The 72,089-nt window shown below is 34.3% G+C and overlaps 2 protein-coding genes and 1 non-coding gene across 7 annotated transcripts; 1 reads left to right on the top strand and 2 right to left on the bottom strand.

Annotated features, from left to right (window-relative positions):
* Positions 1 to 11,544: 11,544 nt before the first annotated feature.
* Positions 11,545 to 11,650, bottom strand: LOC121231530 (small nucleolar RNA R71). Its single transcript, XR_005929588.1, has one exon. It is a non-coding gene; the product is annotated as a small nucleolar RNA R71 (small nucleolar RNA).
* A 33,639-nt stretch (positions 11,651 to 45,289) lies between these two features.
* LOC107962186 (uncharacterized) lies at positions 45,290 to 47,064 on the bottom strand. Of its 2 annotated transcripts, none has more exons than XM_016898484.2 (3): positions 46,689 to 47,064; positions 45,708 to 46,224; positions 45,290 to 45,615 (listed from the first exon to the last, which is right to left on the bottom strand). In XM_016898484.2, the coding sequence occupies exons 2-3, from the start codon at positions 46,176 to 46,178 to the stop codon at positions 45,601 to 45,603; spliced, it is 486 nt and encodes a 161-aa protein (XP_016753973.1). In that variant the 5' UTR covers positions 46,179 to 46,224; positions 46,689 to 47,064; the 3' UTR covers positions 45,290 to 45,600. The 2 variants fall into 2 exon arrangements, with proteins under 2 accessions (XP_016753973.1, XP_016753974.1); XM_016898485.2 differs by having other exon boundaries at positions 45,708 to 46,265; positions 46,689 to 47,028.
* A 1,995-nt stretch (positions 47,065 to 49,059) lies between these two features.
* On the top strand, positions 49,060 to 53,887 carry LOC107963155 (adrenodoxin-like protein 1, mitochondrial). 4 transcript variants are annotated; one of them, XM_041115930.1, is made up of 9 exons: positions 49,061 to 49,280; positions 49,485 to 49,565; positions 49,805 to 49,872; positions 50,732 to 50,846; positions 51,522 to 51,628; positions 51,760 to 51,809; positions 51,919 to 52,001; positions 52,122 to 52,214; positions 53,364 to 53,887. In XM_041115930.1, the coding sequence occupies exons 5-9, from the start codon at positions 51,583 to 51,585 to the stop codon at positions 53,452 to 53,454; spliced, it is 363 nt and encodes a 120-aa protein (XP_040971864.1). In that variant the 5' UTR covers positions 49,061 to 49,280; positions 49,485 to 49,565; positions 49,805 to 49,872; positions 50,732 to 50,846; positions 51,522 to 51,582; the 3' UTR covers positions 53,455 to 53,887. The 4 variants fall into 4 exon arrangements, with proteins under 4 accessions (XP_040971866.1, XP_040971864.1, XP_040971865.1 ...); XM_041115932.1 differs by having other exon boundaries at positions 49,060 to 49,565; positions 51,505 to 51,628; XM_041115931.1 differs by lacking the exon at positions 49,485 to 49,565.
* Positions 53,888 to 72,089: the final 18,202 nt, after the last annotated feature.

Raw genomic sequence — 72,089 nt, 5'->3', positions numbered from 1 at the left:
GTCAAATTCGGTGTGTCACATTGAAGCATTACTGTATAGGTCATGTTTTATCTAAAATCTTTCTTAGTGAAAGAGTATATGCGTTATAGATTAAAGTGAATGGAAGCTGTGCACTAGGTAGGATGCCGGAAAAAAGGAGGTGAGTCTATTAGACTACTTAAGTACCAAGCTCTCCACGGATCCACTCCTAGACACGCACACAACCATTGCCACACTTTAACTGAATGATTGTTCAGGAAAAAACCATTTCGTTTTAAGCCTTTGAAAGCACTTGTTAATTTTTTTAACACGTTTTCATTGCGGAAGCTTTGCCTTGTTTCGCGATATTTAGAAATCAGGTAATCTTCTTCTTTTTTAAAAAAACACGTCTTAGAGCTATTCAATTTCAAACATTTAAATCAAAATCATGCCTAATCTAACAAAACATACTAAAACAATTAAAAATAATTAGAGCGGCTTTATTACAACTTAAACCCAAAATAATTAAAGTAAATAAAAACTAATTAAATTATAAAAAGAAAATCAAGTTTGCAGTATGTGTGGCCACTCCAAATCCCTCACAGCTCCAAGTCCACTATGGTTAGGAGTTACCTGCATGGATAAAATTAAGGGGTGAGTTTGGGAAACTCAGTGTGTAAATTAACCCAACCATAGTCCAGATCAATTCAAACCACAGAAACAGATTAAGTTGGGCCTTAGCCCTATACAGAATTCAGAATAAAGCCCATAGGCCCATAACAGAAACAGAACAGACATATTCGTGTATTCAAGCCCAACCCAACCTATAACCAACCGCTACACGCCACCCGTACCAACCCTCCACTCCATGTGGGGAATAACTCAACCCACCTAGCCCTACACTCCACAGTTGCAACATAGCTGCTCAGATATCAGTAAGTTGAGGCAAAGCCTCCAGTACGTGGTCAAGCCACTTTCAGTACTTCCTCCATCAATAACCTAGTCTCATGCATCAGATAATAATAATAACATGGCATGTAGTAAATAGTAACAGTCAAACATGCATTTCAGTCATAATTAACCCTAGGGATAAATGGTCATTTTGCACCTAAGGGTATAATGGTAATTTTCCATACTTAGGGGTATTCTAGTAATTTATCTATTTTAGGGTTTTCATGCATATTTCCACCATTCACGTACTAACAGAAACACTTACCGAGTGCTCTTACCGAATTGGGCCCGTTGGCCCATTATCCTAATTTTGGCCCATTAAGCCCAAAAATATCAAAATGTACGAAATCGCGCGTACTGTAGTCTTATCACTTTAGATTACTGTATTTGTTTATCCACCTATCTTACGAGCATTCGCACACTCGCTAGTTCACCAAAATACCGACTTTTCGGCATTTCGTCATTTCGGCTTTTGCCAATCTAGTCTATGAGAGAATGTCAGTTACACACCTGATTTAAACGTTACGTTGGCGAGATCCTCACACGAACTGCCTACAATTGGATTACTAACACGTCAATCTAAATATCGAAAACGAACTACGTATTTAGCCCCTTACCATATTCGGCCAACACAGCCTTAGATCCCAAAGTTCTTTACCTTTTGCCGAAATATGGGTTAGATCTGATGAGCCAACCGACTTAGTCTTCAAGCACTTTGCTATACGTCCCCTTGTCCACGCTAACGCTTACACAACCAAACAGAAAAAGGCACAAAACCCTTAGTCCAAAACGCTAGCCACCCATAAAGGTTTTGGCTTTTCTTAACACCCGAAATAAAGAAACAGTTTCGAAAACTTACCACCGGTTCCTTCAGCCAATGATTCCACTTTAGTTCTTATTCGATTTTGATATAGATCTAACCTTCAAACCCTAGCAGAAGTCGGTCCTTTTCTGGTCTAAAGATTCAGCAAAGCCCCTAAACTATGGGGTTTTCGGCTTTTTGAAACAGTGAAGAAGATGAGATATGAGAGTTTTGTAGTGGCTTTTTCGCCAGAACTTTAGGGTTTAGAAGAAGAAAGAATCGGCCACAAGATAGAGAAGAATCAGAGGGTTTGGCTAGGAGAAATCGGCACAGAAAAAAATATAGGCTTTCGGGATTTCGGCTTTTGTGTATAAAGCTTAGGAACAAATGATTAGAAAGTGGAGATGAGTAAAATAGTAGAAGGATTCGGCTATGGAGGAAAAGAAGAAGAGAAAGTAGATGAAGAGAAGAGAAAAGAGAAGAAAAAATTGAATCCTAAAGGCCAAAATATACGGCACTTATTAGCTATGGCCGAGTGAGTATATTTCGGCATAGGAATTCTTCCTAAATTCCAATTCCCCGAATTGCTCCTTCATTTTTGGCCACATTCAATGTTTGAATTCCATTCAAACTCTTGACCGATCAGCCCACCGTTTGCACCGCCTCAGCATGCTGCCAAGAGTCCTTATCAGACCCCAACTCCTTCCCTACGCATGCAGCAAAAATCCCAACCTTGCGTGCGCAAGATGAAGCTCGAACCCCAGACCTCCGTCCGCCATGCGCCCTTGCGCCTTCGCCCGAGCTGCTGGCCATTGCACCTAGGGGAATTCGCCCGAGCACCTGCTGAAGCTTTGGTCCGCTTAAAAATAAAAGGGGAATTCGCCTTCCACGCAACTCGAACCTAGGCACTATGCTACACTCCCAGCGTCTCTACCACTGGACCGAGCTTCCTTTTGTGTTACCTTTTAACCCCAACTATACATAAGGCTTCCCTGCGTCGTTCCCTGATATAAATAAAAAATAAAACACTTTTGCACATGCTGGGAGTCGAACCCCGCTCTCTTTCCCACTACCTAGCATGCTAACCACTGGGTCAGGTACACTTCTTCATGCCTAGTCTTGCCCAATTTATTTTATAAGCCTTATGCCCAGATTCCCTCTATGAGGCAAAAATTAAAACAATTTTTTCGTAGAGTTTAAACACCAAAACAATAATACTTTTATAAATATATATATATTTTCCTATCTAATAATAATTTTATAAATATATCTAATAATAAAAATTTCAAATATCAATAATACAGTAAATAATAATAATAATTTTCACAAAATTTTTTTAAACATACATACAGTAATATTTTTCTAATAATAATAATTTTATCTCATAATACTAATTAAAATTTCATAAAAATTTAAAATATCCGTAATAATAAATACAGTGAAAATTTTCTAGTAGTAATTTAATTCAAAATTTTTTTCTTAAACGATAATATTTAAAACTTCTTAATTATTCAGGTTTTGTTCTATCCGAATCCCAGACTCAAAGTCCAACTCTTCTAGGCCCCAAATTCAGGGTGTTACATAATAAGTATTTCATATACTTACTTCTATTATTATTTTTGTAACGCCCCAAACTTTAAATTTTCGTTTTTGCGAATGTGTGACACAAATATCTGTCTACTTGAGTGGTTAAGTGTTCTGGGTGTGTGTGGGAGGCCACAAGTTCAAGCCATGACTTGGGAAAATTTTTGTATATTTACGATTAAATCTCAATCTTTGGTCAATAGGCTTTAATTTAATTGTTGATAAGCTTATATCAGAACGGGTCTACTGGTTCGGTGGTTAAGTAAGGTGTTGGTGTGCTAGTGGTCTTGAGTTTGAATCCCTATGTGTGCAAGGGCGTTATTTTTGCTATTTCTTCCATGTAAGGGTTTGAACTGAACTAAAATGCCGAGTAGTGGATGTGTAGTGGGAAGTGTGGGGAGCGAATTAAGGGATTGGGTTAGTGCTTTAGTTTAACCATTATTCCCTTCTCAAATTCGGTTTTCTCCCTCTTACTGAAGGAAATTTTTGAAGTTTTCCCTCATCTTTTCCCTGCCAAAATTTTTCCTTGCTTCTCTCCCTTTTTCGATTTTTATTTTGCTTCCTTCCTGTGCAGCGGTTCTCTCCCTCTGTTCGGTAAGTTTCCGTTGACGGAGTTTCTATTTGTTGCTTTTAAGTTCATGATTAATGGGATTTCGTTAATGTCAGTTTCAGGAAGATTTAAGGACTCATAATCAATTGCTGGAGATTTTGGATTAGTGAGAATCGCGATGGTTCGATCGAAGGTAAGTTTAAACCACTCGACAGAGGTGTATTTTGATTCGGGTTCGGTAAGTCTCCCTCATCTCTTCCGTCGCAGTTGATAATGATTACTTAGTAATGTGTTTATTCTTCTGCTAATGGCGTTGGAAGAGGCTGTGGATGATAAATCGCGTATATCGTCTCTTGGTATCATTTCCGAGGAGCTATTGTTGGTGGTAAGCCAAGTTCTATTCGTTTCTAAGTATCGAGTTCGCTTGAAAAACCACGAAAATTGATATTGGTATTTCGATTTTAGGCCTTGGAGTACTTGGGAGTGGCTTTTGCGTCAAAAATGATATAGGTGTGTATTCGATTGAATAGAAAACGAGGTTTCAACTAAAGCCGCAAACCTCACTATTAATGCCACACAGGCGTGTGGTCACCCGTGAGGTAGGCCATGTGTCATAACACGGGCGCGTGATCTACAAGGCCAAGCCGTGCGCACAAGACACAGCCGTGTAATGGCCAGGTAGGCCATGTGCGACACACGGGCTAGACTGATTTAGGTCATGTGGGAATTTGGGTCAGGTAGTGTGATCAACACGGGCCAAGGCCAATCTGGGCGTGTGGGCCACACAGACGCGTGGGTCCACACGGGCAAGCCACATGGGCGTGTGAGCCTATTTTTACTGAAATGACTGTTAAGGTTGCACGGGTCACCCAAGTCGACTGTGAACCTTCCGTAGGGTCGGTAACCACTACTTAGACTGTAACACCTCTTACCCGTACCCGAGGCCGGGATAGGATACGAGGCATTATTGGACTTAAACGTACACAATTTCATAAAATCGTGCCATAAAATTTCAACCAATTCAAAAACATTCAAACACATGGATATCGTCCCTTATACGGGCCTACGAGGCCCAAAACATACATCGGAGGTGGTTCGGGACTAAACTGAGAACTCACTAACTTTTTACAACACTTAGAAAATTTTCTAGTTTGGAGAGTCACACGCCCAGGTGGGTAGGCCGTGTGGTCACATACGCTCGTGTGGCTCGGGACACACCCGTGTCCTCAGCCCATGTAACTCTCTGTTTATGACATCAGCAATGAAATAGATTCACACGGCCAAGTGACACACTCATGTGCTAAGTTCGTGTCCCCTCCACGGCTGAGACACACAGCCATATCTCTGCCCGTGTGGCCAACACTTAGGCTACTTTCCAAGCCTTGGTCAACCATAATCCCTCACACATTTATACACCATCAAAGGCACATAACATGGTATCCATTTAGTGATTAAACATTTTCAATTAAGCCACAAATATAACATTTGCATGTCATCATACTTGTATTTCTCATACTCATTTTATAACAAGTCTAGACATACCAAACCATATTCATTTGGCCTTGTCATCTTCAATTCCACTTATAACCTTATACCATGGTTATCTTCATGCTAATATTCTCAACTTAATCATCTAGCATTCATAGTCATGTCTAATTTATAACCTTAATGTCACACATCACACACTCACATTAACATGTTTCTTTAAGGCAATCCACACCAATTTCATTCTTCATCAACATTATTAACTTACTCTAAATTTACACTTTTATACTAAGAATATGGTCACATCTATTGATCAAAGTTCATCCATCAAATATGCATACCATATCATACATCCATCGATAAAAATACATCACAACATGCACATCATCAAGACATTAGAACAGTCAAGCAAAATCAATTAGGTTTACAGCCCAATGATCAAATATAAGCCATATATCATGGCTCTATACAAATGAATCTGTAACGCCCCAAAAATATAGGGCCTATAATTTTGCATGATTTGGCATAAATTCCATGTTTACTTTAATGGCTAGGTGATTTGGGTATGTTTAGGAGTGTCTAGGAAGTCCTGGGTTCAAGCTCTGGCTTTTGCAGAATTTTTGATTTTGCTCTTAAAAGAATCTGGATACTGGCACATGGGCTTTATAAATAAATGTGGTAGATTTATGTCACAAGATGAGTTGGTGATCCAGTGGTTGTGGCGTCATTATGGTGGCAAGGGATCTTGAGTTCGAAATGCATGGAATGCAAAGGGATATTTATTTTATTTCTTTGTGGTGAGAGAGGTGGAGTTTGACTGAAACTCTACTGGATGAGGTTTGAATTGGTCAATGAGGAGAGAATGAAGGGGAGTGGTTGGTAGTTGGGTGTTATGAAGGAGAATTAAGAGGAGGAAATCAAGGAATTTAAAACTTGGAGAGTTGTAGCCGATTGGGGAAGCTTGTGTGTGAAAATTCGGCTAGGGCTCTCTTTTCTGGGTATTTCGGCATTTTGAGAGTGTTTTGCGGCATTTTGAGAGTGTTTTGGGGCATTTTCTCTTTGTGCCAATTTCAAGTTTTGGTGTTGTGACACCTAGTTTCGGTTTTTCCTAAGTTCCGAATTTTCTTGTTTTCTCTTCTCTTGTGATCGTGCTCTACCTTGGTGACCAAATTGCTTTTGGGCATTTTCTTTACTTTCTTTCTTTAAGTCGAACGTTGCCTTTTCCTCCTATCAATCTTAACTCTTCATTTGGCCGAACCTTTGTCCCTCTTCTCTCATATTCAAGTTGACTATACTTTTCTTTCTTTCTCTCTCTTTGTTCAAGTTTCAATGGTGGTGGTTCTAATCATTCATTTCGGATTGCAATCTTTAACCCTCTACGTGATATGAGGTTCGTTGGGTCCTAGGTGTCTCGAGGGGTTTATTAGAAGTACGAAAGCTTTCGAAACCTCTTTTTTTTATTTCGATCTAAGGTAATCCTATTCTCAATTATTTGGTTCAACTGGGGATAGATGTGGTTATGTTGTATTATGGTCGAATACTTGTTCCCTAATCTAAGGGTTGTGCCTTTTGGATTCTTGCATATCAACCCTTAGGTTAGGCAGTCGTAACTAATAGATGACTCTTTTCGCAGTTAATCAACAAGGAAGGGTGATCGGTTCTAGCCAACTATCATAGAGGAGTAGCGGTATTTTCTCAACCAAGGTGAGCAAGGGTTGTCGATTTGGGGGTAAAACTGATTACTAACCCTAATGGTTGTAAAGCTGATATGTGTATCTTGGTTGATTATAGGTTCGGAGAGTGTGGATCTTAGCTAGTTTTCGCAAAAAGGTGTGTAACTATACACCCAATTTTGCTATTGTCAAAACATTGGATAAAGGTGTTTATTCACACCACTATGTTACTATGAATCAGCAAAAGCCGAAAAGCTGAAAAGCTGAAACTTTGGCATTTGAGGCCTCACGAGCATGCGAACACTCGTGTGGTAAACCGAGCCCACGAATCATGGGTGACAGACTGTAGAGGCCACCACGAGCGTTCTTGTTGGCTTGGGCCGTTATAGGCCTCGTTAGGCCGAGATGGGCCATGTGGGCCCAATGGGCTCGTGGGCCCCATAGGGATAAAATTTACAGTAAGTGACAAATAATGGAGTGGGCTATGGTGATCGTATAGTCGCGACTGAATTTAGGCTAAATGGGTCACACGAGCGTGTGGGTCCACTTAGGTCGAGTAATGGGCCTTAGGCCCATTTACACTTTTTTGGCCATATGGGGTATCTGAGTCGTTAGAGATGACTGTATACCTTTTGAAAGGTTGTAATCTGTACCGAGACCCCAAAATTAGTTAAATGACCAAAATACCCCTGAGGGGTAAAATTACTATTTTACCCCTAACCTACGAAATGACCATTATACCCTTAGTGGTGGGTTAATTGATATGTGTATGGCATTTATATGACTGGTTTGAGTATGACATACTGCATACATGTAATGTTTATGACACGACATACTGCATGGGGTTGGGTTTCTAATTTGAAGGAAGTACTGTATTAATGGCTTTGCCACGTAATTACTACTCTGCTGGCTTTGTCGCATTTACTGTTATTAGTAGCTTTGCTGCGCTACTGTTAGCAGCTTCGCTACAATATTGGTGTGTTGGCTGGGTGGGTCGATTTAATCCCCACATGGTGTGTTGGTTGGTACAGGTAGTGTGTTGGTTCGATTGGGGTAGGTTACATGACTGCACTGTACTGATACTGGATTGGGCTTAGGCCCACACTGTTACTGTATAGGGCTAAAGCCCAAACTATTCAGTTACTAAATAGGGCTACGACCCAGATTGTTCTGCATGTACTATTTACTGTCTGACTGTTTGGGGGATTACATACTGAGTTTTCGCAAACTCACTCTTTCTTTTAATTGTACAGGTAATCCCCAGTCTTAGACGATTTAGAACTATGAGGGACTCGAAGGCGGCCACACGATCGCGAATGATTTACTTATGACTTTATTTATTTAAAGATTTTATATTTGGATTTTACTTATGTAATAAGACCATTTGTGGGTTTTAATTTTTAATTGGGCTTCAGATTATATATTTTTAAACTGCTAGTCTAGGTAAAGACGAGTTTTTAAAACAATTATTGTTTTCTAAAACACGCGTTTTAAGCTTCATCGCCTTAAAAATCTTCCACGTTTTTAATCAATTTAATATAACACTGATGGTTAATAAGGTAAACATTTTGACGAGAAGTTTTGTTAAATAATAATAAAAGGATTTAAATTTAGAAACAGATTTTTACCGAAAAGATCAATTCCCGAAAAACACTTCAATGTGACTCACCAGATTCGGCCATAACGTCTAGGCTGGGTTTGGGGTGTTACAGAATCATTCTAAGCCAACTAAATTGGCCAAATCATGAAACACATATCATAAAGTATTGAGTCTCTATACATGCCACTCACTTGAAAACACTTAAGTTTTATTAATACCCCGGCTTGATAATTTGATAATGTGATGTTGTCTCCGACGATCTCCAACCTCGAGCTAACCTGACAATACTAAAAGAAATGGAAAGAAGAGGGGTAAGCTTTATAGCTTAGTAGGCCCGTACGAAAATAATAATAAGCAATTTATTAACATGCTTTTTCCAAATTCTTACAACATGTTCTAATCACATCACAATCAAAATTACACAAAATTCCACTATTTGCACATATTCCAGTCAAGCTATCTACTCGAGTTATAGTCACTAAATTATTTATAACTTGAGTTATGAAACTCTAAATTAAAAAACGCAATTTTTTTCCTGAAACTAGACTCACATATCTTCTTAACATAAAAATTCTAGAATTTTTGGTCTAGCCAATAAGTAAAGTTTATTCTTTAAAGTTACCCATGTTATGTTGTTTGACAGCTTCAACCTTTCTTTACTAAAAATTAATTATCTCATAGTACGGAATTCAGATAATGTTCCCGTCTATTTCTCTTGAAATTAGACTTATTAATAATTTATTCATATAAATTATAATCCATAATTATTTTTTTTACAATTTTTAATGATTTTCCAAATTTAAGACAGGAGAGCCCGAAATCACTCTCACCCTGTCTCACAAAAATTCAATATCTCATAATATGAAATTATTTTGTTCACATTACTCTATGTGAAACTAGGCTCAATAAGATTTAATCTCATATCTTATTGATAAATCGTAATTTATACATATTTTTACCCCATGTTTAATGCATTTTATGGATGATTTTCCATTAGAATTGGTGAATTCGATGCTCCTAATGCTTTAATTTCATGTTTTACACTTAGGAGAGCATAGGAGAGCGAAAGGAATGAGAAACGGGCCAAAAACGGAGAAAATGGGCCAAAGTACGAAATTAACACAGCCTGGACCTCCTCACACGAGCAGACCACACAACCGTGTCAATTTGGCAGGCTCGAGCATGGCCTAAAGTAATAGCACACGAGGATGTCCCTGTTGGGCCCAAGTTGAGTCCAATTCGGAAAAGGCTAATTTTGAGGGCTTTTAGGCATTCCAAAGCCTATAAATACACCCTAGAGAAGGAAGAAAGGGGAGGACAGAGTAGGGGGTAAGGAATTACTCCAAGAAAGCCAATTGATTCATCTCAGAAGCCGGATTCATCATCAAGACTGAAGATCTCTCCTCAATTCCCCTTCAGGAGTTTTCTTTATGTTTAGTATTCTTTATTATTCTGAGATGTTTTTTTATTTATTTATGAACTAAATCCCCTAAATACCTAAGGAGAATGAAACCTAAGACGAATCTTGTTATTATTTCTGAATTGTATGATAAATATTTGACTTGTTCTTAATTATGTGTTCTTAATTCTTGTTTTGATATCCCAGGATACCGATTCAAGATAAGCTCTTATTCAGAGGAGGAATAGACCTTGTTTAAGAGTACATTTGTAATAATTAAGCGGAGTTGATTACGCGCCTAGACATAGGGTGACAAGATGTTTCCGGATTAGGGTGAGGGGATTCATAGATTGAGTTAATGCAACCCTAGAGTGTTAATTAGAGAAAAGTCTCGGTTATTCAATCTAGGGATTAAATGTTATTAGTCTTGAATAGGGATAATAATATAACTTACGGATCTCTACGGAATAAGTTAAATGAATAAATCGTCCGATTCAGAGCCAGAATAACAAGTACAGTCTAGGTGGATTTTTCCTTAGGTATTGTCTTCATTCAATCGATTTTTCCAAAAACAATTCCCCAATTCCATTCTCTGTGTTTCTTAGTTTAGATAATCAGTTAGTTAAAACAAAAACCTCTTTATTCTTAGGCTAGATAATAAAAAGACAGACATTACTAGTACTTTTAGTTCCTTTGGGTTCGACAATCCGGTCGTGCTAAAACTATACTACTGTTCGATAGGTACACTAGCCTACATCGCGATAATAGTTAGTTCAAGAACGAGTAATTATAAATATTTAAAACCTATCACGAAATCACGCGATCAAGTTTTTGGCTCCGTTGCCGGGGGGACTGAAATATTAGGAACACTCAATTTTTATTACTTTAGCCATTTATTTTTTGTGCACTTTAATTTATTATTATTTATTAATTTACTTTTTCCTTCTCTTGCCAGGTTTTTATAGTTTATGACTAGAAGAAATCCGTCAGGACCATTACTTTTTGACTAAGAAATCGATCATACAGTTCGCAGAAATCAAAGAGAAATAAGGCAAAGCTTAAGATATACAGAGAACAAGCAAGAAGATGATACTCAACCCCCAACCGAAGAGATGGTTGAAAACCAAGGCAATCAGCTACCTCCTGCAATTACGGTTAATCAAAATCCTACTACACGCACTATGTATGATTATGCTAAACCTTCTTTAACAGGAACTGAATCGAGCATAGTTAGACCTGCTGTAGCTACAAATACTTTTGAATTAAAACCTAAGACTATTCAAATGATACAGCAATTTGTTCAGTTTGATGGTTTGCAGGATGAGGATCCCAACGCTCATTTAGCCAACTTCTTAGAACTATGTGATACATTTAAAATTAATGGTGTCTCTGATGATGCCATTCGTCTTCGGTTATTCCCTTTTTCATTGAGGAACAAAGCTAAACAATGGTTGAACTCGTTACCACGAGGGTCAATTACTACTTGGGAACAAATGACTGAAAAATTTTTACTAAAATATTTTTCGCCGGCTAAAATGGCTCAATTACATAATGATATCTCTTCTTTTGTGCACATGGATTTAGAAACACTCTATGATGCATGGGAGAGATACAAGGACCTTTTGAGAAGGTGCCCTCACCATGGGTTACTGCTTTGGCTACAGGTTCAAACATTCCATAATGGCCTGAATCCTTTGACTCGACAAATGGTTGACGCAGCTGCTGGCGAAACCATCAATAATAAAACACCTGAAAATGCCTATGAGTTTATAGAGGAGATGTCACTGAATAACTATCAGTGGCAAGTCATGAAGATAAAGCTAACAAAAACAGCCGGCGTTTATAACATCGATTCGATCACCATACTCTCTAATCAGGTAGAAATCTTAAATAAAAAGATTGATGCTTTTCTTAGTTCTCCACAGGTTCACCCAGTAATGCAGTGTGAAGCAAGTGGAGGTGGAACAAGCCATTCGAAATACCAACCTTATGGCCACAACATGGATAACGAGCAATTAAACTACATGGGTAATAATCCTCGACCTCAAAACAATCCATATAGTAACACTTACAATGCAGATTGGAGGAACCACCCCAATTTCTCGTGGAGCGGTCAAGGAAATCAAAGACCACAACCACCTCCAGGCTACCAACAACCACCCTACCAATAAGAAAAGAAGCCGAACCTTGAAGAGATGCTCTCAAAGTTTATATCGGTGTCAGAAACTCATTTCTAGAACACCAAGACAGCACTTAAAAATCAACAAGCGTCGATCCAAGGGCTCAAAACTCAGATAGGTCAGCTTTCCAAACTAATTTCAGAAAGACCACTAGGAAGTTTACCTAGTAACACCAAATCAAAAGAGCATGTGAAAGCAGTTATGCTAAGGAGTGGGAAAGTGTTAGTGGAAACTGAAAAGAAGCTAACATAAGAAGCCGCAGTAAGCGAAAGGGGGGAAGAAAAACCCAAAAATAGTGACAAACTAGTGCCGAAGGAATATAAACCTCCAGTTCCATACCCAGCAAAATTGAAAAAAGACCGCATTGATGCACAATTCGGTAAGTTTCTTGAACTTTTTAAGCAATTACATATCAACTTACCTTTTTTTGAAGCCATCTCGCAAATGCCTACATACGCAAAATTTTTGAATGAGCTTCTAACAAATAAAAGGAAATTCGAGGACTTGTCTATAGTAGAACTCAATGAGGAGTGCTCAGCCATGCTCCAAAACAAGCTGCCAACCAAACTAAAAGATCCAGGGAGTTTTACTATCCCTTGTTTAATTGGTAGTCCGAATGTTGAGAAAGCACTAGCTGATTTAGGCGCTAGCATTAATTTGATGCCATATAAAATGTTCAAACAACTTGGTCTTGGGGAACCTAAACCTACTAGGATGAGTATTCAATTAGCCGATAGATCTGTTAAATATCCTAGAGGCATTATAGAAGACGTACTTGTGAAAGTAGATAAATTCATATTTCCTGTTGACTTTGTTGTGCTTGACATGGATGAAGATGTGAAAGTGCCCTTAATTTTGGGGCATCCATTTTTAGCCACTGCTAGGGTTGTAATCGATATGGGTGACGGTAAATTGGTACTCAGAGTAGGTGACGAGGAGATTATCTTTAAAATTTATGATGCAATGAAGTTTTCTAGGGAACAGGATGACTCATGTTATTTTATTGACTCTATTGATCATACTACTCAAGATTTTTTTCAGGAAACTTTACAAAAGGACACGACGAAACTGTATCTAGCTCAAGAAGAGGAGACAGATGATGAACCTAATGAGCATTTTTCAAGACGAATAGAATATGAGGGGATTAAGATAAACAATGAACTTAAGAAAAAACCCTCTATTGAAAAGCCTCCTAAACTGGAACTTAAACAATTACCAAACCACTTGGAATACGCATTCCTTGGAAATAATTCTACATTACCAGTTATCGTTGCCTAACTTGCAACCCAAGGAGAAAGAGGAATTAATCCAAGTATTAAAAGAACATAAGAAGGCCATAGCTTGGAACATTTCTGACATTAAAGGAATCAGCCCTTCTTTTTGCACCTACAAAATTTTGATGGAAGATGAATACAAACCGTGTGTGCAAGCTCAAAGACGACTGAACCCCAACATGAAGGAAGTTGTAAAAGTCGAGTTAATTAAACTTCTAGATGTTGGAATTATTTATCCCATTTCTGACAGTTCTTGGGTAAGTCCAGTGCAGGTTGTCCCTAAGAAAGGAGGCATGACAGTTGTGACCAACGAGAAGAATGAATTAATCTCAACAAGGACAGTCTTAGGATGGAGAGTTTGCATAGACTACAGTAAACTGAATGATGCCACAAGAAAAGATCACTTCCCTTTGCCATTCATTGACCAAATGTTGGAAAGATTATCCGGACACATGTATTACTGCTTTTTAGACGGACTCTCTGGTTACTTCCAAATCCCAATAGCTCTTGAAGATCAAAAAAATACGATATTCACATGACCATATGGTGCGTTCGCTTATCGTAGAATGCCTTTTGGATTATGTAATACTCCTGCCACTTTTCAACACTGTATGATGGTCATCTTCGACGAACTCGTGGAAGATATCATGGAAGTATTTATGGATGATTTCTCGGTATTCGGTAACTCTTTCCATCTCTATCTTAAAAATTTAAAATGAGTTTTAATAAGATGTGAGGAAACGAACCTTGTGCTTAACTAGGAGAAATGTCACTTCTGGTTTGTATTAGGGCATAAAATTTCTAGTAAAGGGATTGAGGTGGACAAATCTAAAATAAAAACAATCAAAAAATTACCCCCTCTTAGTTCTGTTAAGGCTATTAGAACCTTTTTAGGACATGCTGGTTTTTATAGAAGATTTATTAAGGATTTTGCTAAAATAGCTAAGCCTTTGACTAAATTGCTAGAAAAAGATATACCTTTTAATTTCAATCAGGAGTGCTTAGAAGTATTCAAAACTCTAAAGGATAAATTAATTAATGCTCCAATTATAATTGCACCTGATTGGAATTTACCATTTGAATTAATGTGTGATGCGAGTGACTTTGCAGTAGGTGCAATACTGGGACAGCGGAGAGACAAGCGTTTTCAACCTATCTATTATGCTAGCAAACTTTGACATCTGCACAAGAGAATTATACTACTATGGAAAAAAAGTTGCTAGCTGTGGTTTTTGCTTTTGATAAATTTCGATCATATCTCATATTATCTAAAGTTGTTGTTGACACTGACCATTCTGCCCTTCACTACCTTTTAACTAAAACTGATGCAAAACCTCGACTTATTCAATGGATTCTCCTATTGCAGGAATTTGATTTGGAAATTCAGGATAAGAAAGGAGCTGAAAATCTCGCCGCTGATCATTTGTCCAGGCTTGAGAACTCTAATACCAGAGAACTAGATGAAGTTGAAATAAATGATTCGTTCCCTGAAGAACAATTTTTCGCTATATCTAACTCCGAGGTACTTTGGTTTGCAGACATCGCAAATTTTTTAGCTGCTAACATTATCCCAAAAGGGTTAACACACCAGCAAAAGAAGCGATTCTTTAATGATGTGAAAAACTACTTTTGGGACGACCCCTTTCTATTTCGCAGATATGTAGATCACTTCATTAGAAAATGCGTTACAAGATCAGAAACATCAAAAATATTGGAACATTGTCATCAGGGCCAACCGGAGGACACTATAGTGGAACTAAGACCGCACACAAAATACTTAAATTAGGTTTTTATTGGCCCTCGTTATTCAAAGATGCTAATAGGTACGTTACCTCATGTGACAAATGCCAACGGACAGGTAACATATCTAGACGTGATGAAATGCCTCAAAACTATATGCTTTCATGTGAAATATTTGACGTTTGGGGTATCAATTTCATGGGCCCATTCCCCAGTTTATTTGGGAATAAATACATCTTAGTAGCAGTTGATTACATGTCTAAATGGGTGGTAGCCCAAGCTCTACCTACTAATGATGCTACAGTGGTAGTACGTTTCCTTAAGAAACTGTTCTCGAGATTTGGAACACCTAGAGCAATTATCAGTGACAGGGGCACTTATTTTTGTAATACCCAATTTGAAAAAACCTTAAGAAATACGGAGTTCATCATAGAACAGACACCCCATACCATCCTCAAACTAATGGACAAGTTGAAGTAGCAAACCAAGAAATCAAACGGATCCTTGAAAAAACAGTAGAATCAAACAGAAAAGATTGGGCAATGAAAGTAGACGACGCCTTATGGGCTTACAAAACTGCTTTTAAAACCCCCATAGGAACATCACCTTACAGACTTGTTTATGGAAAAATTTGTCATCTACCATTCGAACTAGAGCATTAAGCTTTTTGGGCTATTAAATTTCTAAACCTTGATCCTGAAATTGCAAGAAAAAATAGGTTGATACAGCTGAACGAACTTGATGAGTGGCGAGCCAATGCATACAAAAATTCACGCCAATACAAGGAAGCAACAAAGTGGTGCCATGACACTCATTTAAAGCAACGAAAACAATTTGAAGTTGGAGATCTTGTCTTATTATACAACTCAAGACTCAAATTGTTTCCTGGGAAACTTAAATCATGATGGTCAGGACCTTTCGTAATTCAAACTGTTTTCCCATATGGCAAAATAGAGGTAAGTCACCCATCATACGGTACTTTCAAAGTAAATGGACAACGTCTCAAACTTTATAATGGTGAGAATTTTAAAGACAATGGAGAGGAGCTACGACTCCACAAACCACCCTGAATAAACCAAAAACGTAACAGTCAAGCTTCGACCATAAACAAGGGCTTCTCGGGAGGCAACCCGAGTACTAACGGTTTTAAATTATTTACATTTCAAGTTTTAAACATTTAGGTCACTAACAGAGTATTTGAAGCACAGGTTCCCAACACCACACGGCCGATCACATGACCATGCTTAAGGCCGTGTGACCAACACAGATGGAAACACGGCCGCGCGAGACGGCTGTGCGAAAATAGGGTAAAAGTTATCTTCCTCGACACAGGATGCGATAAGTGGCCACGAGCGTGCGACCTGGCCGTGGTCAAATCTGACAACTGCACACGGGCGTGTGCAGATCTACATGACCTTTGGAAAAGCGAACCACATCACACACGACGTGCCCAAAGACCGTGTGACGACATCTCACTTCACGACAAACACGAACAGGACACGATCCACACGGGCGTGTGAACCAGCCGTGCCATTTAAAAAAAATAAAAATTAGATTATCGATTTTATTTATTTATTTTTGAAGATTCGCTCTCGCTAATCCAAGAATTTCATCCATTTTCAACTTAGGAAGTTTCTCCCCTCTCCCTATCTTATTTTTATATTCTAATATCTATCTTTGTACATTGAGGGCAATGTACATCTCAAGTGTGGGGGGTATTTATTTCATTATCAAAAAAATCCCTGAATAATTGCCTTGTTCTCTTGAAAAGCTCTCATATCATATTTAGGATAAATTTTGATTGATTTATGATTTTGATTGATATATCTTAAATTAAAACATAGGCATTTATGCATTGATTGTTTAAACTTTAAGACATTAGAGAATCAAGCATGATAAGTTAATTTTTAAGAATTTAAATCTTAGGTTGTTTCCCCAAAGTTTAGGTATTACTTTGAGTTGGGATTCATCACAAGTTTTAAACATCAAAAATCCATAATTTTTGTGAGATTTTTGAGCCTTTTGAGCATCTATTAATTCTTTCATGCTCACTTTTTTTATTTCTTTGAGTGCGTCAGTAGTGAATTGTTATTCTAGAACTTGCTTGATTATTCATGTTGAGACCACACCATTTGATTTGATATGTCAAAATGATTAAGGCACTTAGGATTAACCCACTCATGCCATGAAAAGCCTACCTCCACAATTAACCCCTAATTAACCCCCTTGAGCCTAACAAGCCATTTCTTGTATTACCCTTAATATTAACCTTTAACCCATTATTGTTGAAATTCCCTAAATTAATTTAAGCCCCATTTTTGTCGAGATTTGAATTGAAATAGTTTCTTAGCTATGTTTTATTCTACTCTGTAATTTAATTTGTTCTTAAAAAATAAAAAATTAAAAAAATAAAAAATAAAAAACATGTATACATATTAGTAGTGATCTTCTGTTTGTAAGCTTCAAAAGTTAAATTCCTTAGTTTGAGAAGAAGCTCTGTCGTACGCAAGTGATGATTAACTCTTTTTCTAGTTAGGTAATTTGTCAATTCAATCTCGATTCTAACCCTTTCTTTCAGCTTGTGACCACACCCCCTAACCAAACCTCATTACAACCCTCTAAAGACCTATTTGATTGATGTATCATATTAAATTATAGTGGTGGAGATTTGATTTTCATGCAAGCCTATGGTAATGGCTTTTCATTATTGACTATTGAGTGCTTCATTTATTGTCCTTAAACACCTCGAGTGATTTGAGTGAATCTACAGTAAGGATGTGAAACTCTGTGATATTCTGAATCAAAGGTAATTACTTAAATGAGGAGAGACACTTATGTTTGCATGATTAAATACTCAACTTGGAATGTTTGAAACTTTTATGTTCTTTTACTTGAATTCTCAATGTATGATTACCTATGGATTATTCTGAGATATTATCGATAGAAATTATAAGTTGAGAAGAATTTATTTTGATTATGAGTTGAGAATTTTGCTTGAGGACAAGCAAATGCTTAAGCGTGGGGGTATTTGATAAATCGTAATTTATACATATTTTTACCCCATAACGCATTTTATGGATGATTTTCCATTAGAATTGGTGAATTCGATGCTCCTAATGCTTTAATTTCATGTTTTACACTTAGGAGAGTATAGGAGAGCGAAAGGAACGAGAAACGGGCCAAAAATGGAAAAAATGGGCCAAAGTACAAAATCAACACGGCCTGGACCTCTTCACACGGGCAGACCACACGGCCGTGTCAATTTGGCAGGCTCAAGCACAGCCTGAAGTAATCGCATACGGGCGTGTCCCTGCCGAGCCCAAGTTGAGTCCAATTTGAAAAAGGCTAATTTTGAGGTCTTTTAGGCATTCCAAAGCCTATAAATACACCCTAGAGAAGGAAGAAAGGGGAGGACAGAGTACGGGGTAAGGAATTACTCTAAGAAAGCTGATTGATTCATCTCAGAAGCCAGATTTATCATCAAGACTAAAGATCTCTTCTCAATTCCCCTTCAGAAGTTTTGGGTTTTCTTTATGTTTTGTATTCTTTATTATTCTGAGATGTTTTCTTATTTAGTTATGAACTAAATCCCCTAAATACCTAAAGGGAATGAAACCTAAGACGAATCTTGTTATTATTTTCTGAATTGTATAATAAATATTTGACTTGTTCTTAATTATGTGTTCTTAATTATTGTTTTGATATCCCAGGATACCAATCCAAGATAAGCTCTTATTCAAAGGAGGAATAGACCCTGTTTAAGAGTACATTTTTCATAATTAAGCTGAGTTGATTACGCGCCTAGACATAGGGTGACAAGATTTTGCCAAATTAGGGTGAAACCTAATAAGGGGATCCATAGATCGAGTTAATGCAACCCTAGAGTGTTAATTAGAGAAAAGTCTCGGTTATTCAATCTAGGGATTAGAAGTTATTAGTCTTGAATAGGGATAATAACATAACTTAAGGATCTCTACGGAACAAGTTAAATGAAAAAATTGTCCGATTCGGAGCTAGAATAACAAGTACAGTCTAGGTGGATTTTTCCTTAGGTATGTCTTCATTCAATCGATTTTTCCAAAAATAATTCCCCAATTCCATTCTCTGTGCGTTCTTAGTTTAGATAACCAGTTAGTTAAAATAAAAACCTCTTTATTCTTAGGCTAGATAATAAAAAGACAGTTATTACTAGTACTTTTAGTTCCTTTGGGTTCGACAATCTGGTCTTGCTAAAACTATACTACTGTTCGATAGGTACACTTGCCTACATCGCGATAATAGTTAGTTCAAGAACGAGTAATTATAAATATTTAAAACCTATCACGAAATCACACGATCACTTATTCGGTTTCTAATTCAATTTTCACAATTTTTGGTGGATTTTCAAAGTCACACAACTACTGCTGTCCAAGACTGTTTTAGTGCAATATCATGATAACTATCATTTGATGACATAATAAACATAATCATAAACATAAACATAAGTTTATTCATCATTCAAAACCTTTGACTTACTTATCACCCACATACCTCTTTATCGTGAAACATCATGTACATACCTGTACCAACTCAAATCACAATGTCATATTCCCTCTTCATTGATTTACTTGTCAATTGACTCACAAGTTTACCTATTGAACACTCAGAATATTATTGGATACACGGAAGACTTGCACATAGTGCTTCAAACGTAGCCACATGCTACTTCATATCACAGTCACATATTGCTCGCTCATGAGCTAATCACGGGCCTACTCACACAAGCTGATAGTCAGGACGTAACTACTCGAGCTACTCACACAAGTTGACAGGTATCCACAACACATGCCGAGCTACCCAGCCACCAGTAGGACGTACAAGACCAGCACCCGGATTCACATATCACATTTACACATATGTTCATAGATCCTAGTGACATGTCACATTGTATCCTAAATTATTCCTAAGGTTCAAACAGGATTTCTTGATATCTCATGTTTGTCGAATTCATTCACAATCTCGTGTTCATAGATTACAACATCATTCACACACTTGACATAATAAGTAATCATATAAACTCATACATTAACAAAATATTAAAAACATAATATATCATTGCAACATTTACACATGAACTTCCAATTCATGTAACATCAATCATTAACACTCAAGTTTAACATTGCATTATTATTGACGTACGAACTTACCTCGAATCCGAGCACAGCTAATTATTCCATTTTAGTTCATAATCTCGTACTTTCTCGATTTAAGCCTGAATCTCATTTTTCTTGATCTAACTTTTCAAATATAGCTTATTTATTAGTCACATTATTCAAATTGACCCAAAAATCATACTTTTACAAATTTTCATTTTTACCCCTAAACTTTCACATATTTACAATTTATCCCCTAGGCTCGTAAAATGATTTTCATTCAGTTTCTTTGTACTTTAAGCCTAGCCGACCAAATTTCATAACTACATCAGCCCTCAATTTCCACTAATTCACACTTTTATGATAAATTTTATAACTTTTACAATTTAGTCCTTTTATGCATTTTACCGAAAATCACTTAGTAAAAGTCGTTTCTCTAACCATAAACTTGCATAATCTACCATTAAACATCAAAAAACATGCATATCACTCATGGATAAATTTTTAAACATCAACCCTAGCTCACATAAATGGTAGAAATAGCTAGATCTTGTTACGAGGATTTCAAAAACATAAAAATCATTAAGAACGGGCCAAGAACGGACTTACTATTGAGCTTGGAAAGCTTGAGCAAAACCCTATCTATGGCTTCCATGCAAATTTTGGCCAAAGGTTGAAGATGAGCATAAATTTGGCTTTTATTTTCCCTTTTTATTATTTTAATTACCAAATGACCAAAATGCCCCTAACTTAAAAATATTCTATTTCACCTATTTCATGTTCATTTTTGTCCAAAAAATTAACCAATGGTCTAATTACCATATAAGGACCTCCAATTTAAAATTTCATAGCAATTAGACACCTCTAGCTTCTAGAACTCAAGTTTTGCACTTTTTACAATTTAGTCCTTTTGACCAAATTGACTGCCTGAACGTCAAAATTTTCGAACGAAATTTTCACAAAATTATCCCATGAAATTTTAAACCATAAAAATATAATAAAAATAAATTTTAATGTGTCAAATTTGTGGTCTCAAAACCACTATTCCGACTAGCCCTAATTCAGGATGTTACATAGACACTTAACTATGTGATATTGATTGTGTGAATTATGTACTAAGCATGTTATATACAAGTATGTATATTGAACTGAATGTGTATCTGACAAACCTGTGATAGCATGACATTTCATTATATGTTGCATTGCATTAGGTTAGGTTTATATTATTTGGAGGAGGTGTACTGAAAGGCTTTTAAGCCTAATATAATGGCAGCTCAGCTGTAAATTACGATTTTGTGTCGCATTTGGTACTATCTAGAGTGTAGGGATGGGTGGGTTGATTTAATCCCCACATGGAGTGTAGGGTTAGACGGAGATGGTGTGTAGAGGCTGGTTGGGTAGGATTTTATTACTAAAAACTACGTGACCGGTACTAATACTAAGATGGGCTAAGGCCCAAACCGTTACTAATACTGAAAGGTGCTTAGGCCCAAGACTGTTTGACTGTGCAATGTGCTTACTAATTATTTGTTATTTTCTATGGGATTACACACTGAGTTTATGAAAACGCACCCATCTTGATTAATGTGCAGTGGTAATCCCCAAACCTAGATGGATCGGTGGGACAAAGGACTCGATGGTAACCACAATTCTGGACTGTCATGGTATTTATGATTATTAGATTTATTTTTAGTCTATTTTTAATAGTTAATTTTTTTTGTTGTAATTGGACTTTCGAACTTTGGTTTTGTTTTAGGGTTTACTTATCTTTACCTTATGGATTACAACTGTTAGTAGTAGAAAACCTCAGTTTTCAAAAGAAACAAATAATTTTTGGAAACACCCAAATATTTAAACTATTTTAAAAGCTTCCACAATGAATAACATTTTGAAACTATCAACTAAATGAGTAACACGATTTTGGAACTAATAAGATAGTAAGATAAGAAATTCAACGGAAATGGTTTTATTGCGATGGCGCAGTTTTCAAACACCCTATCATTAGACATCGTTAGATTCAGCCATAACGTTTAGGTCGGGTTTGGGGTGTTACATTTAGTGGTATCAGAGTCAGGTTGCAAAACTCGACTGTGGATTATGGGTTTTTAAAATTTGGTTTTTGAAGGATTGATTTTCAAATGATTTGAAATGTTTCTACTGAGTATGTGGTACGCCAAGTCTCCAGCGCCAATCCTGTAAGTATTCTGAAACTAATTTTTGCTTAAATTGAAAATGCTATGATATTCTGAAACTACTATAGGTAGTAAAATGTGAAAATACTATAGTTAGTATATACTGAAACTGTAGTTAAACCAAAACTATAGTAAACTACTAGAGATTATGACAATTGAAAGCAAACTCTAGCACTACTTTACATAAAATATTTGTTAATTAACACTAAAACTGTAACTGATTCATAAAACTTTTAATACAGATAAATTTGATTAGATATGAGCACATGAGGTATCTACGGACGGGGTACTAAAGGCCATGGAAGAGGCCGTAGAGGGGCTTGAGCTGAGTTATTGTCATTTGGCAGCATGCCTAATTTGGACACAAGTGAGAGGCCAGTGTCGTCGGTAACTGAGACTAGGTCTTAAGATCGAATGGCTGGGGACGACGCATTGTCCCAGACTATGCTAAGGATTTTGGAGAGGGTCGCTGGGCCCAACACTGGATCTAGGGGCTGAAAGTCGATTACGAAATGACTTTATTCTAATGGAGCTGAGCTCTTCAGGGTGTTACTGGGGTCACCCCTAATGTGACTGAATACTAGATTGAGGCCATGGAAAGGATCATTGATGATCTAGATTGCATCCCCGAGCAGAAATTAAAAGGTGTAGTCTCACTGCTGCAGGATGAGGCTAATCAGTAGTGGCTGACTGTTAAGGAGGGCACTCAGCCCGAACATCTAACCTAGGAGTTCTTTAAAACCGTCTTCTAGGGGAAATATGTGAGAGCCAGTTATGTGGACGCACGTAGGAGGGAGTTTCTGAATCTGACATAAGGAGATCGAATAGTCGTCGAGTATGAGGCCGAGTTTCTGAGACTGAGCCGCTATGCGTGAGGTATGGTGGCATCTAACTACGAGCGATGTGTCCTCTTTGAGGATGGCCTCAAGGATAACTTGAGGGTTTTGATAGCTCCGCAGAGGGAGCTAGATTTTTCTGCCTTGGTCGAGAAGGCGAAGATTACCGAGGAGGTTAAGCACGCTAAGCTCCAAAACCATGACAGAGAGAGAGGTAGGAACAAGAGGGATTCAGAGCTCTCAAGTTCTGTACAAAGGCCTAAGAAAAAGGCCAGAGTTGATGGCCAGTTAGAGTTGGGCCCCCTATTAATGCTACTGGACAGCAACTGTGTGTTGATTGTGGTAAATGCCACCAGGGCGAGTGTTGGAAGAGGTCTAGGGCGTGTATGAGGTGTGGATCATGGGATCACCATATCAGAGAGTGTCCACTAAGGGCTGATCAGATGCAACCTCAGGGTACTGGTAATACACAGCCACAGAGGGTAGTACAATTGTGACAGCCCTAATTTGACCCTAGTTGAAAAGTGGTTTCGAGACCACAAAACCGAGTCACAAAAATAATTAACCGATATATTCTATGTTTATTATATGTGTAAATGTATGTGTGAAAGTTTCATGCTTTAATTTTGTCATTTGCATGTGAAATTTATTAAATAGGGCTTATATGAGACATTTTGAAATATGATAGTTTATTTTTGTAGTGGCCAAATAATTGATAGTGTAAATAAATGGGTTTGCATGTCTAATACCCCACTTTAGTAGTAGTGGCCGGCCATGATAATGTTGGTAAGTAAAATATGTGTTGTATAATAATATTATATGATAATGGTTTAATTTATGAAATAAAATAAGAAAGAGTAATAGAAAAAGCAAAAGAAAAACAAAATATTGGTTTTCATCTTCTTCCTTAGGAGCCGAATGTTAAAGAAGAAAGGGGGATATAGCATTCGGTCATCTTAAGCTCAAACCAAGGTTAGTAATTCATGTTAGATTTTGAAATTTTAGCTTAATTTAAGTTAGTTACTAAGTTCTTTACTTAGCCCATGTTAAAATTTTGGATTTGGGTGGTGAATGAAGCATTCGGCCATGGTTGATAGTGAAGAGATTTGATTACTTTCTTTATGTTTTGATGAATAAATGTTGATGAGAGAAGTTTGAACTAGTTAAGAATTTAATTTGGTAGTATTTATATGTGTAATAGCCGAAATTGGATTTGCTTAGTTACTTGCACAAATGTTTTGTATTTAAATGCTAAAAGGTGAGTATTACCGTTTAGATGATTTGAAAAGAATAAGGTAAAAGTTTGAATATCTAAAGGTTCAGTATTATACATGAATTCTAATGGTATGATTTTAAATAATGTAAGAAATGGAATGTGAATAATGTTGATGCATAGGTGAAAACATTATGTTCGGCTATGATGGTATATTAATGTGTAATTAATCCATTTTGATAACATTATATAAAGTGATAAATAATAATGATTAGAAGTGTATTGGTTAAGTAAATATGATTTTTTATTTTATTAAGTGATCAATGTCGTATGTGGTTGTGATTAGTTTAAGTGACTAAGTAATGTGTTTTGTTTCATTAAGGTTAAGTATATTTTTGGTATATGAGTAAGTGTATATCATGTACGTATTTATGTTTTGAGATGGCCGAATATAAATGGCAAAGTTTACATTAGACTTATATTAAGGATGTAGTCATAAAATACATATATACCATGAATACATGTACAATCGGTTATATGGATTTTTATGTATATCACTAAGTTAATATGAATGCAAGGAGTAAATTGTAGTAAATTTGCTTGGGGAAGCAGCTGTAACGTGAAATTGGAAAATCACCATAAATTGTGGGAGTGGAGTTAGAAGCTGATTAAATTATGTAATGAAAGCTTAATGAGTCTAGTTTCAAATGAAATCAACGAGAACATATTTTGATTTCTGTACAATTAGAAATTTGATTTGTAGTAAAGGGTGGTCAGATTAGTCAAACAGTGAAACAGGGGACACTTTAAGAAAAATCTGGTATTGATTGGATAAACTAAATATTATGAAAATTTTAGGCATAAGAGATATATGAGTCTATTTTCAGGGAAATTTTACGGTAATTGATTTGGAGTTTCGTAGCTCTAGGTATAAATAATTTAGTGACTGTTGCTCAGGAAGACAACTTATAGTGAAATTGTGATTATGTGGTAAACAATGATAAAAAAAATTGTTAATGAGTTGCTTATTGTTTTCTTATAAATTTACTATGATCTATATGTGTGAAAATCGAATATGTATATATATTATGTTTTTGAAGTAATGCTTGAACAGTCGAATAATGACTAGTTTAAAATTGTTGAATTTAAGCTCAAGAGCATAGAGGGGCAAATTCGGATAAGGGAAAAGAGAAAGTAGTAGAATAGCCGATCCGAGACTGTTCGAAAATATTCGAGGTAAGTTTTAAGTACTTATATATATAATATTATTCGAAAATGACATGACTGATTATGAGAATTTAGTGCTACTTGTTAATTATGTACATGGCTGAACGGAAATTTGTATTGAAAAAAAAAGTGATATGATTTCATGATCAAATGGTAGTGTTAGATGAAAATGAGAAAGATTTTACGTGTAAACTATTATGTATTTAATCATGAGTGATGAAATGTGATAAAAGTGAATGAGGTATAGAATGATTTATTTAAATGATGATTATACCTAAATAGGTGTGATGGTGTTGTGTAAAACTTGTTGATTTGAATGTTGTACAGTATTATTCGGGCCTTGGAGCCTAGCAGGCTATAATGTTGGTGAGACATTATTCGGGCCTTTGAGCCTAGCAGGCTATAATGCCAGTGAGATATTTTTCGGGCCTCGAGCCTAGCAGGCAAAATGCCGGTGAATAAATTCGGGTTTTTAAAACCTAGCAGGCTGAATGCCGGTGAATTAATAAAAGTCTAAAACTAAAATACCTCATGTTAGAACGAAAAATGAATTCATTCAATACGTTAAGTTGGCAAGGTACGTATTATGTATTTATATGAGAGTATGATTAAATTGAACCATAAGAGTATGGTTTGATACATATGTGAATACATGTTATGTTTATATCTATGATTATGATATATTCGGTCACAGTGTGAAGGTACGTGGAAATGTTTGATTTATTTATGCCATATAAATTCGGTTTGAGTGAAATTAGAATGCTACGTATGCATTATATGCTTGTGAATATTCAGTCAATGATAATAAGTATATAAGAAATGACCTTTTGAGAAATTGAATAATTGATGTATAATTGAGTTTATCTGTAGTATTACTTAAAACTTACTAAGCTTATGAAAGCTTACTCCGTTTACTATATTTCTCTGTTTATAGATTGTTGATTCCAGTTACCTGCTAGGGGAGAGGATTGTCAGCAACTCGTCACACTATCTATTTTTTTTGGTACTGCTATATTTTGGTGTTGGTATGGCATGTATAGAATAGACTTAGGTGAATGCTATTTTGAGATGTTTTGTATATATTTGCCATGTGAGTATGGCAACTTTTGAATATCGTTATAAGTTGAATTTTCTATCTTTGATGGTGTTGGCTATAAGTATAATTGCTAATTGAATTAGGCAAAGGTGTATGTACTACTGTTGAAATTTGGATTAATAATTCTTCATAACCCATTCTGGCGACGGACACGAGTCATAGGGGTGTTACATTTTATTGGTATCAGAGCTACGGTTTAGTCGATTCTAGGACTAACGTAGCGTGTGTGAGTCTAGCTATACATGCCATAGAGTGTTAATTCGATGGTGTAATGATTTCTGACAGTTGAAATGTGTTTTTCGTATAGTAATGGATTCTGATCCTGATCGAGCAGTAGCTGACGATATTGAGAGTGTAGCGCCTGCTCCCGCGCACGGGACAGCGCCGTTTGACTCTCAATTAAATGCAAGTAATCAAAATGATGAGGCAAAACAAGCCTTCTATGCTATGATGAACGACTGGTTTCCCAATATGTTTGAACTAATCCGGCTGTTGCACAACCCTCACCCCTGACTAATACAAACCCTACACCTATAGTATCTCCTGTAGTTGACCCGTTGAGGTTGAACAAGCCCCCGGTTGATAGGATTCGAAAGCATGGGGCTACTGAGTTCAAGGCTACTGACAGTGATGATGCCGAGCAAGCTGAGTTTTGGCTTGATAATACCGTTCGTGTGTTCGATGAATTATCGTGCACACCTGATGAATGTTTAAAATGTTCTATATCTCTGTTACGTGATTCTGCCTACTATTGGTGGAATACCGTCGTGCCGAGAGAACGGGTTACTTGGGAATTCTTTCAAACCGAGTTCCGCAAGAAATATATCAGTCAAATATTCATCGATCAAAAACGGAAAGAATTTCTTGAGCTTAAGCAGGGTTCTATGTCAGTTACTGAGTATGAGCAAAAGTTTGTCAGACTTAGTAGATACGATCGGGAATGTGTTTCGTCCAAGGCTATCATGTGTAAACGCTTCGAGGATGGGTTGAATGAAGATATCAAATTGTTGGTGGGTATTCTAGAAATCAAAGAGTTTGTAGTGCTTGTCGAGCGAGCTTGTAAAGCTGAAGAGCTCGGTAAAGAGAAAAGAAAAGCTGATGATGGAGCTAGAGAGTTCCGTAAAAGATCTTCGAGAAAATCTTTTCATCAGTCATCGAAGAAATTTAGAGATGACTTAGGCCGATCTAAGAATACTTCGGGTTTTTCTGGACGAGATCGTGATCGACCCCCTGTGAGTACACGAGCTACCTCTGTTGCCAATGTTGGCAATGATCGTCAGGACAGATCTGAGTGCAAGCATTGTGGCAAATGGCATTCGGGAAGCTGTAGATTTCGGGACCGCTCCTGTTTCAAATGTGGATCGGCTAATCCTTTTATCCGAGATTGTCCGAAATTAGCTGAACAGAATACTGATCCGAGTGGGAGACCTAGTAACACTGTAACGCGAGGCAGACCACCTAGACCTGCGGCTAATACTAGTGGAAATCTGAGAGAGACTAAAAATACTACTGTACGTTCTGAGGCTCGTGCTCCTGCCAGAGCCTATGCTATACGAGCGCGTGAGGATGCTTCTTCGCCAGATGTTATTACCGGTATTTTCACTCTTTTTGATACTGATATTATTTCTTTAATTGACCCCGGTTCTACTCATTCATATGTGTGTGAAACTATGGCATCCAGTAAGACTCTACCTGTTGAGTCTACTGAGTTTGTGATTCGGGTGTCAAATCCTTTGGGCCGTTATGTGTTAGTTGACAAAGTGTGTAAGAAATGTCCCCTGATGATTTGAGGTTCTTGCTTTCTAGCTGATTTAATGTTATTACCGTTTGACGAATTTGATGTCATTCTCGGTATGGACTGGTTAACTGTGCATGATGCAGTGGTGAATTGTAAGCTAAAGACAATTGACTTGAGATGTTCAAATGATGAGATAATACGAGTTGAGTCTACTGATTTAAATGGATTATCGGCAATGATATATTCGATGTTAGCTCAGAAATATATGAAAAAGGGGTGTGAAGCTTATCTTGCGTATGTTCTGGATAATAAAGAATCAGAAAAGAAACTCGAGACTGTGCCCGTGGTTTGTGAATATCCGGATGTGTTTCCCGAGGAATTACCTGGATTACCACCTGATCGGGAGGTAGAGTTTGGTATTGAACTAGTACCAGGGACTACACCTATTTCGATAACTCCGTACCGCATGGCACCAACCGAATTAAAAGAATTGAAAACTCAGTTGCAAGAGTTGACAGATAGAGGTTTTGCTCGACCGAGTTTTTCTCCCTGGGGTGCACCAGTGCTGTTTGTGAAAAAGAAAGACGAAACTATGATTGATTATCGTCAGCTGAATAAGGTAACGATAAAGAATAAATATCTGTTACCACGAATCGACGATTTGTTTGATCAACTGAAAGGAGCCTCAGTATTTTCAAAGATAGACTTGAGATCGGGTTATTATCAGTTGCGAGTTAGAGACTCTGATGTGCCTAAAACTGCTTTCAGAACGAGGTATGGACACTAAGAGTTCCTAGTGATACCGTTTGGGCTCACTAATGCCCCTGCTATTTTTATGGATTTGATGAATCGAATTTTCAGACAGTATTTGGATCGATTTGTAGTCGTGTTTATAGATGACATTTTGATCTATTCACACGACGAAACCGAGCATGCCGAACACTTGAAGTTAGTATTGCAGATTTTGCGAGACAAGCAATTATATGCGAAGTTCAGTAAATGTGAGTTCTGGTTGAGGGAAGTCAGCTTTTTGGGGCATGCTGTATCCGTATCGGGTATCCGAGTTGATCCTAGTAAAATTTCAGCTATACTCGATTGGAAGCCTCTGAGAAATGTTTCGAAAGTTTGAAGTTTTCTGGGACTTGTCGGGTACTATAGACGATTTGTGAAAGGTTTCTCAATGATAGCAACACCGATGACAAAGTTGCTTCAGAAAGATATCAAATTCGAGTGGTCAGAAAAGTGCCAGAAAAGTTTTGATCAATTGAAAACTCTTTTGACCGAAGCTCTAGTGTTAGTTCAGCCAGAATCCAGTAAAGAATTTGTGATTTACAGTGATGCGTCTTTGAATGGTTTGGGCTGTGTATTGATGCAAGAAGGTAAGTAGTAGCATACGCTTCGAGACAATTGAAGCCACATGAGAAAAATTATCCGACTCATGATCTTGAGTTAGCTGCTATTGTTTTTGCTTTAAAAATTTGGCGCATTACTTGTTCGGGGAAAAATGTCATGTGTATTCCGATCAAAAAAGTCTCAAGTACTTGATGACTCAGAGAGATTTGAATTTGAGACAAAGACGTTGGCTAGAATTATTGAAAGATTACGAGCTTGTCATTGATTACCATCCGGGAAAAGCTAACGTAGTTGCTGATGCATTAAGCCGTAAATTGCTGTTTGTTTTGCGAGCAATGAGTGTGCACCTGTCTGTGTCCGTTGATGATGTATTAGTAGCGGAGTTAAAAGCAAAACCGTTATTGATGCAACAAATCCATGAAGCTCAAAAAGTTGATGATGAATTAGTTGCAAAACGAGCATTATGTGTTTCGAAAGAGGATGCAGAGTTTTTGATTGATAGCAATGATTGTTTGAGGTTTAGAAATCGATTATGTGTTCCGAGAAATTCAAAGCTTATTCCGATGATTTTGAACGAGGCTCATACCAGTCGAATGTAAATTCACCCTGGTAGTACGAAAATGTACAACGATCTGAAATGCCAGTATTGGTGGCATGGTATGAAACGAGACATTTCTGACTTTGTTTCGAAATGTTTGATATGTCAACAAGTGAAAGCGGAACATCAAGTGCCTTCTGGATTACTTCAGCCGATCATGATACCAGAGTGGAAATGGGATCGAATCACGATGGATTTTGTATCTGGGTTGCCATTGTCTCCGAGCAAGAAAGATGCGATCTGGGTGGTGGTTGATAGATTGACAAAGTCGGCTCATTTTATTCCCGTACGTACAGATTATTCACTTGATAAGTTAGCCGAACTGTATGTTTCTCAGATTGTAAGATTACATGGGGTACCTACTTCTATTGTGTCGGATAGAGATCCGAGATTCACATCGCGGTTCTGGAAGAAATTGCAAGAAGCATTTGGCACTAAGTTACATTTTAGCACCGCTTTTCATCCCCAGACCGATGGTCAATCTGAGCGAATTATTCAAATACTCGAGGATATGTTGAGATGTTGCATTCTTGAGTTTAGTTCTTCCTGGGAACGATATTTGCCTTTGATTGAATTTGCATATAACAATAGTTTTCAATCGAGCATCAAGATGGCACCTTATGAGGTTTTGTACGGTCGTAAATGTTGTACACCCTTGTTTTGGACCGAACTCACTGAGAATAAGATTTACGGAGTTGATTTGATTAAAGAAGCCGAACAAAAAGTAAAACTGATCCGTGAAAATATAAAAGCAGCATCAGACCGTCAGAAATCGTATGCAGATTTGAAACGGAAAGATATAGAGTATCAGGTCGGAGACAAAGTGTTTCTTAAAGTTTCACCATGGAAAAAGATACTCAGATTTGGCCGTAAAGGGAAATTGAGCCCGAGATTTATCAGACCATACAAAATTTCAGAGCGGATTGGACCGGTTGCCTATAGACTACTTTTGCCACCTGAACTTGAAAAGATTCACAACGTTTTTCATATTTCGATGCTTCGTCGGTACAGATCCGATCCTTTTCATGTGATTAATCCAGCAGAGATTGAAATTTAGTCTGATTTAAGTTATGAAGAGGAACCGGTTCGTATTTTGGCTCACGAAGTAAAAGAATTACGGAATAAGACAATTTCGTTACTAAAAGTGCTGTGGGTCAAACATGGGGTTGAAGAAGCTACTTGGGAGCTTGAAGACTCCATGAAAGAACGATATCCTAATTTAATCGCTGGTAAGATTTTTGGGGACGAAAATTTCTAAGGGGGAGAGAGTTATGACAGCCCTAATTTGACCCTAGTCGAAAAGTGGTTTCGAGACCATAAAACCGAGTCACAAAAATAATTAACCGATATATTCTATGTTTATTATATGTGTAAATGTATGTGTGAAAGTTTCATGCTTTAATTTTGTCATTTGCATGTGAAATTTATTAAATAGGGCTTATATGAGACATTTTGAAATATGATAGTTTATTTTTGTAGTGGCCAAATAATTGATAGTGTAAATAAATGGGTTTGCATGTCTAATACCCCACTTTAGTAGTAGTGGCCGGCCATGATAATGTTGGTAAGTAAAATATGTGTTGTATAATAATATTATATGATAATGGTTTAATTTATGAAATAAAATAAGAAAGAGTAATAGAAAAAGCAAAAGAAAAACAAAATATTGGTTTTCATATTCTTCCTTAGGAGCCGAATGTTAAAGAAGAAAGGGGGATATAGCATTCGATCATCTTAAGCTCAAAACAAGGTTAGTAATTCATGTTAGATTTTGAAATTTTAGCTTAATTTAAGTTAGTTACTAAGTTCTTTACTTAGCCCATGTTAAAATTTTGGATTTGGGTGGTGAATGAAGCATTCGGCCATGGTTGATAGTGAAGAGATTTGATTACTTTCTTTATGTTTTGATGAATAAATGTTGATGAGAGAAGTTTGAACTAGTTAAGAATTTAATTTGGTAGTATTTATATGTGTAATAGCCGAAATTGGATTTGCTTAGTTACTTGCACAAATGTTTTGTATTTAAATGCTAGAAGGTGAGTATTACCGTTTAGATGATTTGAAAAGAATAAGGTAAAAGTTTGAATATCTAAAGGTTCAGTATTATACATGAATTCTAATGGTATGATTTTAAATAATGTAAGAAATGGAATGTGAATAATGTTGATGCATAGGTGAAAACATTATGTTCGGCTATGATGGTATATTAATGTGTAATTAATCCATTTTGATAACATTATATAAAGTGATAAATAATAATGATTAGAAGTGTATTGGTTAAGTAAATATGATTTTTTATTTTATTAAGTGATCAATGTCGTACGTGGTTGTGATTAGTTTAAGTGACTAAGTAATGTGTTTTGTTTCATTAAGGTTAAGTATATTTTTGGTATATGAGTAAGTGTATATCATGTACGTATTTATGTTTTGAGATGGCCGAATATAAATGGAAAAGTTTACATTAGACTTATATTAAGGATGTAGTCATAAAATACATATATACCATGAATACATGTACAATCGGTTATATGGATTTTTATGTATATCACTAAGTTAATATGAATGCAATGAGTAAATTGTAGTAAATTTGCTTGGGGCAGCAGCTGTAACGTGAAATTGGAAAATCACCATATATTGTGGGAGTGGAGTTAGAAGCTGATTAAATTATGTAATTAAAGCTTAATGAGTCTAGTTTCAAATGAAATCAACGAGAACATATTTTGACTTCTGTACAATTGGAAATTTGATTCGTAGTAAAGGGTGGTCAGATTAGTCAAACAGTAAAATAGGGGAAACTTTAAGAAAAATCTGGTATTGATTGGCTAAACTAAAAATTATGAAAATTTTAGAGATAAGAGATATATGAGTCTATTTTCAAGGAAATTTTACGGTAATTGATTTGGAGTTTCGTAGCTCCAGTTATAAATAATTTAGTGACTGTTGCTCAGGAAGACAGCTTATAGTGAAATTGTGATTATGTGGTAAACAATGATAAAAAAAATTGTTAATGAGTTGCTTATTGTTTTCTTATAAATTTACTCTGATCTATATGTGTGAAAATCGAATATGTATATATATTATGTTTTTGAAGTAATGCTTGAATAGTCGAATAATGACTAGTTTAAAATTGTTGAATTTAAGCTCAAGAGCATAGAGGGGCAAATTCGGATAAGGGAAAAGAGAATGTAGTAGAATAGCCGATCCGAGACTGTTCGAAAATATTCGAGGTAAGTTTTAAGTACTTATATATATAATATTATTCGAAAATGACATGACTGATTATGAGAATTTAGTGCTACTTGTTAATTATGTACATGGCTGAACGGAAATTTGTATTGAAAAAAAAAGTGATATGATTTCATGATCAAATGGTAGTGTTAGATGAAAACGAGAAAGATTTTACGTGTAAACTATTATGTATTTAATCGTGAGTGATGAAATGTGATAAAAGTGAATGAGGTATAGAATGATTTATTTAAATGATGATTATACCTAAATAGGTGTGATGGTGTTGTGTAAAACTTGTTGATTTGAATGTTGTACAGTATTATTCGGGCCTTGGAGCCTAGCAGGCTATAATGCTGGTGAGACATTAATCGGGCCTTTGAGCCTAGCAGGCTATAATGCCAGTGAGATATTTTTCGGGCCTCGAGCCTAGCAGGCAAAATGCCGGTGAATAAATTCAGGTTTTTAAAACCTAACAAGCTGAATGCAGGTGAATTAATAAAAGTCTAAAACTAAAATACCTCATGTTAGAACGACGAATGAATTCATTCAATACGTTAAGTTGGCAAGGTACGTAATATGTATTTATATGAGAGTATGATTAAATTGAACCATAAGAGTATGGTTTGATACATATGTGAATACATGTTATGTTTATATCTATGATTATGATATATTCGGTCACAGTGTGAAGGTACGTGGAAATGTTCGATTTATTTATGCCATACAAATTCGGTTTGAGTGAAATTAGAATGCTACGTATGCATTATATGCTTGTGAATATTCAGTCAATGATAATAAGTATATAAGAAATGACCTTTTGAGAAATTGAATAATTGATGTATAATTGAGTTTATCTGTAGTATTACTTAAAACTTACTAAGCTTATGAAAGCTTACTCCGTTTACTATATTTCTCTGTTTATAGATTGTTGATTCCAGTTACCTGCTCGGGGAGAGGATTGTCAGCAACTCGTCACACTATCTATTTTTTTGGTACTGTTATATTTTGGTGTTGGTATGGCATGTATAGAATAGACTTAGGTGAATGCTATTTTGAGATGTTTTGTATATATTTGCCATGTGAATATGGCAACTTTTGAATATCGTTATAAGTTGAATTTTCTATCTTTGATGGTGTTGGCTATAAGTATAATTACTAATTAAATTAGGCAAAGGTGTATGTACTACTGTTGAAATTCAGATTAATAATTCTTAATAACCCATTCCGGCGACGGACACGGGTCATAGGGGTGTTACAACAACAGCCACCGAGAGGCCGTGGTCAGGCTAGAGGTGGTAATGGCATGGGCCATGGGCAGAGAGCACCAAGCAGAGGTGTTGGACAGACTGAGGCGAGACAGTCGGCTCTAGTATATGTTGTACATCACTGAGAGGATGGAGATGCTCTAGACATCATCACAGATACGTTCCTTATTCATAATGTAAATGATAGATATAGGATCCACTCACTCCTATAGTAGCCCTTATGCTATGTATCCTTGCAAAAATAAGATGTATCGAGACCTTCGTAAGTTATATTAGTGGCCAGGATTGAAGCGAGAGGTTACTAATTTTGTGGCTAGATGTCTGACATGACAGTAGGTTAAGGCTGAGCATCAGTTGCTTTCAGGTTTACTATAGCCGATTAAGATTCCGTTATGGAATGAGGAGCGAGTAACGATGGATTTCGTTAGTGGGTTTCCTTTAACACCCACTAAGAAGGGTTTAGTATGGGTCATCGTTGATCGATTGATCAAGTTTGCACACTTCATCCCAGTTAGGACAGATTATTCTTTGTAGAAGCTGTCGAAGCTTTATATTTCTAAGATAGTGAGACTGCATGGGGTACAGGTTTCAATCATCTCTGATAGGGATCCTTTTTTCTCGTCTCAATTTTAGAGGAAGTTACATGAGGCTCTGGGTTTAAGGTTGGACTTCAGTACTGCATTCCATCCTCAGACCGATGGTCAGTCTGAGAGGGTGATTCAGATATTGGAGGACATGTTGAGGAGCTGTGTTATTGATTTTCGAGACAGTTGGAAGGATTATCTATGGTTAGCGGAGTTTGCCTATAATAATAGTTACCAGTCCAACATTCAGATGGCACCTTACGAAGCACTATATGGTCGTAAGTGTGCACTCCCTTATGTTGGACTGAGTTGGGAAAGAGACATGTTTTGGGTCCTGAATTAGTTTTCGAGACAGAGGATAAGGTTAGATTGATTTGAGATCATTTGAAAGCGACTTATGATAGGCAAAAGTCTTATGCGAACACGAAGAGATGCGATTGAGTATTCTGTAAAGGACTCCGTATTTCTCAAGGTTTCACCACAGAAGAAGGTTTTGAGGTTTCGTCATAAGGGCAAGTTGAGCCCTAGATTTATTAAACCTTACCGTATTTTGAAGCGAGTGGGACCGATTGCTTATCAGTTGGAGCTACCTCCGGATTTAGATCGTATTCATGACGTGTTGCACGTTTCTATGTTGAGGCACTATTGCTCTGATCCCACTCACATTTTTCCTGTTGAGGAGATTTAGGTTAGGCTAGACTTGACCTTTGAGGAAGATCCGATTCAGATTTTGGATCGTGACGTAAAGGTTCTGAGGAGGAAGTCTATCCCTTTGGTGAAGATTCTATGGTGCAATCATAGCACTGAGGAGGCCACGTGGGAGCCTGAGGATGTAATGCGTCAGTAGTATCCTCATTTATTCTGATCAGGTAAATTTCAAGGACAAAATTTTCTTCAAGGGGTAGAGTTGTAACGCCTCAAAATTTAAATTTTTATTTTTGCTAATATGAGACACAAATATCTGTCTGCTTGAGTGGTTAAGTGTTTTGGGTGTGTATGGGAGGTCTCAAGTTCAAGCCATGACTTGGGCAAATTTTGGTATTTTTATGATTAAAGCCCAATCTTTTATCAATAAGCTTTTATTTAATTGTTGATAAGCTTATATCAGAATGGGCCTACTGGTCTAGTGGTTAAGTAGGGCGTTGGTATGCTGGTGGTCTTGAGTTCAAATCCCTGTGCGTGCAAAGGTGCTATTTTTGCTATTTGTGCTGTGTAGGAGTTTGAACTGAACTAAAATGTCGAGTAGTGGGAAGTGTGGGGAGCGAATTAAGGGATTGGGTTAGTGTTTTAGTTTAACCATTACTCCCTTCTCAAATTTGGTTTTCTCCCTCTTACTAAAGGAAATTTTTGATCTTTTTCCTCATCTTTTCCTGCTGAAATTTTGCCTTGCTTCTCTTCTTTTTTGATTTTTATTTTGCTTCTTTCCTGTACAAGGGTTCTCTCCCCCTTTTCGGTAAGCTTCTATTGATAGAGTTTCTATTTGTTGCTTTTAAGTTGGTGATTAATGGGAGTTCGTTAACGTCAGTTTCGAGAAGATTTAAGGACTCATAATCGATTGTTGGAGATTTTAGATTAGTGAGAATCGCAGTGGTTCAATCGAAGGCAAGTATAAACCGCTCGATAGAGGTGTATTTTGATTCGGGTTCGGTAAGTCACCCTCGTCTCTTCCGTCGCGGTTGATAATGATTACTTAGTAATGCGTTTATTCTTCTGTTAATGGCATATGAGGAGGCTGTGGGTGATAAATTGCATATATCGTGTCTTGGTATCGTTTTTGGGGAGCTATTGTTGGGGGTAAGCCGAGTTTTATTCATTCCTAAGTATTGACTTCGCTTGAAAAACTGCAAAAATTGATATTGATATTTCGATTTTAGGCCTTAGAGTACTTGGGAGTGGCTTTTGCGTCAAAAATGATACAGGTGTGTATTCGATTGCACAGAAAATGAGGTTTTGACTAAAGCCAAAAACCTCCCTATTAATGCCACACAGGCGTGTAGCCGTCTGTATGGTAGGCCATGTACCATAACACGAGCGTGTAATCGATAAGGCCAGGCCTTGTGCACAAGAGATGACCGTGTAATGGCCAGGTAGGCCGTGCGCAACACACGGGCTAGACTAATTTGGGTCGTGTGGGCCACACAAGCGTGTGGAAATTTGGGGCAGGTCGTGTAATCCACACGGGCCAAGGCCAATCTAGGCGTGTGGGCCACACGAGCGTATGGGTCCACACGAGCATGTGGGTTCACATGGGTAGGCCACATGGGCGTGTAAGCCCATTTTTATTGAAATGACGTTAAGGTTGCATAAGTTGCCCAAGTCAACTATGAACCTTCTGTAGGGTCGGTAAGCACTACTTAGACCCTTAACTGTGTGATAATGATTGTGTGAATTATGTACTGAGCATGTTATATACAAGCATATATAGTGAATAGAATGTGTATCTGAAAAACTTGTAATATCATGGCATTTCATTGTATGTTGCATTGCATTGGGTTAGGTTGATATTATTTGGAGAAGGTGTACTGAAAGGCTTTTAAGCATGATATACTGGTAGCTCAACTACAAATTACAGTTTTGTGCCGCATTCGGTACTATCTAGAGTGTAGGGATGGGTGGGTTGATTTAATCCCCACATGGAGTGTAGGGTTGGACGGAGATGGTGTGTAGAGGATGGTTAGGTAGGACTTTGTTACTGAAAACTGCATGACTGATACTGATACTGAGATGGGCTAAGGCCCAAACCGTTACTAATATTGAAAGGGGCTTAGGTCCAAGACTGTTTGATTGTTCACTGTGATTACTGATTGTTTGTTGTTTTCTACGGGATTACACACTGAGCTTACGAAAACTCACCCCTCTTTGATTAATGTGCACAGATAATCCTTAAATCTAGATGGATCGGTGCGGCGGAGGACTCGATGATGACTACAGTTCTGGACTATCATGGTTTTAATTTATGATTATTGGTTTTATTTTTAGTCTATTTTTACTGGTTATATTTTTGTGTTGTAATTGGACTTTCGTACTTTGGTTTGGTTTTGGGTTTTACTTATCTTTCCCTTATGGATTACAACTGCTAGTAGTAGGAAACCTCAGTTTTCAAAAGAAACAAATGATTTTCAAAAACGCCCGAATGTTTAAACTGTTTTAAAAGCTTCCGCAACGAATAGCTTTTTGAAACTATCGAATAAATGAGTAACACGATTTTGGAACTAATAAGATATTAAGATAAGTAATTCAATGGAAATGGTTTTGTCGTGACGGCACAGTTTTCAAACACCCTATCATGTGACATTGCTAGATCCGGCCATAACATCTAGGCCGAGTTTGAGGTGTTACAATTTTCCTTGTAGATTTTGAACTTTTGAATTGTGTTGATCGGATCAATGGAGCTCACACCTACCATCATCTCTATTCAATAGATTTTAAAGTTTTGAAATATGGTTAATTGTGGCATGTATGTAGGATGCTCATTTTGTAAATGTTTGGACATGTTTTAGTACTTTGGTTATAAATAAACTTTTGTGCAAAGTTAGTATTTATACAGAATGCGTTGTTGACATATTGGTAATATGAAGTTATGGTATGTTTAATGGCATATATGGATGCCCATTTGGTAACAAATTTGGCATGTTTATTGTTAGTTAAATTGTTTGAATAGATGAATTTTTTTAGTTGTTAAATGTTGTTTATATGTGATGCCAACTAGAGCATATTGGTTAGGCACAGAGGTTGATTGATTTTGGCATGTTTGATTGTATTTTAATGTGTGAAAGTGTTTGGAAATGGTTTGTCTTGCTGTGTGAGAAAGGGTTGTTGAATTGGCTTGTATTAGGGGTTATTTTGGTAGCACACGACCTGGGACACAGTTTTTCACATGGTTGTGCGCCAAACACGGCCATGTGTCATTTTAATTTGAAGTGCAGGATTGTTCACACGGTCTTAGAAAGTTACATGGCCTGGCGACACGGCCTTGTGACCTTACTTTGAATACAAACTCGATCTACAACACGACCATTTGACCTCACTAAAAATATATAAATGGGTTGGCACACAATCTGCAACACAGTCGTGTGACCTTATTTTGAATACTCACACGCGTGGACACACAAGCTGGGACATGACCGTGTGACCCATATTTCAATTTGTACACGGTTGGCTACATGGCCATGTTTCTGAGTCAAACGGTCTGGGCTTTTTTCACATAGCTTGGACACATAGTCGTGTGATCCCTATTTCTAAAATTTTTCAAGTTTTTAATATTTTTCTATTTTGATTCAAATTAGCCCCAGGTTGTTTCGAAAACATAGCCTCGTAAGCTTGATTTAGGGTTGTAAATTGATTTTGATATGAATGAAATGAAAATTCAAATGTTGTTATTTAATTTATTAAATGAATGATTTAACGATGTAAATTGTTCTGATATGTGCCGTAATACTCCATAACCCAAATCCAGCGACGGAGATGAGTTAGGGGTGTTACATAAATAACAAGTTTTACAAAAGTTTTTCAAACTCATATACAACAATCAATAAAAGCCTGAGATATAAACTCACTAGCATTAGGAAAATGAATTTTCGTAATTGCATAATCTGAAATTAATTATTTAAACAAGAAATCTCGCGAATGACAATAGATGCATCTACCAAAATTATATAATATCAAAATCATCTATATAGTGGCTGAATAAGCACCAATTCATTTCAAAATGCAAGACATTAAATCTCAACTTTCACTAATGAGTTTCTAATATTCAATTTTCACTAAGAACAAGCAACATATGAGGATTCTTTAAATTAAAGAATCTTTTGGTTCTTTAATGATTGTATATATGAATTCTCAATTAATTTTCTCATCATATATGATCCAAAATGGTCTAATTGGTCATGCCAATTAATAAATGTGCAACAACCCATTTTTCAGTTGTGTCAAAAATAGCAGTTTCAAAGCCACATTTCTAATGTTCAAGTTAGTAAATATTATTATTTAATTTTTACGAGTTTATTATAAAGGTTAATTAAAGTTTGGCCTCTTAATTTTGTCAAATGGATGGTTAGTTAAGGTACAAGGACTAAATTGTAAAAGTGGTAAAACTTTATCACTATGGATTTTTAAATTGTCGAAGGATCAATTGAGCAATTGGACCATTATTATTTGTCCAAACAATGGTGGATACAAGTTTGAATCCACCAAAATGGTTAATTATGATAAAGATCAATTTAATTAAGTTTAATTAAACTAATTAAGATTATTTAATTATTAACTTAGGTATATGAGACAAATTAAAATGAAAACAAAAAGTTTTATGCTCATCCTCATCATCTTCATGAAGCAAAAGAGAAAGTTAGGGTTTGGGAGCTTCAAGCTTTCGGTTATTAGTAGGTGAGTTCAATTTAGTCATTTTCTTGTAATTTTTATGATTTTGAGGTTGTGGGAGCTTGATTTAGCTCGCCCATGTACCAAGTTTCAAAAAATATTAAAGTTTCTAAAAGTTTCCATTGACGAGTTCTTGATGAAATTGGTGTTGAATGGTTAGATGTTAAGCTTAAATATGAAAAAAAAACTAATTTGTAAAGTGAAAATTGTTAGTTTTGAACCTAGGGACTAAAGTGTATAAATTTTGAAATTGGTGTAAAATTTCTATAATTATGAACAGTAGAGGGCCTTAGAAGGATGTAATTGAGTCGGTTTCAAAGTTGAATCTCAAATTTGAAAATTATTGCAATTTCACTTTCAATGACTAAATTGAATAAAATGTATAACTTTAGGGGGCATTCAAATAATGAAATTGATCTAAAATATGCTTATAATATAATGATATAAGATGTGTGGAATTGATAAATGAAACTGAATTATTATCTAGATTAAGATCTGAACCAAATCGAGGATAATCGAGGAAAAGACAAAATTAGTGACTAGTCTTTGCAATTCAACTTGTTTGCTGATTTAATCATGTAAGTTCATATGGTATGATTGTATTTGAATTGTTATGTATTTAAATTGAGAATATGTGTATATTTTTTTGAAATTTGGATTGTTTGTGGTTTGGTACAAAATATGATATATGGACTAAATTGTAAAGAATTTGTCATATATATGTGTGTTGAAAATGCTCGAGTGAACTTAGTAAAGGTCTTGTGCACACTGAAACAGATTGATTACCGAGATCTAGAATTTGTTGCGGACTTGAAGATACATGTGACATAGGTTTAGCTTGGACAAATAACCTGGTGTCGTTTTAAAGATTTAGCCTGGATGGGTAACCTTATATGTATAGTTTCAGCTTGGCCAAGAAATCAAATATGTCACTAAAGGTTTAGCTTGATCGGTAACATGACACGAATATATATTCAACTCAAACGAGCATTTAGTATATCCAAGATATTTGAGACACAGGTTTAGCTCAAACGAGTAACCTGATGTCGTTTTAAAGGTTTAGCCCAAACAGGTAACCTGACATGTGTTTATATTTACAGCTCGGACAAGAAAATGGTGCATCAAAGATATTTGTGACAAGTTTAGCCTGGACTAGCAACTTGATGTCAATTTAAAGGTTTAGCCTGGACGGGTAACCTGACATGTATATGTATTTAGCTCGGATGAGCAATTCGTGTTTCAGGATTCATGAGTATGATATGAATTTGATATTCAAATGGTTAAAGGTTGAATTGATCGTGATTATTAAATTGAAAAGTTAGTTTTTAGTTAATTGAATCGATACATGTTTGAATTACCGTTTGATGTGATCATATGTCAAACCACCTTTTTTATATATGTTGCCATGTTTAAGCAAACTTTGCTAAGATAAGTAGCTTATTGTGTTTTACTGTACTATGAGGTAAGTTTTTTTTAATACTTATGAACTTACTATGCATTCAAAATGCTTACCCTGTTGTTTTCCTTTTTCCTGTATATTGTCAAGTTATGGAATGTGTCGTACGGATTTACAAGAAGATTCCAGTTATGTGGCATGTGAATAGGTGTCCATATATGAGTTAACTTGGGAATGATAATTTTGGTTTGAACTTTAGTTAATGTTGATTTTAGGAATACTATAGTTTATATATTTGCGTATGTATGTTTTGGTAATGTGGTAAGCTACATATACAACACTTGAATGAAAAATTTGTGTGTGAAATGGTATGGTAAAATGATGGTATTAAATGGCTAAATGTATGATTGAATAGGATGAATTTGTATAAGATGAGTTGATATGTTTGATACCAAATTGTGGAAATGGTTGATTGATATATTGTTCTGTGTTATAGTATGCTTTTCTGTAGGAAAAGTTGTGCACTTATGGATCAAATGGCAATATTGAAGGGTTGACATGAAATACGTACCAAATGGCCTAATTTTTACCAAAAACAGAGTTGTTATCTCGACGAGTAACTGTCATCATCGCAACATCAGTTGACAGTATGTGATGTCACGACTCGAAAGTCTGACGTCACAACATGACAAACTGTTTGGTAAAGTCATGATATAAAGGAAGCGACGTCACAATGTCATTCCTGAATTTTTAAAACTTTACAATTTGATCTTATTTCATACTCGGGTCAACAAAAAAGCTTTCATAAGCTCGATTAAGGCTCGAATTTATATATGTATCATATTATAAATGTGTTTAAGACATAAATGTATGTTTGAATGATTGTTTACAATATCATTGACAATAGTTCCTCCGACAACAGATGTGGCATCCTGTAGCTCAGACACGACGATCAGGTCAGGTAAGGGGTATTACAAAATGTATTTGTATCAGTAAACTTCCATTTACTTTAACATGCATTTCAATTGTACTAATAATGTCAATATAAATTGTGACAATTGATAATTTTATTGTCATTCAATATAAATTGTGACAATTGATAATTTTATTGTCATTCTTTTTACTTTGTATCCACATATAAGTACTATTATGTCATTTATTACTGGAAATGTCCAAATCAATAATAAGCCTATAATGCTACTAACTCAACAATATATATAATTTCCAAACAATTATATGCAATATTCGCTTCAAGAAATATGCCAAAATCTTCAAATGTCCAAATTGACTTTAATGATTAAAAGTGACTATAAAATTTATTATATTTATTGCAGACATTTACTTTAAGGAATGTGCAAAAAACAATTCAAACCATAATGTAAGCATATATCATATTGCTTACCAATAAGATCATATAGATTTCATCCGCTTCAAGGAATGATTAATTAGTATAAATCATTGATCATTCTATTTTAAGAAGGAACATTTAACAACATTTTGAATTATCCATCTTTTATCAATTTGCCAATGATGACAATAGGTTCCATTTTCATAATTGTTATGTATTGCTACATTCACTTCGGGGAATGAAGCAGAACCAACGAAACAAATAACTCGTTATTTTGTTTAGCCATAAGAAGGCATAAAATCAATTAAAAAAACTTTTAAAATCCTTTGTACAAGAGCTTTGGATCATCAATTAACTAGAAAGAAATAGTCAAGTCATGCACGGAGTTTATTGTAAATCAAATGTATGGATAAAATTTACATCCAAAATATCAAACCTGATATAATACTAATGTTAGCAAAAATTTCATAAATCATTATAGACATACATGAAATTTACCTCAAAATCATACACTGCATGTTCACTAAAACTTTTCCATTTATAAGTGTTCATATCATTTCTCTCTTTAATTAAAAAATCAAATAATATAAAGCGTATGAATTACCTTTAATAGCTCTAAAAAAGTAACAAGTTTCTCAAGGTTGTATAGTAGGAAAAATATAAGGTATTTACAAAATCAAACCATACGAGTTTTTTTATGCTTTTTACCAAACAACCATTGATTAATACAAATGAGGTCCAATAAAAACTTTGCATCTTCTCATCAAAGATCTTGAAAATCATGGAGGATATTAATGAACTCTATAGAAGAGTTATTTATCGAAATAATATTTTTATCGGTCTATTAACAACAAGTAGATCAACGCAAAGGAAATTAATAATTTGTCAAGAAAAGTTAGTACAAGAAACTGTAAATGCAATTTTTGATTTTGGAATTTAAGCTTTTAAAGTTTTTTTAATAAAATATTTTAAGCAACTAAATAAAAATAACTTAAAAAGATTTAAATAGATCAGATAAGTTTAAAGCAATTTTTTATAATTGTAATTATTAAAAATTTATAAATGTTATTTATATAATAACAATATTATAAAATACAAGAGCAACTAATGGATTAGAGAGGATAAAATTAACTGGTAAACATGATAACTATTCTATTTATTGCAGTGAAATAAAAGAAACACAAATTGTAAGCATCTTTTCCATTGAGCATTGGGGTGGCAATCTTTTGGATCATGTGCAGTTTTAGGATTCATTATAAAATATGAATAAATAAATAATCATATGAGCTTATAATACCAGATTGTATAAGTGTAATAACTTGGCAGAAATGGGACAGCTCAATGCTAAGATCTGGTTGGGGCATACTATCCAATCCCCACATGATATTTCAATGTTTTATATTAAAAATCACTTGCATTGCATTGCACCCCAACATTATTCATGCAACCAAATTTTACCATAGCATGTGCTTCCTCCACCAAAGGTTCCAAACATTCAATTTTGCCAGAAATTAAACCCACAACATCATTTTAGAATCCAACATTTGGAGACAAAACAGTGAATACATACAACCACAATACTGCCTGCTAAAGTCATAGAAGCATCTACCCATCTCGGCATCGACGGAAGTATCTCATTACTGACCAAACGTAAGATAACAGTCACATTCCGATACGGACAGAGAGGTTACATTCCCCCCTCTTAGACACCTGAACAATTTTCTTCCTAAAACTTTAGTATTGTTCATCAATTAACAAAAGAGAAAAAAAAAATTGCTTACAAAGTGAAATTGCTTCAACCCCAAAAGTCCATGACCAGTATTTAATGAATCTCCAGCTGCAAATCAGAACAAACTATGTAACTTGTCACTTAAGCATGTGGAATAGCAAAGCAGAGTAAATGCTTTAGCTTAAACTCAAATGAAAGACCTGTTCAGAAACTGAGCTGCCAACTGGGTGATTGTTTGGGTGGTTCTCTATGCACTTGAGGAGATACTTGAAGGTCTCGATCTCACAAGGGAGCGTAAGTCCACCGTTGTGATCGTACCCGAATTCCTCCTCAGCCTTCTCCAGCAGAATAGTGAAGACAGGATGGCTGAGGTAGCTTGTCGGGATGATAAACCTTCGAAGCTCTGGTCCGACGTAAACTGCTAAATATCCCTTAGGGACATCGGGCGGCGGTTCGGAACCGTGGCAACTGTCCTCATCAGAATCAAAAGACATAATGTTTTTGAGCCTTTGGTTGATTGGTGGGCAGAAAACTCCATGGTTTTCTTCTGAATGTGGGGTATCCGTACTCGGCATCGTACATAACGTGATGGTTTGCCACTTCTGAAGGATTTCTTTTAGTCTAACAATCTGCCGGATCCCGGTCGACTTGCTACCACCTTGATCATCCATGATTGAATCTTCTGTGTAGTAGTGCGATGAAATCCAAGATTGGGATCTTCCATTACATGTCCATGATTAAACCAATGAATCAAATACCTTTAGAACAAACAAGATGAACAATTCAAACACACTATTGTTTCCTTCAACTAGATCAAAGAAATAGAATTCCATCCACTTCCATAATGTGAAAGTAAGCTAAGAAATAACATAATCAAGAGCATAACAAAGAATGGAAGTAAAAGACTTTTTAGGTTTTGTTTTAAGCCTGCACCTGCACTCAGATAACAAAATTTTGTTTATATAACCACAAGCTTCGTTTTAACATTGAGATCTGCAAAATTAAAGCTAGCCAAATTTGTAGATTGAAACCTTAAAACATTGTCAGCAATGATACATCAACACAAAATGGTCTCTTTCAGCTAAATTAGTTTTTCTTTTCCCTGTTAGATCAACATACCCCAAGTTTTATTACTCGGAAAAAAAAATCTGAAAATTGAACCAAAAAGGAAATTTTCTTACCTGAATGCAAATATGGTGGGAGTTAGCAGAGAACCCGAAGAAGAAAAGCCATTTGAAAGGAGTATGGAAAGTGATTCAAAAGGAAAAAAAAAAAAGAAAAAGAAAACAACAAAAAAGACAAAAATAATCGTTAGAGAAATCAGAGTTGGTAGTTCTTCTTGTTCTGGTTTTAAACTATTTCCAAGCGTTTTGCTGTTTCATTGACTGTCGTATCAACATTTGCTTTGGGTAAGGTGACTGTCGGAGGATGGTGTTTTTTGTTTTTTTGGTTCTTCTATCTCTTTCTTTTAGCTGCTACTTGCATCGGTTTCCATTTCCATAGATTTTAAAGCTCTATTCTCTTATTAATTTAATTAATTAAATACCTTACATTATTTTTATTTTTTTATAAAGTTTGATTAATATACATGATAATTTTGAGAAAAAATTATTTAAAAAAAAAGTAAATTCTGATAATTGTAAATCGAGTGATAAGAAGTTCCTTATCCTTTTAATTAAAATTTAAAATTTAAATTTATTTTTTATACAATATTAAAAGTAAAGATAAGGTGATAGAATTTTAACACTTTTCAAATAATTATTTAATAAAAATTTTAACCACAGGTCAATATAAATGAAGACTTGAGTTTCAATTTTATAGATAAGAAAATAGTTATTGAGAATTTTACCCTCATTGAGGTATCTGTATAAATTAATTTCGAATTTAATGAAGATTTAATAAAATGATAAAATTAGATTTATTTTCTAAATAAGTCTGATTTTTTACTTATTTGGATTTAATAATTTTTAAATCATTCAAATATGGCGAGGATATTTAAGGATAATTTTAAAAAAAGATAGAGTAATGTATAGTTACTTGTAATTTTTATCTTATAATAATAATAATAATAATAAGTGATATTTTTAAAAAACTATTATTTGTGTGGTGGAGTGAGGAGGAGATCGATGGGAAAGAAAAAAAATGAAAACGTACTTGAATAGATCAACTCAACTTTAGATGACGTGTCACCGTAATTGGACCACACATCGCTTTCGATTCTTTGCTTTTCTAACTTTGTGTGCACGTGCAGCCCCCTATTTTATTTTATTTTTTAATTTTAAGTATAATAATTTTTTTACCTTTTAACTTATAAAAATTTTATTTTAGTCCTCAATTTAATTTTTTTATCTTTTTTAGTCTTAAAATTTATATTTTTTATCAAATAGCTCTAAAACAGATAAAAAATTAATTTTACTGACGTGAAATACAAGTAAATTACCACATAAATGACACAAAAGAATTTAATTAATTTTAAAATTTTAAAAAATATATATTAAAAATAATATTTTAAATAATTTTAATGATTTTTAATTTTAAAAATATTTTTATATAATTTTTAAATTTTTAAAAAATTAATTAAATATTGATATGTCGTCTATGTGTATTTCACGTCAGCAAAGTTAAATAATGTTAATTTTTCATTCATTTTAATATAATTTGACAAAAAAACACAAGTTTATAAGTAAAAGAAGCTTAAAAATTAAATAAAAGGTTAAAATAATTTTTTTATAAAATTAAAGGGCCAATAAATAATTATACCTTTATTTATTTTAGAATAAGCGACATCAACAATCATTTTCCTTTAGAAAACAACTTTACTTACACCGTCCAAGTATATATATATATATATATATATATATATTATTTATAAACTATAATATGCTTATTTTAAAATAGCCAAATCATCTTTCCGTTACAAAATTTATACTATTAATTGATTAATTATTTTATAATTTTTATGATTAGATAAAAAAAATAGAAAAAAAAATTAGCATAGATATGTGGCCTGAGATGTAGTTTACGTTTAATTATGATGTCTAAGGTGATGTATGATATATAAGAAAATAGAGTGATGTATAACTTAATAATTAAGTATTACTAAATTTAAATTATAATTTTTTTGACATATTGTTTAAAATTAAATAGTGAATGTAATTCGATTGTTTGATAAATATAAATTTTAAGTTATAAAAAATATTCTACATTTATCCTTAACTTTTAAATATTCCATTTTGTTTTAAACCAAATCAAAATTTAATAAAAATTAAAATAAATTATAAATAGCTATTATCTACTTATCTTTTTCACAGAAAAATTCTATTCAGTTATTTTTATTTTGTATTATCAAATATGTAAGAAATAAATCATTGAAAATATTATATTTCAATTGATTTAACTTTTTCAAAATAAGTATTAATTAAGAAGTTAGAACATGGTAAGCACGAGGGGATGTAGCTCAAATGGTAGAGCGCTAGCCTTGCATGAGAGAGGTACAGCGTTCGATCCCCCGCATCTCCACTGCAATAACATTTTATTTTCCTTTTCCTAGTGTCAAAGTTCCTTCAAACGGCGTCGTTCAATCTCTCATCTTCTACCCGGTAGTCTCTACGGCGCATATTATTCTAAAGAAACTTGTTCATCTAACCTCAGCCAACTGCCCTCGCCGGCGGCCACCATTTGCCTTCAAAACTAGTCAGAGTTTTCGTCTTAACGCGCATTAGAGATCACTGTCCCAGACCAAGTTCCAATTTCCTCTTCTCTCGTTACAAAAGGTCGCTTACTCACTTTTTTCGTTATGTCTTCTTTTCTGGAGATTTAAGTACTTGTCTATATCAATATGCAGCAGCTTAGATGAATACCCAGTTGAACTTTATTGATTAATTCGCTCTACATGCAAGTCCATTTAGACTTTGATGTGTTTGTTAAAGTTTGAAAAATTTTAGCTCTAAAGCCTTCCCCCCCTCCTCCTTAAATAGGGCCTGCTTTTCTATTTCGAGTTATGTTAATTTCTAGGCTTTGTAGAGTTGGATTTCGGGTTGCCAAGGAGCTATCAAGAGGTATACTTTTCTTTTCAATTTGACTTCATTTCTTATGGTTTGAATTTTAGTTTTATTATTTGCTATTGGCAATATTAATATTTAGAGATATTTCTAAATAAAAATGTGATACCCTTTTAGTTACTAAGTTGACAACTTGTTTTGATGATTGTGGTATAGTTTTTAGGCTCCTACAAATGCATGGTTTGTATGAAACTATCTTTTTGAGCAAGATATACACATTGCATTTTTTTTGACAGGTGGATATGCATATATGTCTAGATCAAGATATAAACAAAGGCATTGCAGTCATTACCAGTGGTCTACGGTTAGTGATGATTATTTTCTTATATTTCAATAAAAAATATATATATATATTTGGTAGTTGTTGACAATTGGCCAAGTTATCCTGCCGGTTATGACATGCTTGACCTGTAGGGAATATTGGACTGTGGAGTGTAAATGATGGAAAACATAGCAGTTTATCAGGATTAAAGTGGAAGTTTTAGTTGTGAACTCTAATGAGATTAGCTTCTTTCATGGTTAGCTAGTTATGATATCAGGAGAAGAAATGTGTTAACTATGCTAGTGAATGAGCAAATGATTTTGCTTTAGATAGTCTTGAACATATTCGTTGTTAACATAATGAAATTATTGTAGTTTTTGATGAGCTTATGATGACTTAGTGTAGATCAGTTTTCTTATGAAAGAACGGTCTCTTGTCTTGTCTACAGAAAGGAAATAGTATGGCATTGATTTTATTTTCTAAGGAGATGGAATGATTTGATTAACGTTGGTCATTGTGGCATTATTGGATTTGTCAAAGGGATAGCAAAATAGACTAATAGAGCTTAATCTTGGATGACAGTTACATTAGAAAATATGATTGAACTCAGACAAACATTTGATGAGATCTGGATACTAATAAGCTGGAGGTAACGATAGTTGCCAGGCTATTTAGAAAATAATTTCTGAAACATTGAAGTATGACACATCTATGGTTGGTATTAGTATAAATATTGAAGAACGGCATACATATGATTGATATTATGCTTTCAGATTTGGATAAGAAAGGATTTCAATTATAACTATTTATCTTGAAAAAAATAAAAGATTTCGTGTTCAGCAAATTATTAGGGAAATTTTCCCATCATCTTTTTCTTGTTTATTCAATTCTTTTTGGACAGCTTGAATTACTGCCAGAAACTAGAGCCTTTCAAGGTTCCATATTTCAAAAGCATCATGGTTTTTCTACCTTAGCTTCCGACGGTGCTTCTGCAGGAGCGATGAAGAGAAAGGAACGTAAGTTCTTTTTAAATAAAAATGTAACAACATGGTGTCTATGACCGTGGGATGAAGTAATGGATCTTTTATTTAGTGCTAATCTTCTTAGATTGGTGAATTGCCTATTTAGATTATATAAACTCGCTGATTCCTTTTTGTTTTTTAGAATGGACACAAACATTAAAGAAGAAATACACAAACCTAATTTTGATTTACAACTTGTCATTTTAAGCTATTCTATATTGATACTACTTAGGAAAAGCATTTCTTTGTCAGGACGAAATATTGTTTGACATATTTGGCATGCTTCAAAGCAAACTTGAACTTTAGAGGTCAATTAATGCCTTAGCAAAGATTTTAGGTTGTATAGCATCCTGAACTCCGGAACCCATTAATAGGACTTGCATCTATGTATGCATGAGCCTTCAATTAGTTGTGGATTTTGTTGGTGTGCTTTTCTGGTCTACTGTCCATCTCTGCATGAAGTGGCTCTTCCACTTTTTTAGTTGGTGGGAGATTTAGATTGCATCTTATGTCATTCACCAACTTTGAAAGCGGACTTTGAGTGCCCCCCCCCCCCCCCCACATTTACTCTTTATACACTTAATGGATCCGTATGCACTGCATCTAAAATTGATTTTTTTTTTTTAAATTTGGTTGTTTTTTTTCACGGTAGATTGTCTTATTTGGCAGGATATCTGTCACATTTGTTTCAAAGGATGGAGAAGAAATTCCCATTCAAGTGCCTATTGGAATGTCCATGCTGGAAGCAGCTCATGAAAATGTTATAGAACTTGAAGGCAAGGATCATGATCCGTAATTGAACCCATGATTTTCTAGCTTTCCTTTGGAGCTAACTCTTCTTGGAGTAATCCGTTTACCGAACCCTTTCATTGCTAATAATTAATGTCTGTTTGTACTGACGTTTCAGGAGCATGTGAGGGTTCACTTGCTTGTTCAACATGCCATGTCAGAGTGATGGTATGCTATTGGCATTATATTTACCAAACATGTTGTTAATTGGTTTATGTTAGTACATACTAATGTTATTTCAACCTGATTATCCTCTAACTATTGACTCCTTTGTTAGGACATGGAGTACTATAATAAATTGGAAGATCCAGTTGATGAGGAGAATGACATGTTGGACCTGGCCTTTGGGCTTACCGAAACGTGATTGAGTTCTTCATAATCTGCCGGAGTGTTATCTTTTTTTTTTTGTGTGTGTGTGTGCGTGCATGCGAAATTTAATCTAAATAGATTGCCATTTGCCATGTTCTTGAATGATCTCAGGTCTCGTTTGGGATGTCAAATAGTTGCAAGTCCTGAACTTGATGGAATTTGTTTAGCAATCCCTGCTGCCTCCCGAAACTTTTCTGTTGACGGGTATGTTCCAAAACCACATTAGACATGATCAATATCAATAAAACACCTAACTCAATTTAAATGAGCACAGAGGATCCAATTATCCAGTTTTGTAGCTTCAGCAATCCTATTTGAATCGGGGAGCATATATTATTCTCGAATGACTGCTTTTTCTATTGATTATTGCTTATTGAATTCCCAATAATCCTTGTGTGACATTGATTCTATATATCAAATGATGTCAAAGCTCCCATGACCACACTGTGTTCTGCACCTTTTTATATATAGACCAGGGAACTCAATTAATGTCAGTTATGATAGGATGAACACAATATGCTGACTGTTGAATCATAATTTAAGTGTGGATCACCTTCTTAAACACATGACCTTCATGATGGTCAAGAATTTAGTGAAACCGAGTGTGAAAACACGTCACTTGGATCTGATGCATCAAAAAGTAGTATCAGTCAAATTTAAAATAGTAACTTTAACATGTCGGATTCAAGTGTACATGTATAATATGATCATTGTGTTTTAAATAAGCTCAACATCATAGTTAAGGTGACATTTAAGGCCTAAACTAACGATTAGATTGAGAGATGGACTTGGTTGATTTAATATTGGTACTTTGAAAGTTCAATTAGAAATCTGAGGATGGTTTGAACTTGAAATAATTATATGAAGATGTTTAATGGGGCAAGTTTTGTGTTGTCGTTTGTGTGGTAACCTACACGAAATTGGATCCTTCGTTGAAGGAATGCAAGTTAATCGACACTAAGGCTTAGTTTGGATGGGCGGTGTGTTTACCTCCGGTGAGGTTAAAAACAACGGTGGCGGTGAGATTAGTTACTGTAGCGGTGAGATTAGAAACGGCGGTGGAATGTGTGTTTGGATTCAAACGCAGCTACAGCGGTGAGGTGAAAATGAAAAATGACTATTAAGGACATCATATTAGAATTCATATATAATAGAAGTTTTTAAATTATTTTACTTATATAAAATTATTAAAATATGTGAATTTATAAATTCATTTAATAAAATATTAAAATGTATCTTTTAATATTTTATTATAAATATTTTAATGAATTATATAATCAATTTAAATTATTAATTAGATAAAATGATAATAATTTTTAATTATATAATCAATTTAAATTATATAATCAACAGGCCAGGATACTCTCCTTCCTTCCAGTGCCTCTTCTTATCGGAAACAGCACCGGCGATAGCAGATGGAACAATGAAGGAGTTTGGGGGATGAGGCTTGGACTTGGGCATGGGTTCTGGGCGTAGCAGAGGAGAGCAGAGAAGAAGAGAAGGAAAAGGTCATTTTTGTCTGCTAAAAATACCCACTGCCCCACTGGAGCAAATTGCTGCTGAAACCTCCAGCCAATTTTCAGCATATCAGCGTGGTTGGAATGCATTTTGACTGAACTGAAATGCTGAACCAAACAGCATAGCAGTGAGATTGGCAGCAGTTATCTCCCCCAGCTGCACCTCACTGGCAATAAAAGCTGAACCAAAGGAGGCCTAAATCAGTTGAGAAATAGTTTAAAACTACTACTTTTCATAAAGTAATAAATATTATTTTGATATTATTTTGTGTGTTTTTATCAGTATATATTTTATATATAATCTATAAAAATAAATGTAAATTAACGCATGAGAGTTGAACACAAGCTGTCTTGTTCCTATTTTAAAGTCTTAATTTTATGAGTTTAAATAAACTCTTATTTATTTTTAAGGTAAATTACACCAAGAGTCACTCAACTTTGAGGTAGTTAACAAAACAGTCACATAGATTTCATTCAGTCACTTAACTTTCGAAAAATAACAAAACAATCATTTTTACCGTTTTTCGTTATAGATGTAAGGTAAAATGACATGGCAGATGACGGCTCCAGCTGGGTGGTTCTTTAGTATTAATTTTATTAATCCCCACATGCAAGCCAGGCCACATTCTTCTCCGCCTCTTCTTTTTCAAATAACACCAGAAAATGAAACGAAGTTGAAAAACCCAGAACAGAAAAACAAAGAAATCCTTTTTATTACTTTTTTGGAGAGATTTCTTTATTTGTTTTCTCAAATTATGGGATCTGTTACAATGGACCCTGCCGTTTTGGATAATATAATATGTCGTTTCTTGGAGTTTAAGCAGGAAAGGACAAGGGGCAAGCAAATGCAGCTGATGGACGGTGAGATCCGTCAGCTTTGCACTTTTGCAAGGGAAATATATTAGCTTTTTAATTCATATTTTCTTTTTTGGATTTTCCATTTGAAAAATGGTGGAAATTCATGTTTTGGTTCTTTGGGTATTTTAGTTTTAGGATTTGGGTGTTCCTAATTTTGACTGGTTAAGGGAAAAGTTGAAAACTTCGAAGAAATGTTATTAAGGGAAAAGTTGAATGCATTTGAAGGAATTAAGGAAATGTGTACGTGTTCCTGAATGGTTATGTAAGTGCTTAGGAGCTGCATTGAGATAATACTTGATTTCTTATTTAAATTGCATTAACTGAAAATTATTTACTTTTTGATGTTGTTCTTGGTATGATTTGTTTCTTAGCCTGCTTGCTAATTGATGTAAAATGGAAGTAGGGGATTAATTGTAGTTTAATCTTTAAAATAACTGCAAATGAGGTTAAGTACGTTTTTTCTTAGCTATTAGTCAACTCTGCCATGAACATAATCTGAATTAATTTGAACACAATTTTTTTTTCTTTCTGCAAATTTGTGTCAAGCCTAGGCTATAAAAGCCTTCCCGAGGCTCGGCCTGTTTTCTAAACGGGTTTTATGTTTTTGTTTAAACCTTCTCACTTTTCGAGCAGGCCTTCGAGCCAGGTCGAGTTACTCGACCCATGAATAGGTCTGAATGTTTTAATTAAATACTCAAATTATCAATAAAATTATGTTTTAGTCTAATTGTTAATTTAAACATTAAATATTAGTTTAGATATAATATGAAACATATTTGAAACTTGTAGATCAAATTGTAAGATATAAAAACTTGAATTTAAAGTGTTGGAAAAGGTAAAACTATTCATATATATATTTTTACAATTTAATCTATGTAAGGATTAGATTAAGAAGATTAAAATAACTTAAATTAAAAAAGGAGTCATTTTAATTTATTTATTTATCTTGGAAATAATGCTATTATTTGATGGGTGAAAATTGAGAAGAATTTTCTATAGTTACGAGAAGCACCTGCAGATTAAAAACCTAGCCGCCTATGGCCCAATTGACGAGGTTGCGAGTAACTTTATGCGTTCGAGGAGTTGATATGTTTATTTTACTATTAGCAATTTTTTTTGAGAGAATTATAATGAAAACAATATACGTGCCATGCAGCTGATTATTCTAACTTGGATTAAAAAAAATCTGTGCAGGGCTGACTGGGAGAGTGACAAAGGAAGAAATACAAGAGGTAATCAAACGCTAGTTATTTATTTTTATGGGATTATATTTTACATTATACATCATTTCTTATTTGTATTTGTATTTTTTTATTAGATGTAATAGTTATATACCTAAAAATACAACTTTTCAGAGTTTTCAAGTTTTAGAATTAATTTGATGAAAATTCATAATTAGCTAATATTATTAGACATTAACTTTCATCAACAACCCTAAAATAATAAAAAAATTATATTTTTTACATTGTATTAAATTTAAAATTAAACAAATTCATAATTAACTTTTTAATACTAAAATATATAATTTTTGTCAAATATAAATACCAGATTCGATTAAAAAATAACACATTTTGACTACCAAATGAACTTGAATAAGTTAATAATTAAGAAGAAAAAGGGAACAACTGGATGGTACCATTGCACTGTTGTTAATGGCACATCCTTATTATTTGAACTCCCAAATAAAAATGTTTTATGGATTGATGTCCTGTAGTATATAATCTTAGTCGTTCTAATACAAAATCGAACTATAAATTGAAGTTTGGCTCAATTATCCATCTCAGCGTCATTAAACTTTGTTGGATCATTTTGTTTGATTTTAATGTTTTTAAACACAGCTTATAATGCTTAGTGCTTCAGTCAACAAGCTATCCAAGTTGAAAGAACAAGCAGAAGAATATTCCTCACTAATCATGGTTCATGGAAGTGCTGGATCCCGAGAATTTTGGGTACATTGAGGTAAATTATATATCACATATTTTAGCCCACAAATTGTGGGTATAATGTATGCCATGTTGCAAATAAAATTGGACCTCATTTTGGGTCCATTTTAGTTATGGCAGTTGGAAACTCTACTCCTACAAAGAGATACTTATATGAACTACAGCAAGTGTTGGGTGGAGTCAGAACGTAAGTTCTGTTAGACTCAAAATCATAAATTAAGATATGATATAAAACTTAAGAAATTATAAATTAGGATCTATCATGTTAAATTCTCAAGAACAAACAAGAATAAAACTAGATACAGAAGTATACCTGAATCCATGAATTCCTTAAAGTTTTTTCGGATCTTGGGGATTTGATTTTTCAAATTAGCACACAAGAAATTCAGAGAATATTTGCTCTTTCTTTCCTAAGGATGGGGTATTAGAAAATATATCTTGTATGTAATTTGGAGACCATAACCCTAATATTTATAACTTTGGCATATTAGCCCTAATTCCTGATTAGCCCATCATAGAATTTGATTAGAACTTAATTTACTAGAGTATCTACACATATTTGACCCATACTTTATTTAATAATTAAAGCCCAATAAAACTTTAACCAAATTAGATCACTTTTAATTTGGTCTAACCTATCATGATAGTAAATAATAAAATGTAATTACCCTTATTATATATGTGATGTTCATATTTTCCAACAATCTCCCACTTGGACTACACATATATATACTAATTACTTTATAATTACATGTCATTATATAACCTTATGAGCTCAAAAATTTTCCTAAACCTTATGAGCTCAAAAATTTTCCTATCATATCCAAAGGTATTCCTGACAATCTCGTCCATTAATTATACTAACATAGAACCAAAGCGACTTTCATTACATATATCATAATTAAATCCATCCCTGATCACGTATATTAACACAAACAAATGACATAGATCAATTATAAATGTCTAGCATGGAAATTACATACAATATGATCTAAACATGTCTATTTCCAACTAGTCCTCTTTAAACTTAAGTGAGGTCAATATCAAAATAACAAACAGAGTGAATAAATTGAATACTTCATTTCTGGTCAGAAAATAACCAAATACATAAATGTCTGAAAACAAACATAAAGTAAATAAAATATAAACTCCCACTAAATCATGATATCCTCTAATAGTGTAACACCTATGTGAGCAATGTGCTCATGAAAGACCTTGGGTGGTAAACATTTTCTGAGCAGATCCGCTATCATGGAGTTTGTCCCAATGTGTTGTATGGATATTTGACCATTTTGCACTCTTTTTTTTCACAACTAGGAACTTTATGTCAATATGTTTTGAATTAGATGAACTCCTATTGTTATTGGAATACAATATTGTTGAATTATTATCATACAATAATTTGATTGGTCTTTCTACATTCTCCCTAATGTGCAGCCTAGTGACAAATTTCCGCAACCATATTCCATGGTTTGATGCCTTATAGTAAACTACAAACTCTGCTGCCATAGTGGATGAAGCTACAAGTGTCTGTTTAACACTTTTTCAGGATATGGCTCCTCTAACTAATAGGTAAATATAGCCTAATGTAGATTTCCTACTATCTTGGCACCTAGAAAAATCAAAATCAGAATACCCTACGACCTCCAAAAGATCTGATCTTTTATAAGTAAGCATGTAATTTTTTGTTCTTTGAAGATACTCATAACCCTTTTAGCTGCTATCCAATGGTCTATACCAAGGTTGGTTAAATATCTGCCTAACATCCTAACAATGACGCAATATCTGGACACGTACATACTTGAGCATACATTAAACTTTCAATAGTTGATGCATAGGGAATCTTTTGTATTTCCTGAATTTTAAGGTTACTTTTAGGGCATTGAGTAAGACTAAATTTGTCTCATTTAGCGACAGGGGTGTTACCTGGTCTACAACTTTGCATGTCAAACCTTTTAAGTACTTTATCGATATAGCTCTTTTGTGATAATCCAAGAATACCCCGAGATCATTCTTGATGTATCTGGATTCCTAAAATAAAATAGGCATCCCTAAGATCTTTCATCTCAAAATACTTAGATAAAAGCATCTTGGTTCCGTGCAATAAACCTATTTAATTAGCGACAAGCAAATGTCATCGACATATAGAATCAGAAATATGTACTTACTCCCATTGAATTTGTGATACACACAATCATCAACAATATTCATCTCAAAAATGAATGAAATAATTACTTGATGAAACTTGTGGTACCATTGATGGGAAGCTTGTTTGAGTCCATAGATCGATTTTGTCAATTTGCAAATCATATTCTTTAAGTCTTTCGACTCAAAAGTTTTCTTGTTGCACTATATAAATTATTTCTTTAATGTCGCCATTAAGAAACATAGTATCAACATCCATCTAATGTAACTCAAGATCAAAATGAGCAATAAACGCCATGATTATCCTAAAGGATTCTTTCGATAAAATTGGAGAGAAAGTCTCTGTGAAATCAATGCCTTCTTCTTGAGTATATCCATTAGCTACAAGACACGTCTTATACCTCTTCACATTACCATTTGCCTCCCTCTTGGTTTTAAATATCCATTTCTAACTAATTGGTTTTGTACCTTTAGGTAATGGGACAAGTTCCCAAACTTTATTGTCTTGCATAGACTTATACTCATCTTTTATGGCATAAATCCACTTTTGAGAATTAGAACTTTTCATGGCCTAATGAAAGTTGATTGAATCATCTTCCATCATTCCATTATCATCCTCATGTTCTTGGAGAAATACAACATAATCATCTAGAATAGCATTTCTCATTTCTATTGTGGACCTCCTTAATGACACTTTTGCATGAAGTTGTTGAGTTTATTCTTCTGGAATAATTACCTCATCTTGAATAAGGAGTTGTTCAACATTGTCTTGTTGAGGTTCTGGATTCACTTCTTGATCAATAATAGGTATGAGAACTTGAACATCATTAAAAGTGATAGTAAGAATTGAGTTTGAATCCAATTCCTCCTCAAAAGCAATGTTTCTAACCTTATTTCTCCCCCCAAACTCAACATCATCAAGAAATGTTGTAGTTTCCGTCTAAAAAATATTCCTTATTATGGGATCATAAAACTTATAGCCCCTAGATCACTCAGAATAACTAATAAAATAGCTACTCACTATTTTGGAGTCCAATTTCTTTTCATGTGGACTATAAGGCCTTGCCTCAGTTGGACATCCCCAAATGTGAAAGTGCTTTAAACCAGGCTTTTGACCTGTCCAAAACTCATAATGTGTTTTTGCAATTGCTTTATTGGGCACTCTATTCAGAATGTAACCTGTTGTTTTTAATGCTTTTCCCCAAAGGGACTCAGGTAAGGTAGAATGGGTAATTATGCTCCTTACCATATCCTTAAGAGTCTTGTTTCGTCTTTCAGCTACACCATTCATACTAGGTGGCGCTGGCATGGTATACTGTAGGACAATACCGCATTCTTTTAGGAATTTTGCAAATGGTCTTGGATATTGTTCACCTGAGTTATCATATCTACTGTAGTACTCACCACTACGATTAGATTTAACATTTTTAATCCTTTTGTTGAGTTGATTCTCAACCTCAACTTTATAAGCTTTGAGCACATCTAGAGACTAAGATTTCTCATGGATAAGATATAGGTACCCATAACGTGAATAATCATCTATGAATATTATGAAATATTGTTGATCATTCCAGGATGTTGTAGGGCATGACCCACAAATATCAGTATGAATAAATTCTAAGACGTCTGAAGATCTGTTGGCACCCAATCTCTTGGTTTTGGTTTGTTTTCCCTTAATGCAATAGATACAAACATCAAAGTGTATGAAGTTAAGGGACTCTAAAATACCATTAGATGTAATAGCCCAGTTTAGACCCTATTCAGAACAGTGGTTTTGAGACCACAAATTTGAGTCAGAAAAATATTTTAATATTATTTTTGGTGTCTACAGCATGTTAATTTATATGTGTGAAATTTTCATGATTTAATTTTATCGTTTGAATGTTCGATTTAATAAAAGGATTTAATCGTATAAAATGTAAAATTGGCTAGCTATTTGTTAAAGTGTTAAGTTGCTATGTTCTTTATAATGTGGGGTCCTTATGTTGATAGTTAACCATTGGAAATATACATGGACGGTAATAGGCTTATATTAATAGGTTTTATCATTATATTAATAAGGTTAAATTTGTAAATGTTTAATATTATGTAACAAAAAAATAAACAAAACAAATGGCCATGCATTTTCATTCATCTTTGGCCGAAAGTTCAAAGGAAAAATAAATAAAAGAGAAAGTTAGGTTCAGCCCATGTGTTCTTCAATTTAGGTATGTGTTTAGCTCGGTTTTTGATAATTTTTACGTTTTTGAGATCGTTGCTTCGAATACTAGCTAGCCCGTGCTTGAATTTTTTAATTTGATGATGTATTCATGAATTGCCATTGATGATAGCTTGTGGTTTTTGTTGTTTGATGATGGAAAATAAAAATATGTTGTTAGATTAATATGTTTAATTAAGTGATTTTTTGTAAAAATGTCTATATAGGATTAAATTATAAATTTTGTAAATTGATGGGTCAAAATGTGAAATAAATGAAAGAAATGTGCTTCTATGAACCTTAGTAAAATTCAGCTATACTAGATTTTAATGAAATTATGTGTATTTTGTGTTTTGTGAAATAGGGACTAAATTATAAAAAATGGACTAAATTATGAAAAATGTGAAATGTTAGGGGTTAAAGTGAAAATTTCCCTTTTATGTGTTTTTGGGTGAATTTGAGTACATATGTGATTAAATAAGTCTAATTTATACTAATTTAGATCAAGAAAAGAGGAAAATGGATTTGGATTGGAGGAAATCAAAAGTTGTTGAATAGTCGCTCCGGTTCGTTCATCTCTGTCCGAGGTAAGTTCATAAGTAAATAAATGTCGTTAAATTTGAATGTATATATTTTATAAGTGTCGAATTGAATTATTACAAATATATGTATATATGTCGAATTGAATTAAGCATGGGAGCATTACATACGAGCTTGAATTGATCGAATTACGACGTCCGAAAGCCCCGTACGAACCTTAAGAATAGTTAGAATACATATGTCATGACATAGGATTCTGATATGTGATTTCGTGTAAGACTACGTCTGGGACGTAGGCATCGATTTGTAATTTATGTGTAGTGGTATCGATGTTGATTACATGTAAGACCACGTCTGGGATGTTGGCATTGTATGAGCTTTTCGAGTTATCCGAGTATCCTTATCGGTTTCGAATGGCTCAACGGGCAATATTGAGTTAAGATTAAATGTGAAAACAAGCTAAATGGTTCAAGTACGTGTGAAGTTAAATAAATATGAAATTAAGGTAGGTTTAGTCATTGAAATGATGAAATAAACCATGCATGATATAAAAAATGACTTATATGTACATGTGATTGTTCATATTCGGCCGAGTGATAATATAGTGCTAATGTTCATGTGTTGATATATAAATTTGCAAGTATGATAAATGTATATGTGGTTAAGGCTTGCATGATTTGGCCTACTTTAATTGAATTATGTATGTCCTTGAAATGATTTAATTGCTTATGACTTACTAAGCTATTTAAGCTTACTGTGTGTTGGTTCGTTCATTGTTTTATAGATTTTGGAAGCTAGTTACGAGTTCAGGGATCGTCAAGGATCTATCGTTGTTTTGGTATTTTAAAAGCTTGAATTATGAACTTATGGCATATATAGGCTAGCATATGTTTTGGTTGGTTTTGAAATTGTAAATATAAAGCCATGCGAAAATGGCTAGAAATGATGCTTATGATTATGTAGTTTTGATCATGATATATGTTCATGTGGGGAATAAGGTTTCATGGTACTTGTATGTGATGTGTTTGATATATGAATAAGTTTGGAAATTGTTTATAATGTGCTTGTGTATTCGGTTATGTGATGAAAATATATGTGATGATTATAATCAACTTTGTGATTCGGCAATGATGGTTTAAATTATTTAGTCAAGTGTTTAGCAAAATGTTAATTGAATTTGTTGTATTGGTCATGTGTAGACTAGGTTAGGCTTTAATAATCTGATTAAAGAATGTGGTTATTTTGAGTCGATTTGAAATAGTATGTCGGTATTGGTGATTTGGTTAGAAATGATGAATAATGTGTATAAGCATATTCAGCTAAGGTATTGGACTCATATTGTTAAGTATGTGATATGGTATTTGGCATGTAAAATGGGTGTACTTTTAGTTGTTATTTTTGCTCAAGAGGGTTTAAATTAATGTTGACATATGCGCATAGTTTTGTGATGGGTGAAGAGGTATATTTGGTCTTGTTATAAAGATTGTTTATGTGTAAAATATATGTGTTTACTATGCAGTTAAAATAGTTTAATTTAGGTTATTGTGCTAGCTGAATAGTTCATAAGGTGAATAAATAGATATATGTGGTTTGGCTTGATTATTGAATTTGTAAATTGAGTATACTTTGATTTTGTAGTATGTGTTTTAAAATGGTTTATATTACTTAGTTAAAATGAGTACATGACTTTGATGTTTAAAAATTTTATGCTTGATCATTTGGGAGGTTGTTTATGCCGAATGTGTTTTGGTTTATATGCCATGTGGTATCGCATATTAAGTATAATAAGTGCATGTATTGGAATAAAGCGTTTGATAGTTAGTTATTGAAATGTTTGTTTTGATATATGCACGATATATGTTATATAATAATTTAGACTTAAATAATATTTTTAATAAGTGATTGATGTGAATATTGTAGTATTATGATTAGAAATTTGAATTGGATAAGTGCATTGATATTGTTAATTTACGAAGCATGAAATGTAATGAATGCCTGTTTGAGCTGTGTTTTGTTCGGTAATGCCTCATAACCTTAATCTGGCAATGGATATGGGTTAGGGGTGTTACATTAGACACAAGACGTTCAACTCTAACTTTTGATATATGAACTAAGCGCTTATGCCATAATGATGCTGAATTTTCCTTATTTAATTTGTCTTTAATACCACGTGATTCCACATGCAAGGTTTCATTATAGGATGCAACTGTTTCTAGCAAATAAATGTTGTCATAAGTATTTAAATAACCAGTTACAACAATATTCGAATTTAAAGACAAACTAAATTGATTGTTTCTAAATGAACAATAATATCCAAATTTGTCCAATGAATAAACATAAACTAAATTCCGTCTAAATGACGGTACAATAAAAATGTCTTTTAAATCTAAATAAAAATCTGTTCATAATAACAACATAAAATGCCCAATCGCTTCCACTTCTACCGATTTTCCATCACCCACGAAGATGTGTCTTTCACCATCACTTGGCTTTCGGTATCTTAGGCAATCCTGCATAAAAACACTTATGTGAGTAGTAGCACCAGAATCTATCCACCAAGTGTTTTAGGTACTGAAGCTAAATTAACCGAAAAAAAGACCAAATTAAGAATTATACCTTTCTTTGCACGCCAAGCATGATATTTGGTACAATCTTTCTCCATGTGTTCAGACTTGTTACAAAAGAAACAACTCTCTGTTACTTGTTGTTATTTCTTTTAAGCTAGACCCTTAGCAACTTCATTCTGATATTTTCTTTTCTTGCCCTTGTCTTTAGGGGATTTGGCCAAATGAGTATTTTCAGACTTATCACGCTCCAACCTTTCTTCCTCTTACACACAATGAGAAATGAGCTCATTTAGTGTCCATTTCTCCTTTTGACAGTTATAACTAAATTTAAATTGATTAAATTGTGCAGAAAGTGATACCAAAACCATAAGAACAAGCAATTCCTCAGAGAACTCGAACTTAAGTGCCTTAAGTATTGAAGCAATATGGAACGTTTCTATAATGTACTCTCTTACGTTTCCTTGACCCTTATACTTCATACGTATCAAAGAAGTCAAAAGTGATGTCATCTCAACCTTGTCGTTTTTAGCAAAACGTTTCTCAATTTCATCAAGGAAACCCTTGGCCTAAGTAATCTCTTCAGACTCTGTGCCCCTAAAGGCTTCTGGAGTGTTGTGCCTCATGATTATTAGACTAATGGAATTTGAATTATCTCACCTCTCGGAACCTCTCTTAACATTAGGGGTGCTTTCTACAGTGAGAGGTGCAGGTTGTTCTTCCCTTAATGCAATGTCTACGTCCATACAACCAAGCACTATAAGTAAGTATCTTTTCCATTCCTTAAAATTAGTCCCATTAAGCGTGGGTATAGAATTTATATTAGTAGATATTATGGCAGCAGAAGATGAACTAGCTGAATATAGAACCAAAAAAAAAAACAACCTCACATCAATATTCATAAGTAAACAATAAATTCAAGATAATGGTTAATCCCACCTCAAGATACCAAATACAACATTAATATCAAGTTTTTGGACAATAATATTAACAATAAGTGATACTTTTGTTGTAACAATCAAACATTGACAATAAATCATGTCAAACAATTAATTAATCTTTGGACTAACTTATTGTTCACATAAAATATCTTATAATTGTCACACATTTATCACCATAGATGTTGAAATTTTACCAATTATTAACTTACCTTTGGGTTAATCAATAAACACACGAATCACAAAAATATATATTCATCTTAATATTTTAAGTAAACTAATCTATGCAAAAGAGGTCACTTTTGGCGACATTTTGTTTCAACTAATCTATTTAAAATATTAGACATCCTTAATTAAAACCCAAAGCCAAAATTTGAATTTATTTGTTTCAAAATATTTCTTTTAATTTCATCTTTCAATCAAATTAAAAGATAATCATATATATTTATATAATTTTCCAAAACAACATACATTAAACCAATCAAAACATGTATATATATTTATATATATAAACGAAACATAAGAAACATAAATATATGAATCAATTTCTATACTGTGAACTTCTTTTCCATTTTTTTTATTAACTAAATGTCATATAGGTTTTTTTTAATAGAAATTGAAACACTTGTAAATCAAAATTGAAACAAATGACCAACGAAGAATGAATTTCAAATAAAAATCTTGGATTTAACATGATCATTTGCTGAAGTAATATTATACAAATATTTCAAACTCTGTAATTAAATTCATCAATTCTGTAATGCGCCAAATCTTCCCGGGCCCAACAACCAAAAACCAAAATAAAAAAAAAAAACCAAATATTCCAGTCCAAGTCCATTTACACACCAAAAAGGCACAAATTAGCCCAATTACAACCCAAGCACTAGCCCAGAAATACAAGGCCCAAATAGCCCAAAATAAAAACACCAACAGAAACCTTAGGGTTTACCTTGCGCCGCAACAAGCCTCCAGCAGCCTCCAGCGCCTCCGTACACTGTACACCGTACACCGTACGCCGTACACCTCCACGCCAAGCGCCAGCACACGCCCGTACCCCGTACCTGCAAACAAACGAGGAAAACACAGCAGCAACAAAAAACAAAGAAAGAAAAAGTGTATTTTTTTATTTTATTTTGAAATTTAGCTATAAAGCCTATTAGTTTCGATTGTAAAGGGGTTCCTTTTTAGGCAATATACGCACATTGAAAAAAGCAACCAAAAAATCAAAGAGGTGATTATTCGGCTTTGGCTCTTTTTTCTTGATTGTTTTTCCCTTCTTTTCTTATTTTCTTGGTTTCATACACTGTTATTTCGAGCATAAAAAGGGTAAAAAGAAGCAAGGGGTTTACCTATACTACCGAACCGTCGAAATCCTCATCTCCTCCGCTTTAATCGAAGTTGGGACGGGGTTTGAGGTCTGAAATCGGGGGTCCTTAAGGCAAGGACCCAAACGGGGTTAGTGAGCAGGCAGATCTCCCTCTGTCGATCACCGTTCGGGGTGATCAAATGGCGGCTAGGGCCTCTTGAGACTCGAACAAAGGAGTAGGATTTAGGGTTTGGTAAAGAAGAGGAAAGGGATAGTGGTTCAGCCGAATGGGGTGTTCGGTTAGGGGTTTTAAGGGACTAAAAACGGCACCGTTTAGACCAATCATAATAGTCTTAAATGACACCGTTAGACACCAACCCGATGACCCGGCCCATGTTCGGACGAGATCCGTGCGTTTGGCCTTGGAGGGTTAATTGTGCATTAAGTCCTCCACATTTGCATAAGCATTCAATCGCACCTTATCTGTTTAGTTTCATTTTTCTAAATTAGCTCGTTAATTTGGGCGCTTTTGCATTCTAGCCCGCATCTCAACGCAGTGTTTTGGGATCGGGGAAATTATCAGTTTTGGTCCCTGTGGATTCGCGCATGTTGTGCATGAGTCCTTATTTTAATATTAGTAGTTCGTTTATTTATAAATTATCTCTATTACTTTACATTCATTTTAATTTAGTTTTCTATCAACACCATGCAATGTTTTTCTTGATAATTTGTTTCTTTAACCTTTTTATTATGTTGAAATAATAGTAATAATTTTACTTTGTTTTAAAAAATTGTTATTTTAAAATCTTCATATAATGATATGTTAATATTATGTATGGTATTTTATTGGAACATTTGTATATATTTGTACATATATAGTATTTTAGTTGAGCTTTTTTATTTGAGCAGCTTGCCATTTTAAAATTCATTTAATATTCTTATAAGTGTTAATCTATTTTAACAATTTTGCTTTGTTTTTATTTGTGTAGTTATTTTGAAATTCTTTTCCTTATATTATCTACACATTTTGTATAACGTCACATTTAAATGTTTTCGTGTATATGTGTGCATATATTATTTTAATAGAGTTTTTTTAATACTTCTTGTTTTAGGATTCATCTAATGTTTTTATATATATGTAAAATTATTCAAGAACTTCATTTTTGTACTTAAAATTGTTGCTTCTTTATATTAGGTTATTCTAATATTTATTTAGTATCTCTTTAAAATGTTTTTTGAGTATAATGGTATGTACATAAGATAGACTAGTTAATTTTATATGCATTATTAATTTCATACTATTCCTACGAATAATCGTTCTTAAACCTATTTATATGCGCATGTTTTATGAATCTGTTATATACATTACGTCTTATCATGTGCTTTATTATTCTTTCATATTTTATATATATATTATTCAAAATATTGTGTATATTGTTAATTTTTAAATGAATTTGTGTTTAAAATATTTTGCATATTATTCAATTCAAATGTTTTATGGTATAATATTTATTTCAATAATTATATTCCTAGTTCTTCATGTAAATTAATCCACTCATATAGTATGTATATTATGTATTCATTAATTCGTTATTATTATAAAATGGTCTTATACCACATCGTTTGCTAATTTCCACTTCATTTTGTATATGTTTTGTGGATCGTTTTATATTATGACATATTATCGTTGCATATTATTTATTCATTTTATTGTTATATCAATTGCTCTCCATCCATGTTTAGAAGTTTGATTACATTTGTCTTAGATTAGTCATACTTGATTATTATTTTGTTAATAGGCGCTATATTTTATGTGTTTACATCACCCCCATGATATTGTTTTCCTTTGGATTTACGAAATACTGCTTTACAACTTTCAACTCTTTAAAACTAAGTATTCCATTTTATTCCAAGTCGAGTTAAGGCATTTTAAGCTAGTTTTATAATTATTCATTTAAAAACCCTTTAAAACGAAGGTGATGTTCGATATTTGGCAATTCGAGGAGTCGTGCCCTATCGTGCTGGGTTGCAACTTCTCGTTTGCTCCAAATAATCGAATGTCCTTTTAGAATTTCACTCATGTTTTCTAAAAACTCTTTGAAACGAAGGAAATGTTCGATGTTTGGCAATTCGGGAATCGTGCCCTATCGTGCTGGGTTGCAATTTCCTATTTGCTCAAAACAATTGAATATCCCTTTGGAATTTCACTCGTGTTTTCTAAGGCGAGGCAATGTTCAATGTTTGGAATTTCGAGGAATCGTGCCCTACCGTGCTGGGTTTCGATTTTTCGTTGGACTAAATAATTGGGCATCCTTTTGTAATTATCAACTTATAAACTTTTGGAAGTCGAAATTTATCGTGTTTTTGAGGGTATCAAGGATCGTGTCCTATCGTGCTGGATGTGATGCTATATTCCTCTGAAACAAGAAGATTTTGATGACCAACTCGGGCTATTCAAATGTTATTAAAAGGAACCACATTTCAAAAATATTTTTAAATTTTAGACATAAGGACAGTATCTAATCGATTTTGTACCAATTTTGGGCGAAATGAGGGTGCTAATCCTTCCACATACATATCCGACTTCGGAACTCGGTTTCTCATATTTTTGTAAGACCAAAATCGTTGTTTTAGTAAAAAGAAATATTTTATTAAAATAACCAAATTTCTAGGTGATCTGATCACACCTAAACAAAAAAGATTGGTGGCGGCTCCACGTTTTATTTTCAAAAAAATTGATTCCCATTTTGTTTTCAATTTTGAAAAAAATTAGGTTTCGACAAATTCAAAAATCACCAAAATTAAAAATTAAAACAAAACCCTAAAATTTTAATATGAATTCAAGATAATCAAGATCTTAAAAAAAATACTTTAATATAAACCTTCAAAGATAAACATATATATTTGAAATATAAAACCCATGAAAGTTCATAAATCAATCATTCAAATGAAGAATCTTAATCAATCCTCAATGATTTGATATGACAAGGTTCTGATACCATTTGTTAGAATCATAAATTAAGATATAATATAAAACTTAAGAAATTATAAATCAGGATCTGTCATGTCAAATCATCAATAACGAAACAAGAATAAAACTAGATGCAGAAGCGTACCTGAATTCATGAATTTCTTGAAGTTTTTTCGAATCTTGTGGATTTGATCTTCCAAATTAGCATACAAGAAATTCAGAGAATATTTCCTCTCTCTTTGATATTAGAAAAGATATCTTATATGTAATTTGGGGACTATAACCTAATATTTATAATTTTGGCATATTAGCACTAATTCTTACTTAATTACTATAGTATGTACAGATATTTGACTCATACTTTATTTAATAATTAAAGTCCAAGAAAACTTTAATTAAATTAAATCACTCTTAATTTGAGTTAACTTATTATGATAATAAATAATAACATGTAATTACCCTTATTATATATGTAATGTCCATATTTTTTAATACCAAAATCATGTTTTTAAGAGTGTTGTTTAAGCTCCGGTGTTTGATATTAGAAAACTGGCAAAGAGGATGGATTTTGTCAACTTGGGTGATGGCAATGGCTACCTTATTCGCCTGGAAATTCCTGCAATATAAAAACAGGGCAGCATTTCAAGTTATGGGATATTGCTTGTGTACTGACATAGGGGCTGCCGAGACTCTCAAGCTCAATATGGCTCTAATCATTTTACCGGTTTGTCGAATCACATTGACTTGGCTTCGCTCCACAAAAGCAAGGTCATTTGTTCCTTTTGTTGAAAACATTATTTTCCATAAGGTAGAAAACACTACTTAATGGACTTAGAAAGATCATTCTCGCACACACTTGCTAAGTTATTTTTAACCAATTTTTAGTTCCATTAATTTCACAGACAATTGCATGTCGTATAGCCATTAGAGTCTTGGTTCATGCAGGAAGCCACTTGTCCTGTGATTTTATCCGCTTGACTAAGGCTTCACCAGAAAGATTTGCTCTCATAGCCTCTGATTTCAGTCATGGCGAAAGACCCACATATTCAGAACTCTTGATTGGTGTTGTAGGTGTGACAGGGGTTTCTATGGTGATTTTAATGGCCATTACATTTATATTAGCAACAAGTTACTTCGGCAAAACTGTATTGAGATTCCCAGCACCCTTCAACGGATTGACAGGCTTCAATGCCTTATGGTATTCTCATCATCTTCTTGGTGTTGTCTACATTTTGCTAGTAATCCTTGTGGGGCTAGGAATTGGGGCCACCCCTTTCATAAGCATCCTTAGAGACCTTTTAAACAATTCAAGAGCAGAAGATCAAATGGTATGACCTTCAAGTCACCTCGCTATAGGACTATTTCCTTCTCTGCTTACAATATCTGTGGCTTTGAATGTTTGATGGTATAGGATTTAACCACGGAGACGACTCGATCAGATGACAGTCGGAATAGTCTTGCATCTTCAAGTTTTACAGCTAATTCAAGTTCAAGCGACGGTGGAAAGAAGAGGCCTCAAAGGACTAGAAATGCTTATTTCTATAGGTCACTCGGGAACCAGGGTCCTTTGAATGGTTTAAAGGAGTAATGGATGAAGTTGCAGAAATGGATCATAAAGTAATAACAATGTACACAAGTTTTGAGCAGTTTTGCATGAATCTAAGCTTACAGAAGTAATACCTTATTGTTGTTATTTCTACTGTGAAACAGGATCAGATTGAGCTGCACAATTACCTTACAAGTGCTTATGAAGAAGGGGATGTAAGATCAACATTGATTACGTTGGTCCAAGCTCTAAATCATGCAAAACATGGCGTTGACATCCTATCAGGAACCCGAGTATGATCTTTCATTTTCTACACAACTTAATAAAGTATAATATAAACATAATAACACATAACACGGTTTTCTGTAAAATAAATTAAATACTAGTAGCTAAAATTAAATGTCTAAAACTTTTTTCTTTATGAATGTATGGTTTGTATTGAGGGGTTGGAATCTCTAACACATCTAGTATTGTGCCCTTGGGATGCCTCTGCTCCGTTTTAACTTTGAAATTTTATCTTTATTGGGTCAGTGATTGTACCAAGAGTCACAAATGATACTTAAATAGGTCAAATCACGAAAATAAATTTAAACTCTTTATCTTTAACTTAAAGGTTATTTATGATTAAATATATTACCACATGAGATAACTCTGAAAAATCCTGTAAGTTGAGATAATTAAACGTTCAACATGCAAAGGTTTCAAATTATGCGAAAATGGAAGTATACATTTCCTTTCCTGGCAGCCAAACAACCATTTCGAAAAGTCAAACTGTTTTAATTGTTGTGAGAAACCCTTTTGATGTGTTTATAATTTGGCAAGAGAAAAATAGGTTGAAAACATCCTGATGCCACCGTAGGTAAATACTGAGTAATTTTCAAACAAAGCATCAACAAGAACCCATTCAATTCAACCTACATCACGCAATCAATTAATAAAAGAAGAATAAAATAAATTCATATTAAATTGCTTTATAAAAAGAAAAAATAATAGTAAGAAACTTGAGCCTTGTTTACCTATCACCTAACTGAAAAGAAATTGAAAAGCAACTAATACTCCCTACTACCGAATGTGTATATTTAGAAAGCATTAACCGACCATGAAGGAAGTATCCAGGGTTAGAAAGCAGAAATTCCTTTTTCAAACTCACTATAATTAAAAACTAAAGAGATGGGTTTTATTTATGACAACTAACCAATGCCATTAATTAATGTTTGGATTTGTTTAACTCAGTGCGAGATTAAAAAGTTTAGTTGGAATCAAAAACAAGCTTTCATGTCTAGGGCCGAGAGGTAGTTAATTGTTATAATCATGTTATTAATATTAATTTTGACAAGTATTTTTATTGTTTGTGTATTTGTATCATATAATAATTTTTAAAATTGTTAGGTCTAATTCACACTATTCATTATATCTGTGTCATGTATGCGATATTTTACATGCCATAATTCTATTCAAGATATTATATATTTATATAAATTTTAATACATTAATTTATTTTGTATAAATTTTAACATATTCGTGTATTCATATCATCACATCAAATCTTATTTT

This window comes from Gossypium hirsutum, chromosome A06, assembly GCF_007990345.1.
Source record: "Gossypium hirsutum isolate 1008001.06 chromosome A06, Gossypium_hirsutum_v2.1, whole genome shotgun sequence".
Classification (NCBI taxonomy): domain Eukaryota; kingdom Viridiplantae; phylum Streptophyta; class Magnoliopsida; order Malvales; family Malvaceae; genus Gossypium; species Gossypium hirsutum.
The sequence above is the reverse complement of the archived record's forward strand: the minus strand, read 5'-3'. Positions and strand labels throughout refer to the sequence as shown.

What these genes read in the sequence shown, in the direction of transcription:
- LOC107963155 (XM_041115932.1), top strand. Translation starts at nt 51,583, where the DNA reads ATGTCCATGCTGGAAGCAGCTCATGAAAATGTTATAGAACTTGAAG. An exon ending in CATGCCATGTCAGAGTGATG is followed by an intron (nt 51,810 to 51,918) that starts GTATGCTATTGG and finishes CTCCTTTGTTAG; the next exon opens with GACATGGAGTACTATAATAA. An exon ending in GCCTTTGGGCTTACCGAAAC is followed by an intron (nt 52,002 to 52,121) that starts GTGATTGAGTTC and finishes GAATGATCTCAG; the next exon opens with GTCTCGTTTGGGATGTCAAA.
- LOC107962186 (XM_016898484.2), bottom strand. Translation starts at nt 46,178, where the DNA reads ATGGATGATCAAGGTGGTAGCAAGTCGACCGGGATCCGGCAGATTGTT.